The sequence below is a fragment of the Gastrolobium bilobum genome, unplaced genomic scaffold, assembly GCF_033153095.1.
Source record: "Gastrolobium bilobum isolate Gb01-03AN ecotype WA unplaced genomic scaffold, APGP_CSIRO_Gbil_v1 utg15370, whole genome shotgun sequence".
Classification (NCBI taxonomy): Eukaryota; Viridiplantae; Streptophyta; class Magnoliopsida; order Fabales; family Fabaceae; genus Gastrolobium; species Gastrolobium bilobum.
This window is the reverse complement of record NW_026895504.1, coordinates 39,845-111,933: the sequence shown is the minus strand read 5'-3', so window position 1 is coordinate 111,933 and position 72,089 is coordinate 39,845. Positions and strand designations below refer to the sequence as shown.

The following is a 72,089-nucleotide window of genomic DNA, read 5'->3' as shown; positions in this document are numbered from 1 at the left end:
GATGGCTGAGTTTAGAGGATGAGGTAAACGCTATATATGAGCTAATCTTGCATCCCCAAGAAAACAAATACACTTATTCTCAAGCCATGCTTAGGACCCATCCAATAGGAGTGTTAGATATATAATATAAAATCATTGATAGATCTTCACTTAATAACGTGATATTTTGGGATCAAATAGTTGTTTATCATGGTATTAGAGCCAGCCTCCGTAACCGCATGATAATGAGTTCGATCCTTATCGCCCCCACTTTTTAGCAGAATTAAATTAGCATAAGTATGAGCTTGATGCATGGTCGATGTTTCACACAAAGAGCTCGTGTGAAGAATTGTATTAGAGAGATATAATTAATATATATAAAAAATCATTTATGAGCCTTAACTTAATTGCTTGAATTTTTAGGTGAAATGGTTGTACATCAAGGAGAGAGCCTTTTCCCTTATGTGGCATATATTAACTGTTTGTGTCATTCAAGTAACTCTTTGGCACGTGAACTAACCTTGTCAATTTCTACTCTGGAACTTTTGTCTTGACTTGGAAGAGCGACTATTTTTAAAGTTGCAAGTTGAGGGAGTTCTATTTTTTGAATAAAAGGAAGCGTGTCTCTCCCTTTTCATAGGGTATCGAATCTGTTGACTCTTCCAAAACAACAATGGAGAATCAGCCTTCAAATGGAAGAAAGGAAATGGAACAAGAGCTACTCAGAGGGCATGACATAGCAAACCAGTTACTTGAAGTACTTGTTCATAAATCGAATGCTCACCATGGAGATGTAAGAGGGTCAATGTTACCATTTGCTGAAGATCTTGTGCGCAAGGTACTGAGATCATTCACAAACACACTTTTCATCTTGAACACCAATAATGATGTCTCCAATGAGGTGGTTGTTCCTCTCACTGTCAGAGATTTCTCTTCTTCCGCTAATTTCCAAAAGCCTGAGGATACAGATGAGACTCGCGAGAGTTTCTTCAACCCTAAAAGTAGAAGAGGGTGCTACAAGAGAAAGTAAGAATTATAAAGTCATATATACCTTGCTAGCAAATTACTTGTTATGATTAGTGTTGATTATCATATTTGGGTCATCCCGCTCTCCTTAAGAAATTGATAGTATCATGTTATGTTATGATAGACAAAGATGCAAAAGTAAATATATTTTGTGTTAATCTCTTATGACATTACATTATATACAATATTCTTTAAGAAAAATGAGAGATCAAAATCCATTGTCTCCCGTTCTTTAGGATCTCAATAGTTCTTGTAGGTCTGAACTAATATTCAGATTTAATTTTATATAACTTTCTAAGTAGTTTAACTTTTAGGTTAAATTAGATTTCATCTCTTTATTTTTGGGTTTAACTTTATATCTGGGTTCAAGTTTTTTTTTTTTTTGAATTTTGAATTTTTTTTTGGAAATCATCTGGGTTCAAGTTTGCAATTAATCTCAAAGCTTTTACTTTCAAAGATTACATATTATGCTGAAAATATTCCCTTGATATTTTTGGCATAGCCGATTTCGCTCCGTCTATTGAACCGAACCGAGTACCTTATAGTCCAATAATTTCATTGCAGTTTCAAATAGCATCTTAACTTGGTCAACAAGATTGAATGGCCATGATTACACAATCATTGGATTAACTGTGATATAAATGTTTATTTCACAAATATTTAGTTAGTAGATTACTGGATTAGCTGTGCAAACAATGAATTAAATAATAATTTTATAATTGGAATGTTTGTCTTCATAAGGTCAACTGCAACAACTTGGGAGAAGGACAGCGCAAATCTGATTGACGATGGCTGTGCATGGAGAAAGTATGGACAAAAAATGACAATGAATGCCAAATACGTTAGGTATTCTTCTACTTCAAATTATAACCTACCAAAAACCCACTTTATCTCTATAGGGGTCTCTCTTCTTAATGATGTATCCAATATGATCAAAATACTTTGATGTTGTGTGTAGGAGCTACTTCAGATGCACTCACAAGAATGATCAAGGTTGTCCCGCAATCAAACAAGTGCAGAGAATTCAAGAGCACCCTCCATTATATAGGACAACATATTATGGGCATCACAAATGCAAAAGCTCTATAAATTCAGAGATAATTTTGGAACCTAATTCTTCTTCTGGCTCTTCTACATTCCTTAGCTTCAATAACAGCCTTCCAAGCAGAGAAGAACACCCTTTTTCATCATCACTTTTTGCATCCACGAAACATGAGCCTATGGAAGTGATTCCCAATGACCATATTGCTCACAACCAATTGTCTTCGTCAGATTACCTCATGTCATGTGACTATGAACATGATTTGAGTTATTCGAGTCATGTTACTATGCTACCATATACCGAATTTGTTCAATTTGAAAACGTTTATGGGTGCAGCTTGGATTTTGATGTCTAGGCATGTTTCAGTCTATACAAGATCTATTTATTTCAAAGAGGGCAAGACATTGGTGATTTCCTCATGGAACAGGACTTAATTCTATGGATGTTAGTTACCTTACTTAGGAAAGTCTTTGCCAGTGATTGAGGGAGCTATTAATTCTCGAAAATTTTTATTTATTTATACAAGTTAATTGGCATGTTTTACAAACATAAGGATTAATTCATTCACATAAATAAATTAAGGAGCAAAGCTGTGTCTGTGGAAAATAATTACTAAAAGTAAGTTGATGTTGAAATGTCTCTTTGTGTTGTTTTCTTGTGTGTGTGTTAGAAAGTTGAAAAGTTGTATATATTTAATAATGGTGTTATTAGTAATGAAATTGGTATTTATGGATGTTTATTGGTGATTTAATCGAACTGTTATTAGTGGTGTAACGAGAATCTTTATTAATAGTATAATTCCGTTTAAATATTTAGAGCTTTGTATGTGTTTTAACTTTAGAGCTTTGTCTTCTCAACAAAAAATATTTAACTTTACACAATAGGTGTTATTCAGTTGGCAAGTGAAGTAGATGTTCAGAGAACTTGAGTTCGATTCTCACCATATACACTTTTGGAGAGGAGTTATTAAAAAATTTAACTGTTACTAAGCTCTGAGTCGAGATTAGTCTCATAGCCGGCTCAAAGAATTAAAATTTGTGGAGATATCAGTGGGGTTGACTCTCCTCAAAGAGGTAATTAGGGTCGGTATAACAAAAAAAAAAATATTTAACTTTTAGGAAAGAAAATATTGCACCTAAATTTGTAAAAAAATACCAAGCACTTGTTGGTTCGAATGGCATAAAATTCTATTGTCCTCAAATGAGATCTATAAAACAAATAGAGTATTAGGATTATTTGTTCCCCTAAGTTATCAACGAAGTTCAACTCCGAATTAGTTGGAGTCCAACGGATTCATACCCAAAATTCTTACAATACTTTGTCATGGCTATGCATCTTTACTTTTAAATGATAGAAATTGAAGTTCGTAAACATATATATGAAGGGGCAGGATCCTTTGACACTGGTGTCAAATTTAAAGTTTGACACCTCGTCTGAGAGCCGTTAGATCAAAAAAGATCAACGATTCTGATTTGTAAGCATGTGACACCATTGATCTTTTTTTATCTAACGGCTCTCAGACGAGGTGTCAAACTTTAAATTTGACACCGGTGTCAAAGGATCCTGCCCCATATATGAATATAAAACACCATAATTATAATAAGATCAAATGTACTAATGTGCGCATCTTATTTGACCATCTTTAAATGAAAATAACATCTCGAGCGCTGACGAGGGCGGGGAGTGATCGCCGGTGCAAAGAGGCACGGACAAGGAGCGACTTCTGACAGGCTTCCAGCGGGAGATTACATGAATGAATCGAATCGACACCCGAAAGAGAGAGATTTCAAAGACTGTACAAGTATGAGACTGCACAGTTTGGGATAGCTTATAAGAATTAATTGGTACTACCTATACTAACAAGATGCATCTTCTTTTCGGTAGCCCGGAACGAAAGAACTCCATAGTTAAGTGTGCTTGACTTGGAGCAATTCTGAGATAGGTGACCTCCAAGAAAGTTTTCCCAAGAAATGTGCGAGTAAGGAAAAAATACACTGAAAAGTCTCGTGTTAGTATGTGGGGATAGTCATTGATTCTTGAAGCGGCCGAGTGTTACAAGTGGTATCAAAGCAGGGCCTCTCACCCAGTACGGTGTGGTTTGAGGACGAACCAGGCGGAAGCTGGTGGGAATGTAACATCCTGAGCGCTGAGGGCAGAGAGTGATCGCCGGTGCAAAGAGGCACGGACAAGGAGCGGCTCCTGACAGGGTTCCAGCGGAGGGTTACATGAATGGATTGAATCGACACCCGAAAGAGAGGGATTCCAAAGACTGTGCAGGTATGAGACTGCACAGTTTGGGATAGCTTGTAAGAATTAATTGGTACTACCTATACTAACAAGATGCATCTTCTTTTCGGTAGCCCAGAACGGAAGAACTCTATAGTTAAGCGTGCTTGACATGGAGCAATTCTGGGATGGGTGATCTCCTGGAAAATTTTCCGACGAGGTGTGCGAGTGAGGAAAAAGCACACAGAAAAGTCTCGTGTTAGTTTGTGGGGATAGTCATTGATTCTTGAAGCGGCCGGGCGTTACAATTGGTATCTGAGCAGGGCGTCTCTCCCAGTACGGTGTGGTTCGAGGTCGAACCAGACAGAAGCTGGTGGGCATTGTAACACCTCGTGTATACCCGGTTTGTTAACATGTCATCGTATTAAGCCACGCTTAATTAAATATGCGAAAAATCTTTTTCTTTTCAATTATGACGTTATTATCATTAACCAAGTTGATTATTAAATTCTATTTCAAAAACATCGCCTGTATATGATTGCAAAAGACAACTAACTGAAATACCTCATGATATAAATAAGAGAGTATCTAAGTCACGGAACTACAATGTAACACCCCGTGTATACCCGGTTTGTTAACATGTCATCGTATTAAGCCACGCTTAATTAAATTGCGAAATATCTTTTTCTTTTCAATTATGACGTCATTATACTTAGCCAAGTTGATTACTTAATCATTTTTGTAAAAACATCACCTGTATGTAAACTGCAAAAGACAACTAACTGAAAAATCTCATAAATAAATAAGTGAGTATGTAAGTCACGGATCTACAACACGTAGTCCGGACATAATCCTGATATAATTATACAACTCGAATCAACTAAGACAAAGTCAAACAATGTGGAATGGACAATCCTCATGCTCACCAAATAAGGCAACAAAGCTCAACATAGTCTCAACAGCAGCAACAATAATCATAACAAGCCAATAACATAAAGCAGCAGGCATAATCCAGCATTCAGACATATCATCATATAAACAACAATATAAGCTAAGCTCCGGCCTCCTGCCGCTAGAGGTCTCAGCCCCTGGGTTACCTGAACCTGAAATAAGCGCCCCAAACGTGGGGTGAGATCTCTAAACAGAAATCTCAGTAAGGCAAGGGGTCCTCAAGTGTAAGAATCTGCACTGTTAATTAAGGAAATTAATCAGTTAATTATGAGTTTAATGAGATAATTCCATAATTGACCCTAATAATTATTATGAGGCTCTAATAATTATAGTAAGTGAGTAATAATGCTGAAAGTCGTTTTTCTGACGAAAAGTACAGATACCGGTTCTGTTAGGCAGTATAAATGCGTACAGAAAAAGTATCCCGGAAAATTATAATAAGTGCATGATAATTACTAGAATAATATGTAGGACTTGTAAAACGAGTTTCAAGTTAAAATAATGAGAACTGGTGCCAGAAACTGGTACTGGCTATGAAAAACGCGTACCAGAAAGGTGCTCTAAAAAATATAAGAAAAATATGATAATTCTTGCAAAATTGAGTAGGTTAAGAATCCTGAGTTTGGGATTAATATGCTAAGTTTAGCAATTAAAGTTAATACTGTGTGTTTAAGTTGTAAACCGCTATAAATACCCTTGTTTGGCTCAAAACCCTAGGAAAATCAGTTTTCCTACGTGACTCCTTGGGTGGCTGAGTGCTTGGCACTGTTTCATTTCCATTCTTCATCATTTTGGGACCAAGCTACCACATTTCTCTTGATTTTCCTTCTCCTTTTCCTTGTAAACATTTGTGTGTAGCATTGGGAGGGTGTTGAGAGGATTGTTTCTGAGTTGTAGATATTGTTGGTGAGGTGTTGAGGGGCTGAGTTGGTGTCCCTTTGGTGAGAGCTCTTGTTCTTGGCTTGTGAAGCTTCAAGAAGCTTCCTTGTGTAGAAAGGTCCAAGCTTGTGTTAGCATTTTCGTTTTGGGACCAAGTCAGAGCCTTTGGAGTCGGTTGTGAGCTCCAAGAGCCTTCCATTTCTGAGTTTGAAGCTTTGGTGAGTTGCTCAACCTTTGTTCTTGAGTTTAATGCTTAAAGATGGAACCTTGACGCATGTAATGGATTAAAGTTGATAACTTAACGTTGGGTATTGTTAAACACACCTTAAATCGCATGTTTAAGCTTCCGGATGCATGAAATTAGCCATCTTTGGGAAGAATATCTCGCGAAATGCAGAACAGCATTCTGTCGCGAAATATCCGGATATGGATATCCGGATATGGGGATCTGAATAACCGGATATGGATATCCGGATATTGGCAGAGTGATATCCGGATATTGATATTCGGATATTCCCCCGACAAATATCCGGATATTCTGGGTTTTCGAGGAATAGTAAGGTACTGTTCATACAGAACTGAGCTATGGGTTTGTGGACCCTATTTTGATGGAGTTGAACTTCTGTAAATACTTAACTAAGTCAGAATCAATGGATTAAAGGCTTATGGCTTGGTGAGAAGCCTTAAGACGTAAAACGTAAGAAAGGCGTTGTCTTTTGATGTATGCTTGTAGTGCATGTTTATTGATTTATTATTGGTCCATATCAGATTGTGATCTGCTGTGTGTTGAACTTGAGCTGTGGACTATTGGCTTTGGATAGTTAGCTTGCGAGGTAAGCTTTCGTGTCCTCGGTTTAGCCATGTTGTGGTTCCATCATGTCCCATGGGGGTATTGTTATATGCATGTTGCGTTACATGCTTTGGATATTTGAAATGCTGTTGAGCTTTATGTGTAATGGCTTTTAATATGCATGTGTTGTTTTATCTTGACGGTAAGCCTGAGTATGTGGCGTCATACAAGACGGTGATTCGGGGTGGATGCAAGTGGCGTCTTGCACTATGTGTGGGTATTTGGCGTATGTAAATCCTGCATTTATCTGGCAAGTAGAATAGTATTGACATATATGACATGATTATCTGCTGCATTGCACTATTTTAGAACTGATGATGATAAACTGCTTTTGAACTTATATTGCACATGTAAGTGAGCTTGGGGTGGAAGATCCTTGAGGACCCCTTGCCTTACTGAGATTTCTTGTTTAGAGATCTCACCACACGTTTGGGGAATGCTTATTTCAGGTTCAGGTAGTATGGGAACTGATGCCTCTGGCGGCAGGAGGCCAGAGCTTAGTTGATGATATTGCTGTTAGTTATGCTGACCTGTATGAATGCTGGATTTGGTTGTTGTTTATGTTTTCTACACTTATATGCTTATGATGCTGTTGTTGAGACTGATGTTGGGCTTTGATGCCTTGTTTGGGTGAGCATGAGGTTTGTCCATGCCACTTTGTTGTTAGTACCTTTAGTTGGAGTTGTATAAACTACTAGTTGGTCCGGTCTACGTGTTGTAGCTCCGTGACTAGAGACATACTTATGTTATTTTAATTAATGAGGTATTTCAGTTAGCTGTTTATTGCAATGTACATATAGGCGATGTTTTGAAAATGGTTAAGTAATCAAGTTGGTAATGATTAATGACATCATAATTGAAAAGAAAAAGATATTCCGCATTTTTAATTAAACGCAGCTTAATACGATGGTGATAACATTATCGGATATATACGGGGTGTTACAATTATGGTATCAGAGCCTGGTTCGAGGGAAAAGCATGTATGTATTGCAATAGCTAGGATGTTTGGCGTCTGTCTTGTGTGTTTACTCCGTCGAATTTTATTATGATAATGCATACGTAATCACATTGCGTGGACCTGATCAACTCATAATGTGTGTAACTTGTGCAGAGTCATGGTAAGGTCCGAGAGAACACGAGAGACTTCTGAGGATCAACCCGATCCTATCCTGACTGCATTGGCTGAGATGCAAGCGGCTAGGTTAGCCGATCAGGAGGCCACTAGATTGGCCAACGCGACAATGATGGACGCTGTTCGCGAGGTGAACCGGATAACCGCAGAAGAGGTTCGTGAAGCGAACTGGAGGACCACTGAGGATGTCCTCGAGGCGAACCGGATGGCGAACATGACGATGATGAGAGTCATGTTAGAGGAGATGAGGGCTGGACTTGCTGTATGTCAGTTTCCACTGCCACCACTGCCACCATCGCCGCCGCCTCTACCTAGTGTTCAGGATGAGAGCCTGAGTCACTTAGGTAGTGCTACTCATGTCGCTGGGATGATGGAGACCTTTGTGGAGCCTGCTGAGGATCGTGACGTGATTGATCACCGGCTGAAGGCTTTTAAGAAGCATAAGCTACCTGTGTTTGATGGGTCTCTGGATCCTATTACTGCAGCGAGATGGCTACAGGCGCTGGACAAGATATTCCGGGTCATGCAGTGTACAGACCCGCAGAAGCTGATGTTCTCGACTTACATGCTGGAGGGCGATGCCCATGAGTGGTGGACGAACACCTCTCGTGCATATTAGATGCAGGGTCATGTCATGACGTGGCCATTCTTCGAGGAATGCTTTTTGGGCAAGTATTTCCCTTACGATGCGCAGGAGAGGAAGCAGGGGGAATTTGATAGATTGGTTCAGGGCTCGATGTCTATTGACGAGTACCTGGCCAAGTTTAATGAGCTTGTGAAGTTTGCGCACTTTCGGATGGTTCATCCTACTCCGATGTTTCTGGCTGCTAAGTTCTGCAGAGGACTTAGTGAGGTTATTGTTGAGCATATTGCGGGAGCTGCTTCGAGGGATTTTGGTACACTGATTCAGCAATCTAAGGACATTGAGGAAGTTTGCATTGCGAGCAAGGCCAAGAGGGCCAAGGTCGACGAGACCAAGGGGACTGTTAGTTCCACTCCTGCTCCTACTTCTTGGAAGCACAGGAAGTTTGCTGGGAAGGGCAAAGGTATACAGTTGGCGACTAGGCAGGCGCCTGGTCAATTCAAGAGGGCTGCTTCACAGCAGGGGAGTTTTTCTAGGCCTCCTTCCACTCCGAGATATGCGGGGTGCGGAAAGGAGCATGCTGGTCGTTGTGCTTCGGGTCAGCTGATCTGCTTTCAGTGTGGCAATGAGGGCCACTTCTCTAGAGACTGTCTGTCATCGACGGCGAGAGCTGCAGCTGTTTAGGCAGTTCCATTGCAGATGGTTCCTTTGGCACCTGCAGTGCCACCTGCTTCTGGGCGTGTCTACACTTTGGATAGGCAGCAGTCGGATTGAGCTCCAAACCTTGTCAGAGGTATTGTGTTCGTTGGTGATTCATCTTTTGGTGTATTGTTTGATTCTGGGGCTACGCATTCGTTTGTTGCAACCCTGATTGCTTTGGGGCTTGAGTTGCCCATGTCTGTGCTTTCTCCATCGTTGCGGGTGACTACCGCCACCGGAGAAAAGTGTGATGCTACCACTGTACATCGAGATGTCGTGTTTCAGTGGGAGGGCCGTGACTTCTCGGTAGATCTGATAGGGTTGCCGATGGCTAATTTGGAAATCATCCTTGGCGTGGATGGATTGTCCAATAGTTGATTGATTGATTGATTGTTATGCCTAGTGAGTGGTGATGTCTCCGTGTGATTCCATAGCCAGTTCCTCGCCTTTTATTGCTACGGGCTAGGAAGGCCTTGAGAGCAGGGGCATTTGGTTATGTCATGTTGGGAGGTTTGGTAAGTGGGACACAGGAGGATATCACTGGCATTCCTGTGGTGGGGGAGTTCCTCGAGGTGTTTCCTGAGGAGATTCCTGAGTTTCCGCCACAGCGGAAGATAGATTTCTCCATTGACTTGTTGCCTGGTGTGTGGGGCCTATTTCATTAGCTCCATATCGGATGTCGCCACCAGAGTTGGCTGAGTTGAAGTACCGTTCTGAGGGTCTTTCGGTGAAAGACTTCTTCCGACCGAGCGTGTCTCCATGGGAAGCACCGGTCATGTTGTTTTGAGGCAAGATGCCTTACGCCATTACTTAAGTGTGATGGTGCTCTGTTGGAGGATGTGAAATTCTCTTCAGGAAACTGAGTGTGTAACACTTGGAATTTGTGGCAAGGCCACGCGCGTTCATGTATATGCGAGGCAGTGCATGTACGATTAGCTTGAGGGTTGAGTGGTCTCCATTACTCTAGGTTCTTATGTTGATTATTGATATGCTTCATAAGTAGTGGGCATGTTAACACCATGGGTAGTGTTAAGCATGAAATGAGTACGATAGATTGTTGTAATGTATCAATGTCATTTCACCTTTCATTGAGTTTCGATTTTGTAGATGCCATGGAGATTGAGGTATATTGTGTTTATAGTATTCGAACTATTATGTTACTAAGATTGAAAATTTTGTAGGTGTACGTGAACTAAGGTACGTTATTATGCGAGTGAATATGCTAAATGACACGTGTTGGTTGAAATGAACATGATTATGATTTCGTACAATGAACATGAATATGAAGTAACTTTGAAAATAATGATTTATCAAATTGTAAGACTAGTCGATGTTAGAGTCATGGAATAGGACCAAACTCACTCGAGTTTTGAGTGGATTTTTGAGCTGTGGGGTTAGGTCACCTCTTTTGAGAAAGTGACTGGTGATCCCAGAGAATTGAATGACGTTTTTGATGTCATTGTGAAACTTCGAGCTTTGTCGGTGACCTCCTTGTTAAGGGTGCACTTCTCGAGATGGAGACTCTGAGAGTCATTAACGAGCTCATGGAGAAGATCCAAGAGGCACGAGTGCAGAGAGAGTGCCTGGACTACGTGAAGAACCAAGACGGTGTGGCTTGGAATGAGGATGGACTTCTGTTATTTCAGAAGCGTGTGGTGATTCCTCGAGGTCCTTTGACCGAAGAGGTTATGGAGGAGGCCCATAAGGGACAGTTGATTGTTCACCCTGGTGCTACAAAGATGTACCAAGGCCTGAAGAGGAATTTCTGGTGGCCGGGAATGAAGAAGGACATAGTTGTGTAGGTGTCCAAGTGTTTGATTTGCCAGAAGGTAAGATAGAACACCAGAAGCCGTCAGGTAAACTTCAACCTCTTGAGATTCCGGAATGGAAATGGGAGAGCATTGCCTAGGAATTCGTTGTGGATTTGCCTAAGACTCAGGCTGGCTGTGACTCTTTTGGGACATCGTGGACGGGCACTTAGAGTGAGGAAACTGAGCCCGCGATTCATTGGGCCATACCAGTTACGTGGTAGAGTAGGACCTGTTGCCTACCGGTTTGCCTTGTCTCTGAACTTGACCAACACCCACGACGTGTTTTACGTGTCTCAACTTCGCAAGTTTGTAGCGGATCCTTCGTGTAAGAACCCGCACCGTTAATTAAGGAATTTAATTGATAAATTATGAGAAAATAGGAAATGATTCCATAATTGACCCTAATAATTATTATGAGGCTTTAATAATATTAGTAAGTGAGTAATAATGCTGAAAGTCGCTTTTCGGAAGAAAAGTGCAGATACCGGTTCTGCTAGTCGGTATAAATGCGTACTGAAAAAGTATCCCAGAAAATTATAATGAGTGCATGATAATTACTAGAATAATATGTAGGACTTGCAAAACGAGTTTTAAGTCCAAATAATGAGAACTGGTGCTAGAAACCGGTACTGGCTTTGAAAAGCGCGTACCGGAAAGGTGCTCAGAAAATTATAAGAAAAATATGTTAATTCTTGAAAAAATGTGTAGTTTCAGATTCCAAAGTTTGGGATTAAAATGCTAAGCGTAGCAATTAAAGTTAATATTGTGTGTTAATTGGTTAAGTGACTATATAAGCCTTAGTTGGCACTCAACCCTAGGTGCCACTCATTTGCTACGTGACTTGGAGGCTGACCAGTTTCTCCTTGGTCTATTCCTTGGCTTCTCCACCATTTTTTGAGCCTTGTGAGTCCTTTTCCTTCCATTTCTCTTCACTAAACACTTGGTGCTTGTGAGTAGGATCCTTGTGAGAGTGGGAGGGGGCTGTGTTCTTGTTGTTCAGCCACTGTTTGGGTTGTTGAAGGGGGGGCTGACTTACTTGGTGGGTTGTGGGAGCCTTGATCTTGGTATTTTGAGGTGCAAGAAGCCTTCTTTGTGAAGAAAGATCCTTACTTGGGTGGTATTTTCGTGTTCAGTGAGAGACATAACCTTGGAGCTATTGTGTGAGCTCCAAGAGCACCCTTTTTCTGAGTTTGAGCTTTGGTAAGCTTCATCACCTTTGATCTTGAGTCTTTGAGCTTAAAAATGGAACCTTGATGCATGTAAAGGTTAAAAGATGATAACTTAATGTTGGGGTTGGTCAAACACACCTAGAAATGCATGTTTAGGTGTTTAAAATCGGTAAAAACCTAACCTTGGAAGGATATCTTCACGAAATGCAGTTTCTGCATTCTGTCGTGAAATATCCGGATATCTGCCCGAGAAATATTCGGATTATGTGATATCCGGATATGGGATTTGGACATCCGGATATGGGAATCAGGATATCCGGATATTGTATATCCGGATATGTACAGTGAAATATCCGGATATAGCATACCCGGATATGGTCCCGAGGAATATCCGGATATTCTGGGATTTCGTAGAACAGTAGCTGTGCTGAGTGTACAGTAGGCTATTGGGGGTTTGTGGACCCTAGATTGATGAAGTTGAACTTCTGTAACTAATGAACTAAGTCAGAATCAAGTGATTAAGGGCTTATGGCTTGGTATGGAGCCTTAAGACGTAAAACGTAAAGGAAAGGCGTTGTCTTTAAGTTATATGCTTGTGGTGCATTATTATTGATATAGTATTGGTCCATAACAAATTATGAATCTGCTGTGTTTGGACTTTGAGCTGTGGACTCTTGGCTTTGGGTGTTAGCTTGCAAGGTAAGCTTTCGTGTCCTCGGTTTAGCCATGTTGTGGTTCCACCATGTCCCATAGGGGTATGGTTATATGCATGTTGTGTTACATGCTTTGGATATTTGAAATTCTGTTGAGCTTTATGTGTAATGGCTTTTAATATGCATGTGTTGTTCCATCTGACGGTAAGCCTGAGTATGTAGCGTCATACAAGACGGTGATCCGGGGTGGATGCAAGTAGCGTCTTGCACTATTTATGGGTATTAGACGTATATAAATCCTGCATTTCTCTGGCCAGTAGAATAGTATTGACACACATGACATGATTATCTACTGCATTACACTGTTTTAGAAATGATATTGATGAACTGCTTTTAAACTTATATTGCACATGTAAGTGAGCTTGGGGTGGATGATCCTTGAGGACCCCTTGCCTTACTGAGATTTCTTGTTTAGAGATCTCACCCCACGTTTGGGGAATGCTTATTTCAGGTTCCGGTAGTTTGGTGATTGATGCCTCTGGCGGCAGGAGGCCAGAGCTTAGTTGATGATATTATGTTGTATTGCTGCCATGACTGGATATAGATATTGTTTGTGTTTTCCGCTATTTATGTTTATGTTGTTGTTGAGACTGATGTTGGGCGTGTTGCCTTATTTGAGTGAGCATGGGGATTGTCCATGACACTTTATGTTAGTACTTTAGATTGGAGTTGTATAAACTGTTAGATGGTCCGGTCTACGTTGTTGTAGTTCCGTGACTAGAGCCACACTTTTATTATCTATGTTATGAGGTATTTCAGTTAGCTGTTTTATTGCAATTACATACAGGCGATGTTTTATTAATTGATTAATAAGCAAGTTGGTAATGATAATGACATCATAATTGAAAAGAAAAAGATATTTCGCATTTTTAATTAAGCGCTGCTTAATACGATGATAGTATGATAACATTACCGGATATATACGGGGTGTTACATTTATGGTATCAGAGCAATGGTTCGAGGGAAAAACCTGTATGTATTGCAATAGCTAGGATGTTTGGTTGTGTCTGTCTTGTGTGTTTACTCCGACGAATTTTATTATGATAATGCATATGTAATCATACTGCGTGGGACTGATCAACTCATAATTTGTGTAACTTGTGCAGAGTCATGGTAAAGTCCGGGAGAACACGAGAGACTTCTGAGGATCAACCCGATCCTATCCTGACTGCATTGACTGAGATGCAAGCAGCTAGGTTAGCCGATCAGGAGGCCACTAGACTGGCCAACGCGGCAAGGATGGATGTTGTTCGCGAGGCGAACAGGATAGCCGCAGAAGAGGTTCGTGAAGCGAACCGGAGGACCCGAACAGGATGGAGAACATGACGATGATGAGAGTCATGTTGGAGGAGATGAGGGTTGGTCCTGCTGTAGGCCAGGCACCACTGCCACCACCGCCGTCGCCGCCGCCGCCGCCTCCACCTAGTGTTCAGGATGAGAGCCTGAGTCACATTGGCAGTGCTGCTCATTGAAAGAAACTGACCTTGAAGGTCGAGGCATGTGAGAGGGAAAAACAAAATTTTTTGAGCGGAATAACACATACCATATCAAGAAACATGCTTTAGGGCATGGACGTTACCTTGTTTGCTTTCCAAAACTGGAGGATGATCAAGATGAGGCTTGAAGATGCAAGCCCTCTAATGTTGATCCACACCACCCTTTGTCAAGATGGAAGAACTCTTCTTCAAGGCCACCAACGAAAACACCAATGGAGGCAAGCTATGCGCCCAATGTGTGAAGGAGGAGGCTAGGTCAAGGTGTTTAGAAGAGTGAATATTCAGCAAGAATAGACACAAAAGTGGCGCATGGTTTTCTTTAAAAAAGGCTAGGTTATTTCGAAACTCTCTTAAGAAAAACCTCAAAAGGAACCCACAAGGAGATGAGAGAATGAGTTAATTAAAAATCTAATTTTCTTCACCAAATAAGGCCCTATATATAGCGCACACTAGGGGGATGAGTGGAGTTGTTGCAAAATTCAAATCTTGTCAACAACCTCCTCTCACATCCTCATGATATCAAGTGAATATCTCAACAAGAATCTGACTCAACAACCATCATATGGCCAGCCATATGGTGCGCCCCACTTGGCCTCATAACAGTCCAGATACATTGAACAGTTGCATTCAAACTTGAACCAACTGTCTCACTTATTCTCTCAACAAACCAAATCTGACTGGAGCTCATTTGGTTGATCCTATGACCATCATCAGATACCTAAATCAGCGCCCCATATCCTCACTAGAAGATTCTCAAAGATCTCCTCTTGATATTTGGGATTTGTTCCAACTTTTCATAGCCAATTCAAATTCGAATTCAAACATTTGAATTCAAACGTTCAAATATTCAAATTCCAAATTCAAATTCAAATTTCAAATTCAAAATTCAAATTCAAAATTCAAAATTCAAAATTCAAAATTTCAAATTTCAAATTCAAATTTCAAATTTCAAATTTCAAATTCAAAATTCAAAATTCGAATTTCAAAATTCAAATTCAAATTTCAAAATTCAAACATTTGATAATTAATTTAACTAATTAAATTAATTAGTAATGTCTTGGACCATCCAAGCCCATTAACTAACCAAGCGCCCTTTTTCCTTTTGGTGGGCTTCCAAACTTCTTCTTGGGCTAACAACCATTATTAGGCCCAATACCTTTAATGCTATATTGTCATGACAATAAGGTGTTAGTGTGTGACCCATTAGGCCCAACATAGCCACTGACATAAATGGGCTTGGGCCCAATAAGCCCACAACCCATCTAATGACAACACAGAGCACTAGCAATGCTTTGTTGCCCCAGAGCTAGTTAGGTTAATGACATAATCATCCTATTACACATATTTGGTTGCCGTATGTATTTCCTTTCGTCTCGGTTACCTTCCCATAAAACCTAGGGTAAGGAAACGTATCAACCCTTGCGGTTTAGGGTAAGCTTTATTCGAAATAGGGAATCTTCAATTTACTGACTCTAAAGGCAGATCATCTCATGATCTCTTTTACTATGCATAGATTCTCGAGTCCCTGTAAATGTCATCCCGATTTCTCCAGTTTACAGATAACCTAATCTCTCACAGAGATCTGACGAATTCCTTCAGCTTATCACCCTAGCCCTGTGCTCTTTCAGGACAAGCCCAACAGTATACCTATGAGTCTCCATGTTTCAGGCAGACGAGGTATACAGTCAAAGCATGCCTTCTAGAACACAGTCTAGGTAATGACTTCTAGTCTAAGGAAAGACATACCCAAATATAAAGAGACTACTCTAATGATACTCTCTGTGAGATTTCCTCATAGAGTCTCTTTTGTGGGTCTGTTCAGTGCGGCTATACTGTTATAGATCCACCCACGACTTTAGCTAAGATATCTCCATATCTGTAGCTCATGAGGTCTTTACCTTGCATCCGAATACAAGTAGATAAGTCGTGCTAGTCTTACCCGAGATCACTGATCCCCATTCTCAGTGTCTCTAGACTAGGAACATAAAATTAGGAATAAACATCAAATATCCTTGAATCCTCATGATCGTGATCTCATCACAGATACTCAAGAGATACCTATTTTATTCCAAGGGGTTTATCCAGTTAACAGTAATATCGAGACAAAATATGAAACAGGATAAAGAATGCTTTTATTTATTTGCGACAATACAAAGGTCTACATCTATGTCCTTATTTAATCATAAGATTGTCTCTAGGACACCCAAATACTAACACTCATGTCGCTGAGACGAGGGAGACTCTGGTAGAGCCTGTTGAGGATCGTGATGTGATAGAGCGCCAGCGGAATGCTTTCAGGAAGCATAAGCCACCTGTGTTTGAGGGGTCTTTGGATCCTATTGCTGCTGCGAGATGGCTGGAGTCGCTGGACAAGATATTTCGGGTCATGCAGTGTACAGATCCGCAGAAGCTGATGTTCTCGACTTACATGCTGGAGGGTGATGCCCATGAGTGGTGGACGAACACCTCCCGTGCTTATGAGATGCAGGGTCATGTTTTGACATGGCCATTCTTCGAGGAGTGTTTCTTGGGCAGATACTTTCCCTATGATGCGCAGGAGTGGAAATAGAGGGAGTTTGATAGATTGGTTCAGGGCTCGATGTCTGTTGACGAGTACTTGGCCAAGTTTAATGAGCTGGTGAAGTTTGCACACTTCAGGATGGTTCTTCCTACTCCGATGTTTCTGGCTGCTAAGTTCCGTAGAGGACTTAGTGAGGTGATTGCTGAGCATTTAGCTGGAGCTGCTTCGAGAGACTTTGGTACACTAGTTCAGCAGTGTAAGGACATTGAGGATGTCTGCATAACGAGTAAGGCCAATAGGGCCAAGGTCGACGAGACCAAGGGGACTGTTGGTTCCACTCCTGTTTCTACGTCCTGGAAGGACAAGAGGTTTGCTGGGAAGGGCAAGGGTAAACAGTTGGCGACTAGGCAGGCGCCTGGTCAGTTCAAGAGGACTGCTTCACAGCAGGGGAGTTTTGCTAGGCCTCCTTCCACTCCGAGATGTGAGGGGTGCGGAAAGGAGCATGTGGGACGTTGTGCTTCGGGGAAGTTGGTTTGTTTCCAGTGTGGCAAGAAGGGTCACTTCTCTAGAGACCGTCCGTCGTCGACGGAGAGAGCTGCAGCTGTTCAAGCAGTTCCTTTGCAGATGGTTCCTATGGCTTCTACTTCGGCACCTACAGTGCCACCTTCTGTTGGGCGTGTGTACACCTTGGATAGGCAGCAGTCGGACCGCACTCTGAACCTTGTTAGAGGTACTGTGCCTATTGGTTGTGTTGTTGTTAATGCATTGTTTGACTCCGGGGCTACGCATTCGTTTGTTGCTACCCCGATTGATTTGGGGCTTGAGTTTCCCATGTCTGTGCTTTCTCCACCGTTGCGGGTGACTACCGCCACCGGAGAAGTTTGTGACTCTACCACTGTACATCGCGATGTAGCGTTTCAGTGGGATGGCCGTGAGTTCTCGGTAGATCTGATAGGATTGCCGATGGCCAACCTTGAGATTATTCTGGGATGGATTGGTTGTCTAGAAACTGTGCACTGATTGATTGCTGTGCAAAGCGCGTGGTGATGTCTCCGTGTGATTCCACAACTAGTTCCTCGCCATATATTTCATTACTGCAGGCTAGGAAGGCCTTGAGAGCAGGGGCATTTGGTTATGTCATATTGGGAGGTTTGGTGAGTGGGACACAGAAGGATATCACTGGCATTCCTGTGATGGGGGAGTTCCTCGAGGTGTTTCCTGAGGAGATTCCTGAGTTTCCGCCACAGCGGGAGATAGAGTTCTCAATTGACTTGTTGCCTGGTGTGGGGCCGATTTCTTTAGCTCCATATCGGATGTCGCCACCGGAGTTGGCTGAGCTTAAGAAGCATATTGAGGATCTTTCGGCGAAAGATTTCATCCGGCCGAGTGTGTCTCCTTGGGGAGCACCAGTCATCTTTGTGAAGAAGAAGGACAGGACAATGCGATTGTGCACCGACTACAGGCAGTTGAACAAGGTGACAATCAAGAACAAGTATCCCCTTCCTCGGATTGATGATCTATTGGATCAGCTCACGGGTGCTTGTGTGTATTCCAAGATTGATCTCCGGTTCGGATACCATCAGATTCGGGTGAAGCCGGAGGATGTCCCTAAGATCGCGTTTCGTTCGAGATACGGTCACTTTGAGTATTTGGTGATCCCGTTCGGACTCACCAATGCGCCGGCAGTGTTCATGGATTACATGAACAGGATTTTCCAGCCGTATCTGGATCAGTTTGTGATCGTCTTCATTGATGACATTCTGATTTACTCCAAGACTGAGGAGGAGCATGCGGAGCATCTGAGGATTGTTCTGCAAGTGCTGAAGGAGAAAAAGCTTTATGCTAAGCCTTCTAAGTGTGAGTTTTGGCTCAAATCAGTCAAGTTTCTGAGGCATGTGATTTCAGCAGATGGAGTTGCAGTGGATCCCAACAAGATTGAGGCCGTACTGGATTGGGAGAGGCCCAAGACAGTCACAGAGGTGAGGAGCTTCTTAGGTTTGGCAGGTTACTACCGGAGGTTCATCAAGGGTTTCTCCACGATGGTTCTCCTTTTGACTCGCCTTACCCGAAAGGAGACTCCATTTGTGTGGACTCACGAGTGTGAGGCGTGCTTTCAGGAGTTGAAGGAGAGATTGACTTCTTCACCTGTGTTGATCCTTCCTAATCCTGAGGAGCAGTTTGAGCTTTACTGTGATGCTTCGGGAAAGGGGCTGGGTTGTGTGCTGATGCAGTCCGGTAGAGCTGTTGCTTTCGCTTCGAGGCAGTTGAAGCCTCATGAGGAGAGCTACCCGACTCATGATTTGGAGTTGGCTGCGATTGTGTTTGCTTTCAAGATTTGGAGGCATTACCTGTTTGGCATGCAGTTTGCGGTGTTCAGTGATCACAAGAGCTTGAAGTATCTGTTTGATCAGAAGGAGCTGAACATGAGGCAGAGGAGATGGATGGAGTTCCTGAAGGACTACGACTTTGAGTTGAAGTACCATCCTGGCAAGGCCAATGTGGTAGCTGATGCTTTGAGTCGGAAATCCATGAGTCTATCCAGTTTGACGATGGGTGACTTCGACCTCATAGAGAAGTTTCAAGATCTGAAGGTGACCACCTTGTTTGGGGGTTCACTTCTCGAGATGGAGACTGTGAGAGTCAGGAATGAGCTTATGGAGAAGATCCAATAGGCGCAAGTGCAGAGAGAGTGTCTCGACTACGTGAAGAACCAAGACGGTGTGTCTTGGAATGATGATGGACTTCTGTTGTTTCTGAAGCGTGTTGTGATTCCTCGAGGTCCCTTGACCGAAGAGGTTATGGCGGAGGCCCATAAGGGGCAGTTTACTGTTCATCCTGGTGCTACTAAGATGTACCAAGACCTGAAGAGAAATTTCTGGTGGCCAAGAATGAAGAAGGACATAGCTGTGTATGTGTCTAAGTGTTTGATCTGCCAGAAGGTGAAGATTGAACACCAGAAGCCGTCTGGTAAGCTTCAACCTCTTGAGATTCCAGAGTGGAAATGGGAGAGCATTTCCATGGACTTCGTTGTGGGTTTGCCGAAGACTCAGGTTGGCTGTGACTCGATATGGGTCATTGTGGTCAGATTGACAAAGTCTGCCCATTTTCTTCCAGTGAAGGAGAGCTTCACTACAGAGCAGTTGGCCAAACTGTTTGTTCGGGAGATCGTGAGGCTTCACGGGGTGCACGAGAGTATCATTAGTGATAGGGACCCGAAGTTCACATCTCGGTTCTGGAAGGCGCTGCAGGGAGCTTTTGGTACGCAGTTGAGACTGAGTACAACTTATCACCCTCATACTGATGGACAGACTGAGCGGACTATCCAGACCTTGGAGGACATGTTGCGGGCTTGCACGTTGGAGCAGAGCTCGGCATGGGATAGGTACCTTCCATTGGTGGAGTTTTCGTATAACAACAGTTTTCATGCTAGCCTAGGCATGGCACCCTACGAGGCGCTCTACGGTAGGAGGTGTCGTACACCTACCTGCTGGTCTGAGGTTGGGGATCGTGAGCTGTTTGGCTTGGACTTTGTCCAAGATACCACCCTGCAGATCCAGATGATCAGGGAAAAGCTGAAGCAGGCGCAGAATCGTCAGAAGAGCTACTACGATGTCAGGCATCGTCCACTGTTGAAGGGGGGCTGACTTACTTGGTGGGTTGTGGGAGCCTTGGTCTTGGTATTTTGAGGTGCAAGAAGCCTTCTTTGTGAAGAAAGATCCTTCCTTGGGTGGTATTTTCGTGTTCAGTGAGAGACAGAACCTTGGAGCTGTTGTGTGAGCTCCAAGAGCACACTTTTTCTGAGTTTGAGCTTTGGTAAGCTTCATCACCTTTGATCTTGAGTCTTTGAGCTTAAAAATGGAACCTTGATGCATGTAAAGGTTAAAAGATGATAACTTAATGTTGGGGTTGGTCAAACACACCTAGAAATGCATGTTTAGGTGTTTAAAATCGGTAAAAACCCAACCTTGGAAGGATATCTTCACGAAATGCTGTTTCTGCATTCTGTTGTGAAATATCTGGATATCTACCCGAGAAATATCCGGATATGTGATATCCGGATAAGGGATTTGGACATTCGGATATTAGATATCCGGATATGGGAATCTGGATATCCGGATATTGTATATCCGGATATGTACAGTGAAATATCCGGATATAGCATATCCGGATATAGCATATCCGGATATTCTGAGATTTCGTAGAACAGTAGCTGTGCTGAGTGTACAGTAGGCTATTGGGGGTTTGTGGACCCTAGATTGATGAAGTTGAACTTCTGTAACTAATGAACTAAGTCAGAATCAAGTGATTAAGGGCTTATGGCTTGGTATGGAGCCTTAAGACGTAAAACGTAAAGGAAAGGCGTTGTCTTTAAGTTATATGCTTGTGGTGCATTATTATTGATATAGTATTGGTCCATAACAGATTGCGAATCTGTTGTGTTTGGACTTTGGGCTGTGGACTCTTGGCTTTGGGTGTTAGCTTGCAAGGTAAGCTTTCGTGTCCTCGGTTTAGCCATGTTGTGATTCCACCATGTCCCATGGGGGTATGGTTATATGCATGCTGTGTTACATGCTTTGGATATTTGAAATGCTGTTGAGCTTTATGTGTAATGGCTTTTAATATGCATGTGTTGTTCCATCTGACGGTAAGCCTGAGTATGTAGCGTCATACAAGACGGTGATTCGGGGTGGATGCAAGTAGCGTCTTGCACTATTTGTGGGTATTAGACGTATATAAATCCTGCATTTCTCTGGCCAGTAGAATAGTATTGACACACATGACATGATTATCTACTGCATTACATTGTTTTAGAAATGATATTGATGAACTGCTTTTAAACTTATATTGCACATGTAAGTGAGCTTGGGGTGAATGATCCTTGAGGACCCCTTGCCTTACTGAGATTTCTTGTTTAGAGATCTCACCCCACGTTTGGGGAATGCTTATTTCAGGTTCCGGTAGTTTGGTGACTGATGCCTCTGGCGGCAGGAGGCCAGAGCTTAGTTGATGATATTATGCTGTATTGCTGCTATGACTGGATATAGATACTGTTTATGTTTTCCGCTATTTATGTTTATGTTGTTTTTGAGACTGATGTTGGGCGTGTTGCCTTATTTGAGTGAGCATGGGGATTGTCCATGACACTTTATGTTAGTACTTTAGATTAGAGTTGTATAAACTGTTAGATGGTCCGGTCTACGTTGTTGTAGTTCCGTGACTAGAGCCACACTTTTATTATCTATGTTATGAGGTATTTCAGTTAGCTGTTTTATTGCAATTACATACAGGCGATGTTTTATTAATTGATTAATAAGCAAGTTGGTAATGATAATGACATCATAATTGAAAAGAAAAAGATATTCCGCATTTTTAATTAAGTGCTGCTTAATACGATAGTATGATAACATTACAGGATAAATACGGGGTGTTACACTTCTCACGTGGTGCAACCGGATGTTGTGGAGGTTCGGGAGGACTTGAAAACTTCCGTCGGACCACTCAAGATTTCTCGATCGTGGCGAGAAGCAGCTGAGGAGCAAGATCATTTCGATGGTTGGAGTACGTTGAACGGGAAGAATTCCTGAAGGGTAATTCTGGAAGCGAGAGGACGAGCTTCTCCGGCAGTACCCAGCGCTTCGAGGCAGGTATGTTTCTGATTTTGAAGGCAAAATCCTAAAAGGTGGGGTGAATGTAAGAACCCGCACCGTTAATTAAAGAAATTAATCAGTTAATTATGAGTTTAATGAGATAATTTCATAATTAACCCTAATAATTATTATGAGGCTCTAATAATTATAGTAAGTGAGTAATAATGCTGAAAGTCGCTTTTCTGACGAAAAGTGCAGATACCGGTTCTGCTAGTCGGTATAAATGCGTATCGAAAAAGTATCTCGGAAAATTATAATAAGTGCATGATAATTACTAGAATAATATGTAGACTTGTAAAATGAGTTTCAAGTTAAAATAATGAGAACTGGTGCCAGAAACTGGTATTGGCTATGAAAAACGCGTATCGGAAATGTGCTCCGAAAAATATAAGAAAAATATGATAATTCTTGTAAAATTGAGTAGGTTAAGAATCCTGAGTTTGGGATTAAAATGCTAAGCATAGCAATTAAAGTTAATACTGTGTGTTTAAGTTGTAAATCGCTATAAATACCCTTGCTTGGCCCAAAACCCTAGGCAAATCAGTTTTCCTACGAGACTCCTTGGGTGGCTGAGTGCTTGGCACTGTTTCATTGCCATTCTTCATCATTTTGGGACCAAGCTACCACCTTTCTCTTGATTTTCCTTCTCCTTTTCCTTGTAAACACTTGTGTGTAGCATTATGAGGGTGTTGAGAGGATTGTTTCTGAGTTGTAGATATTGTTGGTGAGGTGTTGAGGGGCAGAGTTGGTGTCCCTTTGGTGAGAGTTCTTGTTCTTGGCTTATGAAGCTTCAAAAAGTTTCCTTGTGTAGAAAGGTCCAAGCTTGTGTTAGCATTTTCGTTTTGGGACCAAGTCAGAACCTTTGGAGTTGGTTGTGAGCTTCAAGAGCCTTCCATTTCTGATTTTGAAGCTTTGGTGAGTTGCTCAACCTTTGTTCTTGAGTTTAATGCTTAAAGATGGAACCTTGATGCACGTAATGGATTAAAGTTGATAACTTAACGTTGGGTATCGTTAAACACACCTTAAATCGCATGTTTAAGCTTCTGGATGCATGAAATGAGCCATCTTTGGGAAGAAAATCTCGCGAAATGCAGAACTGCATTCTGTCGCGAAATAACCGGATATGCATATCTGGATATCGATATTCGGATATGATATTCGGATATGGATATCCGGATATAGGGATCTGAATATCTGGATATGGATATCCGGATATTGGCAGAGTGATATCTGGATATTGATATCCGGATATTCCCCCGACAAATATCTGGATATTCTGGGTTTTCGAGGAACAGTAAGGTACTGTTCATACAGAACTGAGCTATGGGTTTGTGGATCCTATTTTGATGGAGTTGAACTTCTGTAAATACTTAACTAAGTCAGAATCAATGGATTAAGGGCTTATGGCTTGGTGAGAAGCCTTAAGACGTAAAACGTAAGAAATGTGTTGTCTTTTGATGTATGCTTGTAGTGCATGTTTATTGATTTATTATTGGTCCATATCAGATTGTGACTCTGGTGGCCTTGAGTTTAGAAGTAAGCAAGGGTCACTTGATATTGTCAAGGGATCACAAGTCCTCATGAGAGGAGAACTTGTGAATGACCTCTATATATTAGAAGGCCAAGCTGTCACACAAGAAGCTTGTGTGGCAGCTGCTAAAGCTGATGAATCCACTCTCTGGCATAGGAGAATTGGACACATCAGCAATCAGGGGCTGTTTGAGCTGTACAAGCAAGGTATTATTAGCTCAAAAGGGGCAACTTGTGTGGAATTTTGTGAAAACTGCATTTTGGGAAAAACCCACAAGCTCCCATTTTCTTCTGCTAACAATACCTCTAAGGCAGTGTTGGAATATGTCCATTCAGACCTGTGGGGGTCTCCAAATATCCCCAGTTCTTTATCTGGATGTCACTATTTTATTTTAATAGTTGACACATATTCCAGAAGGGTCTGGACTTACTTTCTAAAACATAAGGATCAAGCCTTTGTCAGTTTTAAGGATTGGAAAATCCTGGTTGAAAATAAAACTGGAAAAAGGGTTAAAGTCCTTAGAACTGACAATGGCTTAGAGTTTTGTAACAATCAGTTTGCTGATTTTTGCAAGGAGCATGGGATCCAAAGACATAGGACCTGTGCTGAAACACCCCAACAAAATGGGGTGGCTGAGAGGATGAATAAGACAATTTTAAATAAAGTGAGGTGCATGCTTGCTGAATCTGGTCTTGGCAAAGTATTTTCGGCAGAGGCTGTTGCTACAGCCACCTATGTTATAAATAGGTGTCCTTCCTCTACCATAGACTTTAAGACCCCAATGGAACTTAGGTCAAATAAGCCACCCGATTTAAGTCACCTAAAACCTTTTGGGTGTCTTGCCTATATGCATATTAGGCAAGATAAATTGAGTCCTAGAGCCTTAAAGTCTGTCTTTATAGGTTATCCCCTTGGTGTAAAAGGCTACAAGCTCTGGCTTATAGCTGAAAGGAAGTGTGTGGTCAGTAGGGATGTCATTTTCAAAGAAAATATTTTCTACAAGGACATTATGAGTGATCCCAGTTCTTCCCAACCACCTGGAACTCTTCAGTTTGAGGTGGAGCAATCTGCCATACCTGGGCAACATGCTGATGATGAAGAATTGAGGGAACAACCAGCTGTTCCTGGTCAACCAGAGCTTGAAATTGGTCCCCTTGATGAAGGAGGACAGGTTGAAGAGGGAAATGGTGGTCTTGATGACTACTTGTTGTCACGAGACAGAGTTAGGAGGAATATTAGACCTCCAAGTAGGTTTGCACATGCTGATGTGGTTGCATATGCCTTACAAGTTGGGGATGTGCTTGAATTAGATGAACCTGCTACTTTTAAAGAGGCTATGGGGCTAGAATCCAAGATTAGTTGGGTAAAAGCCATGGATGAGGAAATGGACTCTTTAAAGAGAAATAATACCTGGGTTTTGGTGGAGAGACCAAAGAAAAAGAGACTAATTGGCTGTAAATGGATTTTTAAAAGAAAACCAGAGATACCAGGAGTGGAACCAGCAAGGTTCAAGGCTCGGGTAGTGGCCAAAGGGTACTCCCAGGTTGAAGGAATTGACTACAATAAGATTTTCTCACCTGTGGTCAAACATGTATCAATAAGGTTGATGCTGTCTGCAAGAACCCGCACCGTTAATTAAGGAATTTTAATTAATTAATATTGCAAAATTAGGAAATGATTCCATAATTGACCCTAATAATTATTAAGAGGCTTTAATAATTATGGTAAGTGATTAAGAATGCTAAAAGTCGCTTTTCGGAAGAAAAGTGCAGATACCGGTTCTGCTAGTCGGTATAAATGCGTACCAAAAAAGTATCCCGGAAAATTAAAGTAAGTGCATGATAATTACTATAATAATATGTAGGACTTGTAAAACGAGTTTCAAGTCCAAATAATGAGAACTGGTGCTAGAAATCGGTACTGGCTTTGAAAAGCGCGTACCGGAAAGGTGCTCAGAAAATTATAAGAAAAATATGATAATTCTTGTAAAATTTAGTAAGTTAAGAATCCAAAGTTTGGGATTAAAATGCTAAGCGTAGCAATTAAAGCTAATACTGTGTGTTTATTGAGTAAGTGGCTATATATACTATCTTTAAGGGCACAATGCCCTAGAAAACAGAACTCCTACGTGGTTGCTAAGGGGCTAGTCAGCTGATACTCTGTTCTTGGAGGTTCTCTTCTCCTTGTGAGGCCAAGTTCCTACATTTTCTTTGATTTCTTCACACTTTCTCTTGGGGAAACACTTGGTGAGGGTGAGGGTTGGCCTTGGGACTGCATTGTTGGGTTTTTTCTGAGTTAGAGAACCTGTGTGAGGGAGTTTGAACCGCTGAGTTTTGTGTTTGAAGGGTGGGAGTCTCATTCTTGGCATTTTGATCTTCAAAGTGTCACCTTTGTGAAGAAAAACCTATTCTTGATGGTGTCATTTTCGTGCATCATGTTGAGTTAGCTTTGAGTGGCTGTGTTGAGCTCCAAGAGCATCTCCATCCTCTGTTTTTGAGTTGTGGTATGATCACCAACCTTTAACTTGAGTTCTAATGCTTAAAAATGGAAGCTTGATGCATGTTAAGGCTATAAGATGATAACTTGTTGTTGGGTAATGCTTAACACACCTAGAAATGCATGTTTAAGTGTTTAAAATCGGTAAAAACCCAACCTTTGAAGGATATCTTCACGAAATGCAGTTGCTGCATTCTGTCGTGAAATATCTGGATATCTTCCCGTGGAATATCCAGATATTGGATATCCGGATATGTGATATCCGGATATGGGGTTTTGGGATATCTGGATATTGGATATCCGGATATGGGAATCTGTTTATTCGGATATTACATATCCAGATATGGACAGTGAGATATCCGGATATTGCATATCTGGATATGTTCCCGTGGAATATCCGGATATTCTGGGATTTCGCAGAACAGTAGCTGTGTTGTGTGTACAGTAGGCTATTGGGGGTTTGTGGACCCTAGATTGATGAAGTTGAACTTCTGTAATTAATGGACTAAGTCAGAATCATGTGATTAAGGGCTTGTGGCTTTGTTGGAAGCCTTAAGACGTAAATCGTTAAAGGAGAACATAGTCTTTATGTTAATGCTTTTAAGTTATGTATGTTGATACAATTGCTGGTCCTAAATCAGATTGTGATTTGCTGTGTGTTGGACTTGAGCTGTGAGGACTCTTGGCATTGGATAGTGAGCTTGCAAGGTAAGCTTTCGAGTCCTCGGTTTAGCCATGTTGTGGTTCCACCATGTCCCGTGGGGGTATGGTATATGCATGCTGTGTTACATGCTTTTGATGTTTTGGAAATGTTGTTGAGCTATTGTATGTTAGAGCTTTGTTGATATGCATGGAGGTATTCCACCTATACGGTAAACCTGAGTATGTAGAACATACAATAGGGTGAGGCTGTGGGTGAGGTGCAAGCGGGGTTCCTTGTACTACATGTAGGAGATAGACGTATTCCTACATTTCTCTGGCCAGTAGATAGTGATAGACACACATGCCATAGATATCTGTTGCACTACATAATTTTGGAACTAATAATGATATAAATGCTTTTAGAACTTATATTGCACATGTAAGTGAGCATGGGGTGGAAGATCCTTGAGGACCCCTTGTCTTACTGAGATTTCTTGTTTAGAGATCTCACCCCACGTTTGGGGAATGCTTATTTCAGTTTCAGGTAATGTTGAGACCTCAGGCGGCAGGAGGCCGGAGCTGAGTTAGATTTGTTGTTATATTATGCTGACATGTTGGATGCTGGATATGCATGCTGCTTTATGTTTTTAGTTCGTGTTATGATTATGATTATCTTGTTGAGACGCTGTTTTTTTGGTGAGCATGGGGATTGTCCATGACACATAGTATTGTTTCGTTTTGAGTATTTTGGGAGTTGTATTAATGTATCAGGATATTGTCCGGATTACGAGATGTAATGCCGTGATTTAGATACACACTTTATTTATATATTGAGGTATTTCAGTAGATGTCTTATTGCAATTTACATACAAGCGATATTTTATGAAATTGATTAAGTAATCAAGAAGGTAATTGATAATGATGTCATAATTGAAAAGAAAAAGAATATTCTGCATTTTTAATTAAGCACCGCTTAATACGATGTAATGATAACACTACCGGATATATACGGGGTGTTACACTGTCTGCTGTTGCAATCTATGATTTAGAGCTGGAGCAGCTTGATGTCAAGATTGCCTTCTTGCATAGTAATATTGATGAGCAAATCTATATGGAACAGCCTGAAGGCTTTGTAAAGAGGGGGACAGAAAACATGGTGTGTCTGCTGAAGAGATCATTATATGGTCTCAAACAGGCCCCCAGACAATGGTATAAACATTTTGATGATTTTGTTTTATCAAAAGGTTTTGTTATAAGTAATTTTGATCATTGTGTTTATTTTAAAAATTTGCATAATGACTGTTACATTTATCTGTTGATATATGTGGATGACATGTTGATTGCATCTAAGAATTTAAGTGAAATAAATTCTGTTAAGAATATGCTGAAAAAGGAATTTGAAATGAAATTTCTTGGACCAGCCAAGAAGATTCTTGGCATGGAAATTACAAGGACAAGGGAAGATAAACATCTATCTCTATCCCAGTCTGAGTATGTGAAAAAGGTTCTAAGAATCTTTGAGATGCATCAGTCCAAGTCTGTTAGCACTCCATTAGGTGCTTATTTTAGGCTGAAAGCTGTCTCTGGAGAATTATCTCCTGAAGAGACACAGTATATGTCATATGTTCCCTATTCTAATGCTGTTGGCTATCTAATGTATCCTATGATTGGCACAAGGCCAGACATAGCATATGGAGTTAGCATGATAAGCAGGTTTATGAGTAAACCTTGCAAAGAGCACTGGAGTGTAGTTAAATGGTTACTTAGATACTTAAATGGATCTATTAATTGCTATTTAAATTTTTCTGCATTTGATTCTAATGATTTTAATATTATTGGATATTGTGACTCTGATTATGCTGCTGATCTTGATAAGCGTAGATCACTAACTGGTTTTGTGTTTACTGTGGGAGGTAATGTGGTGAGCTGGAAATGCAATCTCCAGCACATAGTAGCATTATCAACAACAGAAGCTGAATATGTGGCATTGACTGAAGTTGTCAAGGAAGCCATAAGGCTAAAAGGTATAGTAGGTGAGTTGGGTTTAGGTAAGAACCCACCAAAGGTAAATTGTGACTCACAAAGTGCTATACATCTTACAAAAAATTCTGCATTTCATGAAATAACAAAACATATAGATGTTAGGCTCCATTTTATTAGGGAGATAATAGCTAGTGAACAAGTAATTGTTGAAAAAAATTTCTGGCATTATTAACCCTGCTGATATTTTTACAAAAACTGTACCTGTTGACAAATTTAGAGATGCTCTAGGTTTGCTAAAAATTGAAACACCATGATCATGCATTGCATATGGGCCTATGGGTTAAATGCCTACACCAAATCTGGACTGCTCTTATTCGTTTGTATGTTTAAAAATTGGTGGAGTTTTGTTATACGTATTTCATAAACATAGATGTTAATCTCTTTATTTTTGCTATTGGGCTCTTTCAATTTTGTTGCTTTATGTTACTGGCCCAATTGAAAGGCTGAGGCCCATTTTGCAACACAAGTAAAACGCTGTCGTTTTACTTTGTGAAGGCAAAATGACGCACTTAACCTCAGTTGAGCACACAGTGGTCATAATATGATTTTTCCTGGTAGCTACCATCCAAAAGAACTCTCTCGAAAAAGCTGTTCGTTAGGGTTTGTGAGTGAATATCATTCTGAGAATAGCGAGTGATACACTGAGTTTTGATCTATGGAGATTTGGAGAAACTTTTTCATCTCGACAAGACGGTTCTATTGACCGGTGCACTTTTCCGATTGGTGGTCAACGAGTGGAGGCTCAATCTTGTGAGGAAGATTCGTGAAGCTGATGTTGATCAGCTTATAGATCGTGTGAAAGGAACTACGCTTCCTTGCTGGCTCAAATATTGGGAAGTTCTCTTTACCTTTATGATTCTGGTTTATTGATCTTGATGAGTTGTATCAAGATTATATTTCTTGCTGTTTTGTTTCATGTTAAAGTTTCTTCACATGCTTGTTTTGTATACCTGTAATTGTATACTGTAAACTCTGATTCTGAACTTGATTTGAATATAGAGTAATCTCAGAGGGCGTTTAACCCTCTTTAGGCCCCAGGACGTAGGAAACTCACTAACCCTGAGTTTCTGAACCTGTAAAATATTGGTGTCATCTTCTTTATGCTTTCTTTAATACTCCTTGTTATGGTCAGCTTGTTATTGTTTGCGAAAAGTGTTCCTAAATTTACAACAGACTCTAATTATTTTTTTGAGGTGAGTCAGTTCCCCAGATATACCCACAAGCTTTAACTCTTTGAGTCGATTATGAGACTAATACCGAGGCTAAAACATATATTTTATCTCCATCTACTCAGCTTGTATTGCCAACTGAGCTGTATTTATTGGGTAATCAATTTTTTTTATTACTGGATGAGTTTAGTGTTGATCAAAATAACTTAATTTCATTCTTCTTCTTTTTTTGGTATCCTTTCATTCTTGATTATTGGACGAGTTTCATTTGAGTCTTATAAATAACATCATCTGATTTTTTATTATATTATCAATTATCGGATGATTGTGTATTTAAAAAGGAAATGGATCATCTCATGTGTAATTTAACATGACCACGTCATGTAAGAGGATCTTAACCATTAATAATTAAATCAACGGTGATGATTGTGTAACTTCCTATCCTTATATTTTCTCTCTCTCCTCCTTTATCACCACTAACTCACTCATGTATGGTTATGATTGTCCCACATGACATGGACATGGTCATGTTAATTAGCACATGAGAGGATCCACTCTCATTTAAAAAGAGTGTATAAAAATGTGTTGTTTTAATTTTTCATCAAGTAATTTTTCTAGTGGAGCTCGTGATGCAAGTGGAATTCAGTCTTCGTGGGTTTGAAGGTGGAATTTAGTTAATGTAGAATGGTTAAACGTAAAACAGTGGAGTTCAACATTGGGAATTATGACATGAATGAGAGAAGCATTCATCTTGAGCTTCTAATTATGGACTTTACTAATAACTAATAACTAATAAATGTAAGAAAAAAATGTGTGTCATTTTAAAGATGTAAAGTTGTATCATTTTAAGTAAGAGAAAGAGATATATCATAGGAAAGAGAGTCGACAAAAAAAATAAAAATATAAAAATGTGGGTCTCATCTCTTTGTGAGAATGAAATGACACAAATTATATCATTTAAAAGAACAAACATTTTTACTAATCGAGTTCAACGTTAGGAATTGTGACATGTATAATAACTATTTAAATGTAAATTTCATTCGAGGTTAGGTTTTATTGTGACCTTACTGAAAGCATCTTATGCCTTCTTGCGATCCGAAAGGCTGACTCACAAACCCAAGTTATGAGGCCATAATCTGCAATTAGAAAAATAATTAAATTCAACTTTTAATTAGGAATCTATGACAAATTCGACAACTGCAAGTGCTAAAACTAGCTTTTCCACGTTCCAACACAACGTGCGCCGAATCGCCACTAATAAATATCTCCAGAGTGACTGAGTGAGGTCATGAGGCTTACGTAAGGGCCTCAAGCTCTGACGAGAGAGCCACCCTAAAGGATAATTAATGAATTAATTACTCAATTATTATATGTATTGTATTGTTAACGAGACAACTTCTCAAATTCCAAGAACAATTAGTTACTCAATTAAGCATATTATTTGTCAATGAGAAATGGTAATATATATATATATATATATATATATATATATATATATATATATATATATATATATATATATCTTCTTTAAATATATTTTTGTATTATTGAGTGAAATTCTGCTAAAGTTAAATATAAATTTTTCTTTGGATATTATGACTATTTTTTTAGGGCTTTCAGTTTCTCCTTAGAATGCACCGACACGCGATTTCAAAAAAATTTACGTGTCGGACATCGACACATTCCGACATGCAATCAATATTTGGGATACGCGGTCAACGCTTCGACACGCGGTCAATTTTTTTTGACATGTGATCAACGCTCCGATACGTATCCGACACATTTTTTTAAGGTCTAAATTTTCTTTATTAATTAAAAATAAACAATTAATTTATATGTCAACTTTTTTCTATTATGAAATTTGACATAAAAAATTAACAAGGTATGAAAAATTACTTTTGTTTTATATTTATGTTATAGAATTTGAATATTTGATTGGTTATGTGACTTATTATGGACTGTTTTATGTATTAAATATAAATTATATTATATATATAAAAATACTATTTAATATCAAAACGTGTCCTAACGTGTCAGAATATGACATTTTTTAAAATTTACGTGTAGACGTATCGTGTCTTGTATCCTGTGTTAGTGTCGGTGTCGGTGCATCATAAATTTCTCCTTTTGCACAGAGAAACAAGTGTGGGGTCCATTGCTTTAAAAAAAAAATCATGGCACATTTTTTGGTGAGTCAACAATAAGAGAAGTGATTTTAGCATTTTTTTTAATGCCTAATCTACTTATTAATCACAAACATACTTGAATCAAAATATGAAGAGGAGAGAGAAATAATAAAAATTAATGAGGTAGGATCATTTGACACCGGTGTCAAATTTGAAGTTTGACATCTTATCTGAGAGCCGTTTGATCAAAAAAGATCAACGACTCTGATTTGTACGCATGTGACACCATTGATCATTTTTGATCTAACGACTCTCAGATGAGGTGTCAAATTTCAAATTTGACACCGGTGACAAATGATCCTACCTCAAAATTAATTGTAATCTAATTTAATGGTGTTAAAAATAAATAGATAATATAAACATAAAAAAAGAAAAGAAAATATCCTATCTCTATAAAAAATGACGAAGGTATAAATATTTTGAGATAAGTTATTCTATTTATTTATTTATTTTGCATACCTTTACTTATTACTCTTTCTAAGACTATTAGATTTAGAAATGGATATTCTCATGTGCCCAAAAAATATGATATGGTCATGTGAGAAGATCACAACTATACAAAGATGAATCAATGGTTATGATTTTGTAACTACTGATTTTAACATTTTTCTCTCTCCTCTTTTTTTATTATTGATTCATCTTTTATATGTGGTTATGATTCTTCACATGACATGATTATGTGAATTTTCACGCGAGAGGATCCAGATCGGTTAGATTTAGATGATGATAACAAAAAATGGGCATAAAAAAAATAAGTAGAATAAGTTATCCAAATTTTTTTTTTTTGGGTTTAGGGTTTGGCAAATGGAGACAACGCAGAGGGATCTAGAAGCCAGAGGTCCGACATATTCTCGGCACGGTGGGGACGAAGATGGTGTCAACGACAGTACAATTAAGGTGAGGGACGTTGTTTGTGTGTGAGTTGCATTATTCGGTGTGGTACTGGAGAATTCTTGAGATGTGTGTATTAGTTCCACTTAGGGATTTAAGGAGGCTGAGCTTTGTTTTCTGATTTTGTGATGGTTGGGAGAATGGTGGTGAGTGATTAGGGTGCATAATACACAAACAACTCAAGCAAAAACACTTCAAAAACTTTTACTAACAATATATTGACAACAAAATACAAAGGTGGAAAATTGGGGAGGGGTGATAATACTTAGTACTTACTGTTGGATAGCATGCTCCACCGATTTTTCCTTCTTCTCTCTAATTTCTTGCTAAAAATTTCATACAATGGTTTCTGTCTATCTGAGTCCTCCCCTCCCTATTTTCATAGGAATTTAGGCAAATATACAACCAAAATCAACCCTTGCATCCCCTCTGTTCACATTTCCTCTTCTACTGCATTTCCTCTATGCAGGTAACGTCTTTTCAAAAAAAAAAAAAGTAACTATTTATTTGGGGCTGAATTAAGACAGAAAAATTATTTGAATTAGGGTAAAGTTAGTGATGGACGTAATAATGGGCCAAGAAAATGGGTTTTCTTTTTTATTTTATTTGTTTACATGATATATAACAAGACACACAAAAAAGTTTTGGCATTTACAGTGGCAATATGATTTTTTTGTGGTTTACGAAGGCTTATCTGATGAGGAAATTAGTTAGCAAGAACTAAACTAAACTTAATATGAATCTCCAATTTTCAATCTTTTTTCTCTGAGCTTTCATTTTGATTTCTATAACTCTATTCAGAATATATAAAAGTTTAAATTCTTGCTAAGAGTTGTATGCAGCAACAAAGCTAAAAGTATTTGAATGTTCTTTGAGCTTAGTCTATTTGTCAAAGTATTTGGCTTTTGTCAATGTAATTTTAGATGTAATAGGTTAGGAATATACTTTGTGAATTTAATGTTAAGGCATTGGAATGATTATCCCTTGACCATCTTTTTCCTATTTTTTTAACCTTAATTTTTTGTGGTTGCATATTTGTGTAAAATTTATCTTGCAGATCATCCATCCTTTTTCATGTTTAATTTTCTGAAGTTGTGCATGAGATTAATTCTTACCATTGATAAATCTTGGATTGCTAAGCCACCGAATACAATTGCATAGTCAACTGGTTTATGGAATTTCTTAGATTTTGCATTTGACAATGGGCGGGATACAATACGATGTCTGTGTCCAAAGTGTGGGTTTGTGAAATAGGAGACAAGAGATATATAGTTATGGATCACTTGCTTTGGGAACTATTTCCCAAAAATCATGTTATATGAATCTTCATGGAGAGAAACCAAAGTCTTATAGTAACGAAATATTGTACAAGAGACATTGCACTCTGAAAATCCAAGTAAACAATGATCAGTGGTGCATTTGGGCACTATAGGCAATAAAGCACTAATGTAGGGGTGTCACAACCGTTAGGTGCAGATGAATATTAAATGAGGGGTCTAGGGAAGGTCATAGCGACTTTTGTGAGTTTCTCAAGTAAGGAAATAAGACATTGTATGATAGAAGCAAGTACACTAAGCTAGAATTTGCAACAAAGTTGTATCATATTGTTCAGAGGGAACACCAACTATTGTATATGGATTATAGGTTAAGTGTTTGGGGTATGCCAACAATGGCTAAGGTCTGGTGTAAGAGATAGACATGGTAAGCTAAGTAGGTATGCTCTATATGAATGGATGAGTGAGATGAATCGATCTGAAGTGTCCCTTTTGATATTATTAGTAAGCTTATATAGCCTTCAGATGTGGCAGTTACAACGGAAGTGATATCATCAAACAGTTATAGGGATCGTAGCCAGGTCATTATAGTGATCGCGGTTACGAGCAAGCGGGAAAGGATTATGGGTTTAAACCCACGATTTGGGCTCTTGGTCTATGGTCCCACGATCCGGGCTCGTGCCTATGGCTCTAGTTGGAAGTGCTGATTCGGGTAAGAAAGTCTTAGGCCTCTAAAGGGGTTGAGCTCTTGGGCTTATGCTCAGTGGACCTAATCGGGGGGATAAGCCTGGAACACATATAAAGATTTTGTGTGGATTAAGTGATAAGGTAATGACTATGATACTAGATTTTGTTGAGAGATGCATTTGAAGAAGCAAAGCTGCCCATGAGGCCGAGAAAATCATTAACAAAACTTGGTCTTAACTGCACCAAGATAGATATCTAAATGTCCAAATGACTGTTATATATATTTGGGAGATGTCGATAAAAACTTAATAACATACAAGCATTTTGGTACATCAGGATGGAACCTAAGAGAAAAAAGAGCAAGGCACAAAAGGTTTTGTGCTACGTTCCATTAAAATCAAAGTTGCAAATATTGTTCATATGTTGTAAGATTGTTCAGCATATGAGATGACATGTTTTGGAGTGTAATAAATATAGGTTGATAAGGATCTAAAGGATAGCGAGGCTTGGAAGACATTTGATATGAGACACCTTGAATTTGGTTTAGAATTTGAAATATTTGCTTAGGCCTTACTTGTTGGAAAGGATAGATCTTATTTCTCAAAATATTGCAGAAAGCATAATTTTAGGTATGATGACCTGAATGAGGGGAAGATTATGTTAGGCATTTATTAACATTTGTTTAGATTAATATCAATTAACCTGAGCATTTATTAGCATTTGTGGTAAAAGCTTCAATCTTTTATAGCTTGATTCATTTTTCATAGTTTCGATTCATTTAATTATCCATCTAATAGAGGAAGTAAAGTTTGAAGGTCCAGTGCATCATCGGTATATATGTCCTATTAGTGAAGAGGTAAACAATCAACCCCCAAGGGTAGCTCAGTTGGCAACTGAGCTCCCAAGGGTTTGCTTGGGTTAAGAGTTCAAACCCTGCCGCAAGCAAATTCTTGGAAAATCTTTGGGAGCCAGAAGACGTGTCTGTCTCCTCGAATAGGGGATTAGTCTCATCCTTCCTCCGGTAGCGAAGCTCAAGGACGTGTCTGTCTCCTCGAATGGGGGATTAGTCTCATTCTTCCTCCGATAGCGAAGCTCAATGCACCCGTTGTTCCAATGAGAGGGTAGCCTTCGTGCTGTACTCCGATGACAAGGTGACTGGAGGAGGTTGATAGGGATACCTCCAGATTATATCAAAAAAGAAAAAGAAAAAAAGAGAGGTAAACAATCACTACTTTAAGGTATCCTGTTATATATATACTAGTTGTTTACACCAATTATCCATCAATTTTATAGGGAATTATCATTAATTGGCCTTCACCTAAAAACTTAAATTTTTGGGTTGAAATAGTTTTTTACATGGGAATAGAGCCTCCCTAACCGAGTGGTTATGAGTTCAAATGAATATAATGTGGCTTTTGTATTGTCCACCCTTAAGGAGTGTTAAAGAGATATAATATAATGTGGCATTCACCTAACAACTTATACTTTTGGGTTGATCATTGGCTCTTTTCATGATATTAGAGCATTTGTGATTTCCACCATTAATGTAGTCTCATCTAATAGCTTAAACTTTTGGGTTTAAATGGTTCTTTATTGTTGGGCAGCCAGGGGGATTACAAATTAGAGGAGATTATCATCCACACGTCAAATGGGTCGAAGTAACAAACCCACAACAATAGGATCAGACACCACATCTCAACCTAAAATCTTAAAACATTGGGTTTATGGGTCCTTCCACTTATATATATCATGCTTAACCGATTACTTCCTTTTTTATCACACACTTGAATTCTGAACAATCTCCCTCTTCAAGTGTGAGTCTTACAACTATTACTCGGTACACATGCCAATCAACCTGACTTTGATACCACTGTTTGATAGCAGTCAGGAGGAGTCCATATTAGGGAAGACTATGAACCACGCATCAAATGAGCCTAAGTAACAAACCCATATATCGAGGGGGTCCAATACTATATCTCAACCCTAAACCTTAAGGTATTGGGTTTATAAGTCTTTTCACTTATATGTGCCACATCATAACAGCTTGATGAGAGGCATGGCCTAAATGTTGGTGTTATGTTGTTCCACAAGAGCATACACTCCGTCACGCATCCAGCAAAAAGCAAGCTTTATTAGTGAAAGTCACATTGTTATTTGTGGAGGTCACAAGTTGGGTAACTGATATTAAATTGCATGTTAAGTTAGGAACATAAAACACATGATCCAATTTCAAATGTGTGATTAAATAAGAATATCATTAGCAGGAATTTCATGACAAACAAACTTCTCCAAATTAGTCAAGAACAGCATTTGAAAGCTTATAAAGTATACAACAACAAGAACAAATGGGTTTTGTTGAAAAAAAAAAAAAAAAAATTAAAGTGATTGTTGGAAAACAAATAGAATATTAGGAGTTGGTAAAAGGTGAAATAAAGCCCCCAACTTTAGGAACTCTACAAAACAAAAAAGTAACGAAAAGGTCATGGAGTATAAAACCACTGCGATACCATATTGTAGAGTCTCTTTGCATAGGTAAGTGAGTACGTGCATTATCTACCTTTAGAGCCCAACAGGATTTCGTGTGAGAGGACGTGTTAGAAAAATATATAAAATTATTAATTAACTTTCATCTAGAAGTTTAAGCTTTTAAGTTGAAATGATTATTTAAAAAAAAAAATTTATAAGAAATAAGGCACAACCAGAAGGTTCCATAGCTGAAGAGTTCTTCTACTTCTTGAATTGTGAAATAGTCATTATACTGTTTGAAATATACCAGCAATGTTCATTGATTGCAATGTAATTATTTCATGCTGTGATTACAGACATATTTCAGCTCTGTCCCAAGAAAATGAAGCCAACCCACCATTACCTTGCATTAAAGAAAAATTGTATACCGAAATCAAAACATACCTAGCAGCCATTAAACATTGTGAAATTCAACAGAACCGGTGGATGATATCATTGTGACATACCTCGTATAATTGAAATCAAGTTCATAGTCACATAACAGGTGAATGTAATCTGGTGAGGACAATTGGTTGTGATCAATTTGGTCATCTGCAATCACTTCCGTAGACTTCTGTTTTGTTGATGAAAAAACTGATGATGAAACCGGTTGTTCTTCTTTGCTTTTTGTTAGGGTACTATTGAAGCATAGAAATCCAGAAGAGGCAGAAGATGAAGCAGATTCCAATATTATCTCATGGTTAAGAGAGCTTTCACAAGTGTGATGACCATAATATGTTGTCCGGTACAATGGAGGGTCCTCTTGAATTCTTTGCACTTGTTTGATTGCTTGGCAATTCTGTTCATTCTTGTAAGTGCACCTGTAGTAGCTCCTGTTCACATATTTCAATAATATTATTGGATTCATTTAGGAGAGAGGGATTCTAGCTGGTTGGTTATGCAAATATACAAGAAGCTGAGTATTTTGAAGCGGAAGCTATGTGAGAATACCTGAGGTATTTGGCATTCATTGTCATTTTTTGTCCATACTTTCTCCATACATAGCCATCTTCAATCAGAATTGAGCTCTCCTTCTCCCAAGTTGGTGCAACTGATCTTCTGCTGACAATAAATTCCAATTACAGAATTGTGTAATTATTTTGTGAAATTATTTTGACAAAGAGAAATTAACAGTGTCACAATCAATCCTATGTGCAATATGGCCATTCAGGCATTCAGCTGTGGTCTACCTAATCAAGATGAAGTCCAAAACTGCAATGGATTTAATTGGTAATCCAATAATTGTGAAATATCGTGATTCTTTTGACTTTTTGAAAAGCATCAGGGAACCTTTTTTTTATTTTATCAATATACACTATTTAGTTTTAACTAAAAAATGTTTGAAAGTGAAAGCATGGTATTCAATTGCAGCAGTAAACAATATTAAATTGAACCCACCAACGAAATTGGAGACAAAATTAGAATAATTGTAAGATTGAGACAGAAAAACATTTTTATTAAAATTGAAGGGACAAAATTTAATATAATCTAAAAATTGAATTACATAATTAGAAGGAAGGACAGAAGAGAGTAGTGTTGTAAAAACACAAATTGGCTTCGCTGTTTGAACTGTATTTTGGATTATACAGTTTTCAGTCAATCTAATTTGTCTCTCTCTTTTTTTTCTTCTCAAATATTATTTTATGTTGGTACATTTTTTGACTACAATGATGAACTGGTGGTAGAATAGGTAACCAACTATCACAATTTTACATCTATAAATCAGACGTAGTGCAGGTATGAAATTACATATCAAAGTATTATATTCAGATCTTAAAGAGAAGTTAGATAACGATGATAATCACATATAATGATATAGCAAAGGCATGTATATATATGATTCTTACTTTCTTTTGTAGCACCATCTTCGATTTTTTGTGATGAAACTCTTGCTAGTTTCATTCAGATCCTCTGGCTTTGTGCCGTTTGCGGAGGAACAGATATCTCTGATAGGAATAGGCACCACCACCTCATCGGAGTGATCATTATTGGTGTTCAAGAGCAAAAGGGTATTTGTGAATGATCTCAGTACATTGAGAACAAGATCTTCAGCAATTGGTAACACTGACTTTGACCCTTCCTCGTTTGCAAGTACTTCAAGTAACTCGTTTGCCATGTCACGCCCTCTTATTAGCTCTTCTTCCATTGCTATTCTGCCATTTGAAGATTGATTCTCCATTCCTGGTAAAGAGTTTGGAGATACCCTAGAGTGAAACAAAGATAAATATTGCCTTATATTCAATATATGGTACTCCACCCAACTTGCAAATTTAAAAATAATTGTTGTTCAGAGTTTGGATAAAAAATTGGTCAGCAGAAGTTGACAGTTCACGAGCGAAAGAGTTTATAGAAGAATATAACCAATTAAGATATATCACGTCAGGTAGAGAGGTTTTTAACAGTGGTGGAAAGGATGTGCTTTGTATATATATGTGTGTAAATGAAATATTTATACAAGTATTCATCAATTCATAATTTTAATTTAAATTATCTTATATATCTGTAACTATTTTTTATTAAGTGAATAACTATGTAAATGATAAAAATAAGAATTCAAACGGTCTTAGATTAAGTAACCTTGTTGAATGAAATGGTGCTCCCAGCAATAGATTTTTGGTGTAATTGGAGTAGGTACTCCCTTATCAAAAATAGAAAATAAGAGATATGAAAAAAATAATCAAAAAAGTAAAGGTAGTGTAAATGTTTTATTTTTTCCACATTTAATGAACGAGCAGTCGATATATTCGTAGTACTGAAAGTATTTTTCAGAAACAGCTCAATGGCTTACTTCATTGCAGTGAACTAAGTTATCTCAAAGTACCATCTTGTGTTTTAAAACTCGGACCATTCATCGATTCAATCGAGGTATTGGGTCATTAGTTCAACCGGATTTACAGTTCACGTATTAAAAAAATATAAACATATTACTTATATTAAAAATTCACATAAGAAAATTATCAATATGCTTGAAAAAATAAATTGATTCTTAATGATAGCAAATATTATATATTTCTAGGCTTCTAGCTCTAGATCATATCCTAACATTGGATTAAAATTGCAATGTAAGATAAATGTACCTTTTGTGCCTTGACATAACACAGATAAATTAAATTATGATAACAAATAGTAGGCATGAAATATACACTAAGGAGAAAGTGTCCATCGTTGAGATGAGACCATAAGTGTTTATTCTCACTTAACTTCATGAGATCATTATAAGATGCAATTAAATTACATAAATGAACTGCACTAATCCAAAATATCTTATTATTTTCACCTTATTTTTAATCATATTTATCGCAAAATATGAGCATAATTTAATTCAAGAGTTCTCATCAACCAAAAAATAAAGTTTTAACAAAAAGGAAGAAGAGGGTCAATTGGTCTAACCCGGGTCAACCGAGTCTCAGTTGGGTCAACCGAGTCTCAGTTGGGTCAACCGGTCTAAACCGAGTTGACTGAAGAATCGACAAATGATCACTCGGAGAGGGGAGCCTACCGAGTCACCAAGACCCTGGTCAATCCGGTCGATCCGAGCTGGTTTTTAAAACACTGATTCTACATGTTCAGTCAAATGAGGGAAATTAGGACACTATGCGCTTATGGATAATTAGTTTAGAGTAGGATGTTTCTACTTTGCTGATTGGACGTGAAATTTGCTGATGACCAAAAATGGTATTTACTCATTAAAAAAAGACTAAAAGAAAAAATAGAAAAAAATGTGTCTAAATAAAAAATAGAATAAAGACAAAAAAAATAGAAGAAAAAATATCCAAAAGAAAAAAAAATACTGAAGACGAAAAATAGAAGAAAAAACTAAGATAAAAAATAAAATAAAAAGAAATGAAACAAAAAAAATCACAATTATGAGTTTTCAATATATTTGGTTTTGTTTTTATTTTATTTTATTTTTGTATTTTGTCCTTGATCTATTTTTTTATCTAGATATGTTTGGTCTTTTTTCTATTTTTATTTTTTCACTTTTGCTTCGTTTTATTCTTATTTTCTTCTTCTTCTTTTTAGCCTTGTGCCACTTCATCTACTAAATATTTTTTAAAAAATAAATAAAAAAAGAGAGGGAATAAAATAGAGATATAAAAAAGACCAAATATATCTAAATAAAAAGAATAAATTAGATCAAGGATAAGAACTATAAAAATATAAAAATATAAAAATATAAAACCAAATATATTGAAAATTCATAACTATGAATTCGTTTTTATCTTAATTTTTCTTCTAATTTTTTTATTCAATATATATTTTTATTTATACTATTTTTTTTAAAATTTTAGTATTATCAGTCACCGTTGTGATTTTTAATATATTTGGTCTTACAGAATAATATTTCTACAGTTACGGCAGATAAGTTATCTGTATTTACTTTCAAAACGACGTCGATTTGGGATTGAAAAATTAAATAATTATAATTATAAAGACTATAATAATCTTGAAATAAATTAAAATTATAAAAAAACCATGATTTCTGTCCCAAAACAACATCGTATTAGTTATCTGCAGTAACTGCAGAAAAAGCGAACCCTTGGTCTTATTTCCTCTTCTATTTTTTTTATTTATTTTTTTTTATTTGGACATATTTGATCTTCTTTTTTTTAGTCTTTTATTAAGCATTCTATGTTTTCATAATATTTGGTCTTATTATTTTTTTATCACACTTTATTTTCTTTTTCTAAGACGGGTAAAGTAGGTATCTTTAGTCAAGTTTCTAACAATATTAAGGGAGGGGGTGGATTGAAAAAATCACGGGATTAAGTGATTAAAAAAAGCATAGGAATGTAAGTAATTCAAAATAATAGCACATGATAGATTTTTGAACTTTTCCCAATCAATTAAAAGCATAAAATTAAAATTCCCAAGACCCTACAAAGTTTGAGTTACTACAACTCTACAAGTCATTAGAATTGGTCTAACTAGTGACGAGAAATTTAGGTAGTTTGAATAAGATATAAGTTCAAACCTCGTACCACCATTTGTATAAAATAAATAAATTCGGGTTACGGCCTGGTTGTGCTAATTGCATTTAGTACCATTATTAATTAGTTATTGGGTTTTATTAATCTTCTTCCACATAAGATAACTGGTAGAGAGAAAATAGGTGGGTCCCATCATTACAAGAAAAAAGAAAAAGAAGAAAAAAGTGGGGTACAAAAATCGAAGTGAGAGAAAATGAGATAAGTTACCTGAGAGTAATATTTCCCTTAGTTATTACCATAATGACAAGGCAATCATTAATATTTTGCAAATGAAAGGTATAGCAGGGCATGTCAAGTCCTGTAAGGTCCATTTCCAGATAGTGGTTATTCACTACCATCTATTAATATATTGCGGAATCAAATTGAATGAGATACCGATGATATATATATATATATATATATATATATATATATATATATATATATATATAAACTAGGATTAGATCTTATTTCCTTTATCAGAAATCTGTATAAATACTTTTGCAATATCATACAAACATTCCAGCAGTACTTTGTACCTTTGTAGTTTGTATGTATGTTGCTTTGGGTTTAGGTGTATAAAATAAGGGAAATAGTTGTATTATGTAACATAAGATAATTGTCTTATGATGCACACTCATAGAATCTTGTGCACATATTTTCTTTCTTTTTTTTATTTTTTTAAAAATTTTGAGCTCCACAACTTTGTTTCACTCACATAAGATACCTATCTTATATGACATAAGATTAATAACTCTCATAAAATAAAGGGTAATAGTTTTCTCACGCAGTAAGAGATAATACTTGTCTCCTACAGACTCATTTTTTGTGCTGGTGGAATTCACTTTTAAGGAAAAAGAGAAAAAAAAGTAAAGTGAGACCTATTTTGAATTTATGTGTGTAGGAAATAGATTCTATCTTATTATCTTATGTAACATAAGAATACTAAATTCCTAAAATAAAATTAAATAAATGTGTTGGAAAACAATAAAGCTACTTTAAAAGCATATAAGACAGCTAGACATTGATGGAATCTCTCTCCATAGCTAAATAGGTAAAACTCAGAATGGTCGAATATAATTAACTAATGAAGACACGTGCCTGACACATGGTTATTCCATTTGAAACAAGTCAAACAAGTAAGGGTAGCCCAGGTTGTTTTTTGGTTTGACTGGAGTAGTTTTCGAGATGAATTGTTGAAAGAAGTGGATAATGACGGTCATGAAGCACGTGATAAATGGCTTGAGATAATGCTACTTATAACCTTATCTAGTTGCTAGAAAACATTCCATAGATAATAAAAACATGAGCAGAGAGCAAAAAATTAGAAGACAACATTACAGCAACAATCTCCATTAACTAAATCGAACTATTTGCATATATCCATCCAAGCATTTTAATTTAAGTTCGTTATGGTGTTGGGACGGTCCCTTCAAATTAATAGCGCGGAAGAGAGTTCAGATTGTTAAGCGGAGTTATGCAGCTCGGCATTTAGAGGATGGCTTATAGTCAATAGGTCGACCGAATCGCAGAGAAACATAAAATGCAAAAATGGATATGAGAGAAAAACATAAATTTTAATGTGAAAAACTTCTCCTAATGCAGAGTAAAAACCTTAAAATCTAGTCCTCCTGAAACTCTTCCACTATAGCATCAAATTTCACCAACAAAAATGGTTACTTCACACTCAAACTTCTTTTTAGATAATTCTCACACACAAAGTCTCTTGCAAGTTCTAAGTTAACACATTCAAAAAATTTTAATCTCTTTATATAAGTGAGGTGAAACCTTTCACCTCTTTTCTAGAATCTTTAATAATGAGATAGGTAACTTTCACCTCAAATATTGAGTTAAGTACAAATAAATATAATACATCAAGTCACCAAGTATTAATGGAGGAACACACCACAATGAATCTCCCCCTAAATCAACATTCATAAAGCCTTCCAACTCAGCTTTACCATCCCCAAATCGGAGGCATAGATTCGATGTTCCTCTAAGGTCTTGAAGATCCATTTGACAACTTTCCAATGCTCCATGCTGAGATTCGACATATACCGGCTTGTCATTCCAACAACATATGTCAGGTCGAGTCTTGTACCCACCATTGTGTACATCAAGCTTCTGACGGCGGACTGGTATATAGGAGATCTTCAGTATCTCATCATTTTCTTCATCATACCTCAGACATTACCTTTAGCTTAATTTTATGTGTCCGGCTAAGGGAATATTTACTGTTTGACTTGATCCATGCTAAATCTCTTTAAAGTTTTCTCAATATACTTTTCAAGGGAAAACCACAGTAATTTTTGTTGATGGTCTGTGATGATCTTGATATCCAATATTTGTTTTGCATGACTGAGATCCTTCGTTGCGTAGGATGTGCCCAACGCCTTTTTCAAGATGGTTATCTTCATTTTATCTTGCCTTACAATAAGCATATCGTCATCATATAAAAGTAGGATAAAAAACTCAGGCCTCATACCTCTTTACGAAATACACAATGGTCAACCTTCATCTTCATGAACTTGTGTTGAGTCATAAAGAATTCAAAATTTTTGTACCACTGTCGAGGTGTTTGTTTCAAGCTGTAGGGGCTCTTGTTCAAACGGCACACCAAGTCTTCTTTTCCTGGGGCTCGGAACCTTTTCTTCCAGGTCACCATGAAGGGATGCGATCTTCAAGTTCATTTGTTTTAGTTTTACGTCCATTGAGGCTGTCATGGCTAATATAGTTCGGACCGATGTCATTTACACAATAGCACAAAAGATTTCCACAAAATCCACTCATTTCTTCCAATTATAGCCTTTGACAACTATTCTTTCTTTATATACCGGCCTTTGGTCATTCTCCTCCCACTTAATTTTATAGACCTATTCATTTTTCAGAGCTCTTATTCCCTTGGGCAGTTCAGTCAGTTCATATGTTTGATTTTCATGCAAGGACTTCATCTTGTCTTGCATGGCCTTTTCCTATTCTTTCTTCTTAGAGCTTGTCATAGCTTATTTAGCTTTGTGGTTCACTATCTTTGACAACAAATGTGTATTCATCTAGTAGGTATCATGTAGAAGGTCATCTCATGCTAGTGTCTAGTTTGATTTTCTAGTTGAAAGTCTAGCTCATCATTCTCAACACAGACCTTTCGATGACTTGCATCAACTTGTCTTTCTTTATCACCTTCAACAGGTGGATTTTCTTCATGGTCATTCTCTTCAACATTTTCTTGATTTATTTCTCCCTCTACTTCAGCTCGAGCATGAAGGATAAGTTCTTCTTTGCGAATAGCAACCCAAACTTTGGGTCTCAAGATGTGTTTTATACTTTCATCTTAGAGGAAGGCTACATTCTAGCCTCTCATAATTTTCTTATTCACAGGATCCCAAAGTATATATCCAAATTCACATCTCAACGAATCGCGGTATATACACCCCTTTGTTTTAGCATCAAACTTTTCCTTCTCATCTTTGAGAATGCTTACAAAAGCTAGGCATCTAAAGACTTTCAGATAATCGTAACACTTTTCATGTTGACAATATTTCTTTTGTAATTTCTCTTTCAAGTGGTCTTGATGATGATAAATTAATTAGAACAATAGCGATTCAAATTGTCTTTCCCCATATGACTTGGGCAGCCCGACATAGGACAATATACTCCGGACTCTCTTCAATGGCACTATTCATCCTATCAACACTGCCATTCAATTGAGGTATCTTTAAGGTCGTATTCTCAAGTCTTATTCCAGCCACTCTGCAATAGACCTTGAAGGGGCTGCAGTATTCTCCCCTGTTATCAGATTTGACCACTTTAAGTTTCTTATCAGTCTCTATTTCTACCATAACATGAAATTTGTTGAAGGCTTGGAGTATCTAGTCTTTGGAACACAACAAATATACCCAAACTTTGCGGGAATGGTCATCAATAAAAGAAACAAAATATTGAGCTCCACTTAGTGAAATTGAGTAGACATCTATCTGGACGAGGTCTACAATATACCTACGTCATCTGGGCTGATATGGTCTAACAAAAGAAACAAAGTACTATTTTCTACCAAGGTAATGTGTGCAGCTCTCCAGCAACTACCCCTTCAACCCGGTCAGGAGTCCCTTCTTATTCAAAATTTAGAGCCTCTTTTCTCTTATATGGTTCAGTTGCTTATGCCACAGCTCCATGGTATGTCCATCCTGGATAGCTTCGACTTTTTTGCCATTTATTTTCCCTTGCATCACGTACAAGGTGTGGAACCAATGCACTCTATGAAAAGAACATAAAGGTTCAACGATTTTGATGATAACAAACAAGCATGGAAACAAAGCTTCAAGGTGCAACCATAAAAAGAAGTCTAAACAAGATCAAGAATCAAGCTTCAAGAGAAGTCTCTAAGTCCAAACTCAAAATAATATATAGAACTTAGGATTATTTGTAAATTGACTCCTTACATGAACGAAGCTCAAAGTACTTTTTGAAATACATGCATTAAATCATTGTTTGACACTCAAATACATTCATAGCATGAAAACATAGTTTTCAATGTTCATAAAATGTTTAAACAATATTTGAAACTGATGTGAATCAAGAGAAAACCATTTTAGGGCGAAATCCAACCTTTCAACAGGTTGGTAATCAATTACCCAACAATGGTAATCGATTACCCACTCAATGGTAATCGATTACCTACTGTACAAAATACAAAAATAACGGCTATAAAACGGCTAGTTTGCGAAAATGAGTAGGAAAAAGGTCATGGAGGCCCTCTATAAATAGAGACTACTGTTCCCATTGATGGGACACACTTCTTGATCATTATTACTCATAAATTCTCATCCTATTTGCATTATTCTTGTCTTCTTGATCATAAATTCTCTTTGAGCTTTATTCTAGTAAGAGTGTCAACAACTATTGTTCTTCAACTTGTGTTATTTGTACTTTGAGAGTACTTTAGCCATTATTAAACACATTCCTTTGATTTATTGAGTAGTTAGGGGAGTGAACCTTATACACTTGAAAGGTCACCAAATTCCTAAGAAAATTTGGAGTGAAAAATTGTAAGGCATCAAGAGCCCGACGTCTTGAAAGGTTGTAGTGGTTTGTCAAGCACCCTCAAGCTTGATAGTTAGTGAAAAGAATTGATCGAGCGGCTTCAGTCTAGACGTAGGTCACGGTGGTGGTGACCGAACCAAGATACATCTAGTTTGCAATTTCTCTAACCTTAATCTCTTATTTAAGTATTAAAATTGCATTTTAGATTGTCTTTATATATTCGCTTGCTTACTTTGTTGATCACTACACTTGCCCTTACACTTAGATTTTTCCTTATTAAATCACTTTATTGAAGAAATAGTCTTTAAAATATCAAATGAGGTACTTTGCGAAAAGATTTTGTAAAACTCAATTCACCTCCCTCTTGAGTATTGAAGCCACTTGTCCAACAAGTGGTATCAGAGCTTAAACTCTTGTGTAAAGAGCTTAACCGCTTCAAGAGAAGGGATGGCTTCTTTGAACCATGATATGCCCCTTGAGGGATCGTCTAGTACTAAACCTCCATTTTTCAATGGCGTCGATTATTCTTATTGGAAGAGTCGGATGAAAATATTTTTCAATCTAATGATTTAAGAGTTTGGAATGTAGTTGAAAAAGGGTACACACCACCTACTATAAAAAATGCAAAATATGAAGATATTCCTAAAGATATAGATAATTGCACTGAAGATGAAATTAAGAAAGGAAATTGGAATGCTAGAGCTCAAAACTTGATCACAAATGCCTTAGGTCGTGATGAATACTTTCATGTTTCAAATTGTAAGAATGCTAAGGAAATGTGGGATATTCTTCAAATAACCCATGAAGGAACTAGTGATATTAAATTTACAAAATTAAATGCACACACTAGTGTGCAAGAGAGTTAAATTCTCACAATTTTTGAGAAATTCCTAGTGAGGGGGTGTTGTTGTTTGGAAGTCTATGTATACCATCTTTACTGATCTGTTGAAAAGCCGCATATGATGTTGGGCAAGTCATAAGAAATAAGAGATTGCATGGTTGTAAGTTGTATCAATGTGATCTTTTGTTAATTAAAGTCCATCCTCATGAGTTTCATTTGTAAAGAATCTTGAATCTTTCTCTGTTGTAAGATCATTACTGAGGACAGCAATTTCCAAACCTGGGAATTGTGATAAACCCCTAGTTCATCAGGTTTTTCAGCATGAATTAGTATCAATTTGTGCGATTAATTGAATGAAAGAGAGGTTAATATCCTGGAAATCCCTCAAGTACAAGTTCTAAAAGCCTTGTTGAAAAATTTACACTGTCTTGTAGGGAAATGAAGCTCAAGAAGCAGCAGTGAGAAGGAAGAAGATTCTGAAGAAAGGGAGAGTGCCCAAGTGTTGAGCGCTAAAACATTCTCACAGAACGTTTTAGCGCGCTGCTACAATCTGAGGACAAAAGTTGCTGTTCTTGGGCGCTAAAACGTCCAACATTAACGTTTTAGCGCGCTGCTGCAATCTGAGGACAAAAGTTGCTGGTCTTGGGCGCTAAAATGTCCAACATTAACGTTTTAGCGCTCTGCTGTTAGAAAAAGTCTCTGGTCTCGAACACTAAAACGCCTAAGTTAAATGGTTTAGCGTTGGAATCACTTAAAAGCAGTTGGGCATCCGTCAAACATGGACGCTAAAACGCCCATTAATGAACGTTTTAGTGCCCATGTTAGTTTTCAGTTGTAATTTGTAACACTATAAAAGGCAAGGGCCTTCACATTTTGACATATCATCCATCCTATCTATCTCTCCTCTCTCAGATCCTCTGATCTGATTTCTCTCTCTGACTTTCCAAATTCTTAGGAGTAGTTTTGTAATAGTTAGTACATCTTATGTAATTTTACTTGAAGATTGAAGACTCAACCATCATGACAATGGAGTTTGATCTTTCTTCTTCTCTTGTTTGTATTTCAATTATGTCTGAGTAGAGTCCTTTGTAGTCTGATTCAATGGAACTCAAGTGTGAATTTATGAATGGTTAATTAGATATTTTGTTTATCTCTTATGTGATTGTATGAAGTTGTCTTGATTAATTCTTCATGTTAAAGGAATAGTGTAGAACATACATGTTTACATTATTTCTATTTTTGACAACTTCATCATCAGTGTTATAGTAGTCAAGACATTGATGCTAGGATTCTGATGTGATCTTAAGATCTTAGTAATTAATGCATGTATTAAGAAGAGAATCACCATGACATTGGGGTTTCTTATTAATGTATCAATCAGGGTAGTAAGACATTACATCTTGATGATAAGAAAAAGGTTGATCAACATCACATAGTAGGAAATTCATTATGGAAATTGGTTCATCCATAAATTCATGCTTGAGGGAAATTGACATCTGAGTACTTGTTTAAATTATAATCACATTCTATTTGTTTATCCAGTTTTTATGCAATTCAAATTAAATTTATGGTGACAAGAAATCAATGCAATTAATAAACTTTTGGTTGATTCAACTTAAGTACATATGGTTAATCAGTGCTTGACACAAATCCTCGTGGGAACGATCTTTACTCATCATTTTATTACTTGTTTGACTAGTACACTTGTTAAATCTACAACAACATCACGGTTACGTAGCATTGTTTCATGTGTCCTGAGAGATACTTCTTTAGTAGCAAACCTATTGGTCCAATGCATCCATTCTCTGGTTCGCCATTCTAGTGACCATATAACAATTCCTCTCCTTCTTTACTTCTCAACACTCTCAACGAAAGCACCAATTGATAGGTATAACTTTCTATCCAGAGTCTGTAGGGAGAATTTTATTAATAAATAATAGAGAAATTACAGAAATATACGAGCAAATGCTCTATGCAAGAAATAGATCCCCAGTCTCAGCCGAACTAATACAAAAAATAATCCCCTCCCAAATTATGTCATAAACTATTCTTAAAGGGGAAGGTTATATTTACAAATTATTTTGTTTACAAACTCTTAGAAACTACACTAAGTATGACCGGTCATACTTCAATCAAGAGTGTATGACTGGTTATACTTAGTGTAATTTGTAAAAAAAATTGTAAACAAATCCTTCCCCATTCTTAAATACAGAAAACAAATTGCAGTTCTATCCTAATGACAGTTATTAGCAGTTACTAGATTTACAAACCACACCCATGTATAAAGAATAACTGCTGAAATAACTGAACACTAAGTTGATTTTATTCTAAATAGACCACACCCATAAATAAATAATAACTAATAAAATAACTGCAAACTAATTTGATTTAAGAGTAAATACCCTTTTCAGTTCCTAACAAAAAACACGGTGTCCACTTTAGTCCCTTACAAAAATAAATTAGTCAGTTAGTCCCTAACAAATTCAAAGTGGACCCATTTAGTTGAAGTCGTGGTCCCTCACAAATTCAAAAAAGACCCATATTAGTCCCTCAAAAGGACTAAAATGGGTCCACTTTGAATTTGTTAGGGATTAACTGACTAATTTATTTTTGTAAGGGACTAAAGTGGGGACCGTGTTTTTTGTTAGGGACCCAAAAGGGTATTTACTCTTGATTTAATTCTAGGTCTACGAAAATCGGTTTAGCTATTTTGATTTCTTCGTTAGATTCTTCATGCTGAGGTGCATTCCTATCAGAAGCTTTCATCTACAAAAATAACAGAAAATAATGAGGAAAGTTATTCTTATACTCTTTTTTCACTTACAACCTCTTACAATCTATTATTCATTGTTGATTTTCGTCAATCCAACGGTTATGATTTATTGAGTTACATTTATTAATTAATTATTAATTTCTAATATATTATAACAATTGGATTGACGGAAATTAATAGTGAAAAAATAAGTTATAAAAGGTTGTAAGAATAAGACTCCTCGAAAATAATAGTTACAGAAAACATAGATATGACAAAATAATAGATCGAGAGCGTCATCTATTACGTAAGATAAGTTTTATACACTATCATCTATAATATAAAATAAATTTAGTAGTTTTTATTTTGATCACTAGACAATATGAATAAAGCAGAGAAATTTCTGCAAAATGATGGTATGTTTAGGGATCAAAAAATTGAGTTAATTTCTAAAATAGCGAATGAACATAGAAACACATCAGTTCGACGGTAAAATAGCGCTCACAAACCATTGCGTCTGGTTGATTTGAAAACATCAAAAAACCACGTTTGGAAAGGACGAACCAATGCAATGGTTGAGGGATAACCATTGGGAACATTTTAAGAATCTTTTCCTCTGTGTGTGGTGGTGAAACACACCTCATCTAAGCCCCCCCCTTTAAAAATGCGGGATGAGAGGCTAGACCTTATAAAACCTTCTCCCTCTCCCTCTCCCTCTCCCATTTATGTGGGACTCCTTAAAACCCACTCTATTCATCCCTTTTTTCCTCTACTTTCAACTTCTTATTTATCATCATGAAGACATGTATGGATTCTCGAATGCACCAACAATAAATATGTTATGACTTGAAGAAGAATGTATTTTGTCTCCTCTAAAATAAATCCGAAATTTTCCTCTACTTGCAAAATCATTAGTATATGACCCATCATTAGGGACTAACAAAAGGCACCACAATAAAGAATCACCCCCTCTCAAAAGAACAATAAATACACAAAATATGCCATTAAGAGAAGAAAATTTGAACTAACAAGGTCTTATAATCATATTCTAATAAATTAGAGAATTTATTGAAAAAACAAAAAAGAAAAGAAATGTTAGGCTACCACCAGAAAAGGAGGATAACTTCCCATGCGTGTTCACTCTTACAGAAGGAAACTCAGAACTATATAAAAAAAAAAAAGAGAAACCGTACACTTAAAAAAGGGAGATGATTTTCTCCTATTATTGGAGAAAAACCATCTCTTGTTGTCTCACAATGGTTTTTTTTCTTTAAGTTTTTTTTTTAAGAAAATATTCAGCTCCACCATAAGAATGTTTCTATGACATAAGAGGAAAAATTGCCTGCAATGTAAGAAAAAGTTTTCGCCTTTAAAAAATGGGATCTATTTATCTCATGTTATATGAGATAATTATCTCATGCAACAGAGATAGTGGGGTCCACTATTTTAAAAAAAAGAAAAAAATAATGGAGCCCACTACTTTATCCTTGTTGCATGAGATAATTATCTCATTCAACATGAGATAATTATTTCTCTTAAAAAATATGTCTTGTTTGTAGAAAAAGGAAAACATTTCCTTTTTTCATTTAAATATGACTTTAGCTAGGGTTTATACTTATTAATTTTATTCATTCTTTTATATGTTTTTAAATATCATTCAGGCCAGAATGTTGGGCTCAAGGCAGGAAGGCCTACATATCTTCTTGATTATTAAGTGGGCTGGAAGGAGGCCCATTAATCGGTACCACGTTTTCCTTTCTGCAAGCATATTACTATTTTAATTTTGGTTAATCCCATTTGCATTTTATTCCTTGTAACAGTGCATGAATATGACTTAGAGATAACTATCCAACTTCCCACTCTTATTTCCTCCCTCACCTTTTCTCTCTCTTTTTTTTTTTTTTTTGAAAGATACTGACCTTTTCTCTGTATCTCTCTCTTCACTCAGATCAATATTTAATTAATGAAGGCTTGATGGATCAATAATTAAATTTTTTAAAATAATAATAATTCAACTAACAACATTTATTCTCTACCCTCGTTAATAAATAATATCATTTGTATATCACTTTTTTTTAACTTTAAGTCGTATGAGCCAATATTTGAGCTAAGAAATAAATAATTATCACAACTCGAATTTATAACATTTACTCAACGTATGCTATACGTGATACATCTCGACAATTAATCGAGTAAATTCTTAACCTATTACACTTGAATACATGTGTTATATATAACGAGACAAGAGCTTAGGAAACTTTTTCAAGCCCTAAAACTTGAGTGATTAACAAGATAATATATTTAATTGAGTAATTAATTGTTCTTGGAGTTCGCTGACGGTGGTCCTACGCAATAATCGTGACGTCACTCTACATATTTAATTCGTCTGCGTATACGCTGTAGCTCTTCATTGGTTATGTTGGTGCACGCGACGTGTTGGAGCGTGGAAAAGATGTTTTTAGCACTGGCACTTGGCGAACTTGTCTCGAGATTCCTAATTAAAAGAATAAAATAAGGGGAATGTTACTCTTATTCTATACGAGAGTAATTCTCTTTATGTTTCAGAGAGAAGTCAGGTGAAATTCACTATTAAAAGATAAAAAAAAAATGAGTGAAATTTTTGAGATAAGATAACATGATATAATTATCTCGTCTAAAACGAAAGTATTATTTCCCAAAAAATAAAAGATGAACTTCTAATTAATTATTTGCTAATTACATGTGGACTGGTGGATTGCACCTCATTAAAAACCCTGAATTCAGAAATTGGTCGGCTCTATTGTGGAGAATAAGCATTTAGATGGCATAAATTAAGGCAACAGAAGCATTTACCAGAATACTGAGTTTCCGAACAAGTGGGAGATGAAGAAGGTACTGCCATTTTGTGAAGATCTATGTGGTTCAAGAATACTAAGCTCAGGAAAGGTTAGGGCTCTGCTTTGAATGTGACTGATTCCTTATGGAGAAACTACGAAAATTTGGAACGAAGATGCAAGTGCTCCATCATTCAAGAAATGCAGGTAATTCATGATATTAGTTTTTGTTAGTGGCTTTCAATTATGATAACCCCAATAGTATTATTACTATTAAGTCTTCGGAGAGTCCTTCTTTTATTTATAGAATAATAATGCGATATGGTTTGAAATTACATATCTATACACGAATGATTTGAGAAGTCACTTGTATTGGTTTTAAGGAAAAAAGCATGCCAATCTGTGTTGGCCATATATAATCACAATATTATTGTATAATAAAGATAATATTCATACACTTGGGAAGGAGAAATGATCTAATGGGCTTATCATAATGTTTCCCCCCCTAGAAAGCCTTTATTCTACCAAAACTCAAGCTAATCATAAGAGATCTTTCATTTCAGCCATCACCCAAGATTAAATACTTTCAATCTTTAAGGGAATGGGTATTGGTAGAAGTTTTCGGTGCTTGTTCTTCTACTTTTTAATTCACCAAGAGAAACTGCATCAATGTCTTTTGACTCTTCAGTTGAGTCGAGAACATAATTAAATTTCGGCATTAAGGAGTGTAATATCTTCTCCACAATGATGATATTGCACATCTTCTCACCACGGAATCATGTCGTGTTGCTAATCTCTAGTGTTTTGGCACATTAACTTGGTAAGAGATTCCCCCTCCTTCATCGTAAGCAAATGAAAATCATTTCTCAAGAATTGAAATTGTGCACACTCAACTCTATATAGAGTCATGATATTTCTTTTTTGGTAAAGTCCCAAAAATTCTTGGAAATTTCTTTTGTAAAGAGTAATTTTCAAGTTAGAAAGATCAAGAGCTAGAAAGGGAATAATTTTTTGCCTTCAATTCCTTGAACTTTCTTACTTATGTGTGGCCATTAGAGATATTGTTATCTTCTTACTAGCCAATGCACTCTTCTTTCACGGGTTCATATTTTAAATTGCTCTGATATTACTATTGAAATAATAAAATCCATGAATATAAAAAAAGGAAATGCTTCATTCACTTCACTAGCTAAAAAATTGAAATATACCCGAGAGTTGTTGGTCTAATAACGATCCAGCTATACTTTGAAATTTGACATATCGAAAGGGTAGTGAGTTCAATTCCTGAGAGTCGCAACTCCTAGGAAGGCTGGAGAGACTCAAATCTATACCGAATTAGGCGGGCCCATTAGGATTTCAGACACCAGTTGGTATTTGTCCCAAAAAAAACTAAAATATAACACTAAGGTAGTGTTTGGTTGAGGGATTCTCAAAATTTCCCCATCTAAGTGCATGTGGCAATCCTTGTTCTCCTTGTTTGGTTGAAAGATTTTATAACTTTTATCCATCAAACACATTTGTCTATCTAAGTAGAAATGTGTGTTAAGAAGGTAAAAAACACTGTTGACGAATGCTGTTTGAGACATGGTATTCTTGTCAAAAACCGGAGAAATGAAAAAGTGGGTGAATACAATGACATTAATACCCCTCTTCTTATACGTTGCAATGGTACAAAATTTTATAAAAAGGTTGTTTTCGTAAATTCTATCTATTTTCCCATCAAATTTTTATTTTCAACCAAACACACATTCAGGAATTTCACTCAATTTTCCTGGTAAAATTTTGCCCAACCAAACAACTTTTTTAAAATTTTCCTATCTAACTCAATTTCCCTGCAGATCCCTAGTATTTACATTTCCCTAGTATTACAAAATTTCTCCTCAACCAAACACTACCTAAAGAAACCCACTAAATTATCGCTTACTGCAACCAGATGCTAACACTACCTAAAGAGTAGACAACTACGCTACTACATAAATCTAGGCAATTTAACATGAAAAAATAGATAAAAACAAACAAATTTTTTTCAACAATATGTTTATTAATTTACCTTATATTTTTTTTCTCTCTTTTATTTTACCTTGGTATTTATCTTATATTATAGATGACAGTTTGTTAATTTTTCTTTTTATCATAGATGATAGCATGTTTGTTTTATTTTAGATATAGGTGAAAGTTTATAAGTTTCACCTTACGTCGCTGATGATTTTTGTTTTCTTATACTGTATATGATAGTTTATCATTTTGTCTTGTCTATATTTTTTTCTTTTAATTTAGAAGGTCTAAAATATCGTAGCAGAAAGAATAGATTAAGGAATTCACAATCTATGATCATCCCATTTGTTTAAGTCATTTTAGTGCTTTCGCTAATTCATGAATATAATCCAATCACAAGGGTGTAATTTCTTGTATGTTTAGGCATAAATTAAGGAATAGTAATTTGTTTCCATGACTCTTTGTTTTGGTCAAAGAAAGTTAAGGTCATTGGGAGGAAAAGTTTATCAAGACATCATATTACTTACAAATAATCATAAAAAAAGTTAGCATCAGTGAGTATTGAATCCAAGACCTTTCTGTTAACCTTTTTGATCCCAATGGCTAGATTTTCATGACTAGCTATGTTTAGGCTTGTAAATTTGATTCAAACAACCATTGCTTCTTCTTGCTACAGGGCTTAGCTCTGTACAAGGGAAAAAATTACTCCTCTAAATGTGATACAAGTCAGAAGTGTAATAGGAGAATAAAGAAGCCAACGTGGATGAGAGATTATGAAGCTTGGGGTAGTTACATAGGCTGAATCTAATCTAATAGAAAGAGTAAATACTATTTTGGGTCCTTGTCAAAAAATACTGTCCCTATTTTAGTTCCTTACAAAAAAAAGTACTCTCGAGGTCCCTAAGAAATTCAAAGTGGACCGATTTAGTTGAAATCGTGGTCCCTTACAAATTCAAAAAAAAAACCTACGTTAGTCCCTCAAAAGGACTAAAATGGGTCCATTTTGAATTTCTTAGGGACCTCGAGACTATTTATTTTGTAAAGGACTAAAGTGGGACCATGTTTTTTGTCAGGAATCCAAAAGGGTAATTACTCTAATAGAAATAAAGGTAATTGGTGAAAGTTACTTGGAGAGAGAAACTGATTTGGCTGTAGTATATAAAGCAATGGCAATAGTCTGTACGTAAGGCATGCAATAACAGAATTTAGTTTCTTCGTTTTCCTTTCAATACAAGTTGTTAACTTGTATCATCTAGTGCTTTCATCATCTTGAGCTCAAGCAACCATTCGAGTTCAAGATTTGGCAGCAGAGTTCGCATCTCATAGGGTGGAGATTCATCAACGTTTGGATCAAATCATTGATTCAATTGATGCATGATTCACAGCAATTAATGCTAGGACAAGAAATCTCATGTCTCGAGGGTCTTCATCTCGGTCGACTGAAACTCCGATTCATCATCATGTGTAGTTTGATTTGCAAGATCAGTGTGCTGCATTGAAGACTATGAAGTTGGAGATTCCCACTTTTCAAGGTCATGATCCAAATAATTGGATCTTTTGTACGGAATCATATTTCACAATTCTTCAAGTTTCAGAAAGTCTCAAGGTGCAGTAATTAGAAGGGTTGAGAATGGAATTGGCAACTACTCCATGGTTTAAATGGATTTTCAGCAGTGGAACAATACAGTGGTGGGAAGAATTTGTGCGAGTTGTGCGAGAACATTTTGGAGATCCAGATCAGAAAGATTCAAGAGGGGTTCTTTCTAAACTAACTCAATCAGGATCCTTGCAAGATTATATGCGAGATTTTAAAAGGTTAATGGATCAAGTCATTGGTATAAGTGATGATCTCTTGATGATATTCTTTGTATAAGGTTTACAATATGAATTAAGAGGAGCTATTCAGCTTCATTAGCTAACAACTATGCATCAAGCGATGAGGTTAGCTATAGCATACAGTGCCCATCATGCAGAGTTACGTTCGTCATTCCATCCCAACAAAAAGAAGTCATTTTTTTTTATGCACCCGAGTTGACTGACTTGAATTAGGTTTTCCATAGTTAAGAGCTTTTCAATAATTGTTAGTTATTTACCTTTTGTTGTTTGGGATTTTTTTATAGTTTAGGGCTTTTCAATAATTGTTAGTTATTTACCCTTTTGTTATTATGTTTTGTTTATTTAATTTTTAGAAAACCATATTGTTATTAGGTTGATTTTGGTTAATAAAATTAAGAAAAGAGAAATAGTGTTTCCTTGCACTTCTTGTGTTTGTTCTTATTTCTATTCAGCCAATTGGTTACTGCTTTCACATTATTTGATAAATAGATCTTTGGTTATCATATAAATGGCTGACCAGAACAATATCGGTCGAGGTCGTGGATGATAGAACAAGATAGAAAAAACCACACATCTACATGCAAGATGCCATAATTGTAGCTGTAATGGCAGAACAAGACAGAAAAATTCAAGAGCTCGAACAACTGCTTGGCCGAACACAATTGGATGAGTCAGAAGAAAGAAGAGAGTCTGAAAGATCATCTCATGTAGAGGAAAGGGGCGAAAACCCATTATGGAACCAGAAGCGACAAGGACGAAGTTAACTTGGCGATAAATCCTTTTATGCTAATATTAGGGTGAAGATTGAGATCCCGAAATTCGAGAGCACCATTCATCCAGATGAGTTTATCGACTGGTTACACATTGTCAAAATTGTCTTTGACATCAGAGACTTGATAGAAGACCGGAAGGTCCTTGTCTATTATAAATCCAAAGAAGAGAAAAATAATAAGTATTCATTCTATGATGAGGTCCTTATCTATGATGAATCCAATGAAGAGAAAGATGATGAGAATCTCATTATAAATGCTCCAGTTTATGACAAGTTCTTTATCTATGATAAGTATGATTAGGAGCAAGACGATGAGAATCCAAAGGCAGAAGAAATCCCTTATAGTGAATTCAGTGGAAAGTCAATTACTGGAAATTCTAATATCTCTGACAAAGCGAAAGTTCTACCCAAAGATGTCATGCAGAATGATCCTTCATTCAAGAAGTCTTTAGTTTGCAAGCAATAGTATGACATTTGGCACAACAGACATAACAACCTCATGTTTCATGGAGATAAAGATTTAGCTTTCGGGAATAGTTTAATTGGTGATTGTCAGGGGCAATAGGACTTGATGTTACATCAGGAAGAGTTTTCCTATGACGGATCACAGATGCGATCATTGAACCAAACTGCAGGCAATAGTCTTTTTGGGAGAGTCTATGGGTTTGTCCACTTACTCCCTTAGAACTCGCATTAATTCTAGTCTTCAAGCAGTTTAGTTCGAATGCAGATGAAAGCATAACAAAAAATTGCATTCATAAGTCTTAACCTTAATTAGGGAATTTGGTGATATTGTACCAGAAGAGTTGCCACCTGGGTTACCACATGAAGAAGTTGATATCAATGAAGACAAAGCAAATTTGAGGGCAGATCTTTTTCGAGCGGGGGAGGATGATGCACCCTACCTAATTGAGTTGGATTGAGCTTTTCCATAGTTTAGGCCTTTTCAATAATTGTTAGTTATTTACCTTTTGTTATTTGTGATTTTTTTATAGTTTAGGGTTTTTCAATAATTGTTAGTTATTTACCCTTTTGTTATTCTGTTTTGTCTATTTAAGGTTTAGAGAACCCTATTGTTATTAGGTTGATTTTGGTTAATAAAATTAAGAAAAGAGAAATAGTGTTTTCTTGCACTTCTTGTGTTTGTTCTTCTTTCTATTCAGCCAATTGGTTACTGCTTTGACATTATGTTTGTTCTAATCCTCAAGCAAATTACACTATCACTTAACCATATGAAATGTCGGTAACTTCCAATGGACCAACCACTTTTTCCTTACCTGGAACTAACCTGATTTCAGCTTTACCCTCAACCGAAACCTCATTTACACATTTACCAGTTAAACATTTGTCAGCAGAAGAGCTTCGACAAAAGAGAGAATTGGGCCTTTGCTATAGCTATGATAAGAGATGGTCAACTATGCATAAGTGCCAAGCCAAAATGCTATTGATTGTTGGTGAACTGAAGATCTTCAGATGGAGCAGGAGCAGGAGATAGATTGGGGTTTTGAGTAGAAGAATGAGCCACGAGTTGATGTTGTCAAGTGCAAGCAATCCTCGTTCACTTCAGCTACTAGCTCGATTAAAATATAAAGAGGTTGAGGTGTTAGTAGACTTAGGGATCTCACATAATTTTTTTATGTGCAAATTCATTATTTGCAGCTTCCTATAATTCGAACGAGTAAAATGAGGGTATTCATGGGTAATGGTGATTTCTTATACTTTGTGATGCTAAGCGTCCAAATGTTGAGCTTAGTATTCAAGGTCATGAATTCATGGGGCACCTTTGGGTTATGGATTTAAACTTCCTAAGTGTCCTTTTGGGCATGCAATAGCTTAGCCAAATGGACTGTGTGATCCATGATTACACGAAAATGTCTATGGAATTTGATCGTAATGGGAGTTCGATTAAACTGGTGGGCCTACAGCAACATGAAGTTTTAGTTGAGAGCATACAAAACAAGGCTTCTTGTTGTCTTTTGTCCCAATAACTAATAGAAGAAGATTCGAATCAGGTACCTTCTGAATTGCACAAACTAAGGGATGTTATATCTCCTTTATTATGGCCTATGTGGTTGAAATGTAAGCTTGTATTTGAAATTTCTTCTTCACTGCCTCTTCTCCGAGACAGATCATGTTATTCATCTGTTGGAAGGGTCCAAACCGGTTAATGTTAAACCGTTCCCATACCATCAAAAAAAGGAGATTGAAAAGAAGTATCCACTCTCTTGGCAGTAGGTCACATTCAACATAATAGAAGCTCATTCTCTTCACCAATTCTACCAGCGAAGAAACAAAATGCAACATGGAAAATGTGTTGACCAAGGGCCCTTAATGCTACAATTAATGATAGATTCTTAATTCCCATAATAGATAAGCTCTTTGATGAATTGTTGGAAGCCACCATTTTCAGCAAACTCGATTTGCATAATGGCTATCATCAGAACCGTATAGGACCCGAAGATGTTTACAAAATGAAATTTAGGACACATGTGTCAGGCAGGTCCAAGGGAAGCCCGTGGCGGGAGACCACCACCAATGGGCTAAGGCTACACCAACTGTAGCAAGTGGATCTGACACCATGTCTCAACCCAAAACCTTAAGGCATTGGGTTCATAGGTCCCTTCCACTTATATACTCTTCACTTAGCCCATTACCAACCAATGTGGGACTCATCACACTTGAATATCCCAACAATCTCCCCCTCAAGTGTGAAACCCATCATAGATTTGCTCCCCCTCAACTGAGTACTCCTGGCTCAAGTACTCAACCTGCCTCCTAGCCAATCATCAGGCTAGCTCGAGCACAACCCGACTCTGATACCAATGTCAGGCGGGTCCAGGGGAAGCCCGTGGCGGGGGACCACCACCAATGAACTAAGGCTACACCAACTGTAGCAAGTGGATCTGACACCATGTCTCAACCCAAAACCTTAAGACATTGGGTTCATGGGTCCCTTCCACTTATATACTCTTCACTTAGCCCATTAACAACCAATGTGGGACTCATCACACTTGAATATCCCAACAATCTCCCCCTCAAGTGTGAAACCCACCATTAGTATGCTCCCCCTCAACCGAGTACGGGGTCCAAGTACTCAACCCGCCTCCTAGCCAATCACCAGGCTAGCTCGAGCACAACTCGGCTCTGATACTAGTGTCAGGCGGGTCTAGAGGGAAGCCCGTGGCGGGAGACCACCACCAATGAGCTAAGGCTATACCAACCGTAGCAAGTGGATCCGACACCATGTCTCAACCCAAAACCTTAAGGTATTGGGTTCATGGATCCTTCCACTTATATACTCTTCTCTTAGCCCATTACCAACAAATGTGGGACCCATCACACTTGAATATCCCAATAAAGATCTAGGCGCTGCAAATGTGATCTTGGGTATGCAGATTAAGAGGGAGCGTGACAAAGGAAGATTATGGTTAAGTCAGCGGAAGTATATAAGTGGAAGGGACCCATGAACCCGATGCCTTAAGGTTTTGGTTTGAGACATGGTGTCGAATCCACTTGCTACGGTTGGTGTAGCCTTAGCTCATTGGTGGTGGTCCCCCGCCACGGGCTTCCCCTGGACCCGCCTGACATTGGTATCAGAGCCAGGTTGTGCTCGAGCTAGCCTGATGATTGGCTAGGAGACGGGTTGAGTACTTTGCGCTTGGGGTACTCAGTTGAGGGGGAGCATATCAATGTTGGGTTTCACACTTGAGGGGGAGATTGTTGGGATATTCAAGTGTGATGAGTCCCACATTGGTTGGTAATGGGCTAAGTGAGAGTATATAAGTGGAAGGACCCATGAACCCAATGCCTTAAGGTTTTGGGTTGAGACATGGTGTCGGATCCACTTGCTACGGTTGGTGTAGCCTTAGCTCATTGGTGGTGGTCCCCCGCCACGGGCTTCCCTCTGGACCCGCCTGACAACATGAAGGCCATTATGAGTTTTGTGTAATGTCGTTTTTCCTCACAAACGCTCCTGCCATGTTTCAAGCAGCAATGAACAAGATATTTCGTCCATTTCTGAGAAAGTTTGTTGTGGTGTTTTTCGATGATGTGTTGATATATAGTGCAATGATGGAAGATCATGTACAATACTTGCAGATGACTTTCTTATGTTTATAGGAAAATTATTTCTTTGTAAAGTTGAGTAAACGCGAGTTTGGTGTTAATGAGATATCATATTGAGAGCATTCTTAGGCTTAAATGGAAACTATCGGGTTTGTGCATCAGTATGCCACTTTAGCATCTCCATTAACTGATATGTTGAAAGCTGATAAAATTGTTTGGACACCTGGAGCTATTGCTGCTTTTCAAAACTTAAAAGTAGCAATGTGCACCACTCTAATATTGGGTTTGCTTGACTTTAAATCACAATTCATTGTTGAAACAGATGCTTCGAATTCTGGAATAAAGGCTACATTATTACAATCCAGCAAACTATTGCTTATTTCAGTCGAAAGCTAGGACTGAGACTTGCAACAACTTCCATTTATATGAGGGAGCTTTACACGATAACCGAGGCTATGAAAAAGTGACGTCATTACTTGTTGGGGATGCATTTCATCATCAGAACATATCACCAAAGCATCTGTGAGCTTTTCTCCCAGATCATACAAACTTAAGAGCATCATAAGTATGTCTACAAGTTATTGGGATATAGTTTTGCCATTGAATATAAACCTACAACAACAAATGGGATGGCTGACGCGAATTACAAGATTTCGAAGACCTCACTTTAGACTTCTTTATAAGATTTCCATGTTCCAAAGGTTTCTCCACTATTTTGGTGGCGATTGATCGAATTACTAAGTATGCTCGCTTTGGTCCTCTTCCATCAGCTTACACAGCAGCAATGGTGGCCATTCTCTTTTGTGATATGATTATTAAACACCATGGTTATCCTAGATCTTTGGTGTTTGATCGTGATCCAATATTCATGAGTCAATTTTGGCAAAAGTTGTTTCGATTGAGTGGACCAAAGTTGAATCAAGTTCCTCTTATCACCCTCAATCAGATAGGGCAATCTGTGATCTCAAACAATATCTCGAACAATCATACATTTTGTGCTAATCATGTTCACCGTTGGGTCTCTTTTTTGAAATAGGCACAATTTGCACTACAATTCACCAGTTCATTCTTCCATTAATATGATGGGATAAGTTATTATTTCTTCCTTTTTTTTGCTTCCCTTTGTCTACCACTCTCAAACACCGTTAGGTCAGAATCTAAAGAGGAGAGAGAAAGATTAATGTTAATTAAGATTCTGATCTAACGGTCTTTTAGAGTGGTAGACAACGGTAGGCAGAAAAAAAGATAGGTAGAACAACGTATCCCTAATATAATACCATTGCAAGCTCTTTAGGGTAGTTACGTGGGCTGAATGTAAATAACAGAAATAAAGGTAGATGGTAAAATTTAGTTGGAGAGAGAAACTAATTTGGCTGTAGTATAAAACAGTGGCAATAGTTTGTACGTAAGACATGCAATAACAGAATTTAGTTTCTTGTTTTCCTTTCAATACAAGTTGTTAACTTGTATCAAGACGTTTCAATCTAATATAAGTTAGATGTTATCTGGACAAAAATCACCATAAAACAAAGCCGTTGCGTGTTGATATTGTAAAAAATTGTTGGATTTCATTCATTAGTACTGGAGTTTATACAAAATTAACACTGGTAACAGAGATCAGAGAAGGACTTTCACAAGGACATAGAGTACATTAAGACTACAATACAACATGAATAAATGGCATAACCAAGGGAATGAGCATAATCTAACGGAGACAAATTGCTTGCATGCATGCAAATAGTCAAATATGATTATACTTTTGCTCTCGTTTTTTATAAATTCTTATGTACCTAATTACTTCATGCTATAGGTGCTTTCAACCGATTGTCATGCTGTCTTATCATTTCGGTTTTTTTATCTTATCTTAGTTTTGGGTGCTAACACAATGACATACACACACATTATATTAGCATGGAAAGAAGAATCACATATTAGGGGAATTCTTGCTTCTGCATAATGTGCTTGTGGTTCCAAGCTTCAATTCTGTAGCTAAACGACTGAATGTTCGCTCCGGCCTCTACTACTTTTCTGTTCTCATTTATTAATTCTGGTGGAATGTGGTGTTGTATGAAAAAGTATGCAATGCAATCTAATCCAATATATATACTGAAATCGAAGACACTAAGATTATGTTCATATTACTGATATCTATACAGATTTCTATAAAAGCAACAAGATCTAATTAATCCTATTTTTACTATAAAAATATGGGTTTGCTTTTTCTGTAGTTAATACAGATAAGTTATTTGCAGTAAGCTCAATACGACGTCGTTTTGGGGCGAAAATCATGGTGTTTTTGTAATTTTAATTTATTTCAGAGTTATTATAGTCTTTATAATTATAATTTTCTAATCTTTCAATCTCAAAATGACATCATTTTGAAAGTAAATGCAGATAACTTATCTGCATTAACGGCAGAAATATTTTTCTGTAAAAAATATATTATTATCACTTATTGCTAAAAAGTATTAACAGATGACTACAGTCTTTTTTTTTTTATTTTGAATTAGTATCTTTGAATAATTTCCCTGTATGGTCCACCTAAAAGGAAATAACCATACCATTTCTTTTGCAGTCAAAGTATTAATCGGGTGATCAAACTCTCCATTCAAAAGATAACAGCGTTAGTAGCATTCCAGAAGTGCCAACAACCAGCTACGGGTCATAAAATATTTATTGATATTCGGTTTCATACATAAATGTTTCGGAATTAATTAAATATGAACATAAGTTAATAAATGTTTAACAAACTCACACCAAGTACTAGCTGGTAAGTGGTACCATAAAAAGAAGAGTCCAAATTATAATCTTTACCCCAAATTACTCAAACACCAATGTGTAACCTAAAATCTTCTTAACAACACTCGATTTGACCAAACATGGTTTCCTCACATAATCCATCATGAGGTAAACCCTATGAGCTAATCCTGCATCTCCAAGAAAACAAACACGCTTATTCTCAAGCCACGCTCTTGTCCCATCCAATAGGAGAAAACCCTTTTCCCTTACGTGGCAAATCTTAACTGGTTGTGTCATTCAAGTAACCCCTTTGGAACTTTTGTCTTGACTCAGAAGAGCAACTATTTTTAAAGTTGCAAGTTGAGGGAGCTCTATTTTTGAATAAAAGGAAGTATGTCTCTCCCTTTTCATAGGGTCGCAAATCTGTTATTACCTCTTCCAAAACAACAATGGATCAGAATCAGCTTTCAAATGGAAGAAAGGCAATGGAACAGGAGCTACTCAGAGGGCGTGATATAGCAAATCAGTTACTTGAAGTACTTGTTCATAAATCGAATGCTCACCATGGAGATGTAAGAGGGTCAATGTTACCATTTGCTGAAGATCTTGTGCGCAAGGTACTGAGATCATTCACAAACACCCTTTTCATCTTGAAAACCAATAATGATGTCTCCAATGAGGTGGTTGTTCCTATCACTGTCAGGGATTTCTCTTCTTCCGCTAATTGCCAAAAGCCTGAGGATACAGATGAGACTCGCGAGAGTTTCTTCAACCCTAAAAGTAGAAGAGGGTGCTACAAGAGAAAGTAAGAATTATAAAGTCATATATACCTTGCTAGCAAATTACTTGTTATGATTATTGTTGATTATCATATTTGAATCTTCTTGTTTTCCTTAAGAATTTGATAGTATCATGTTATGTTATGAAAGACAAAGACGCTAAAGTAAATATATTTGTGTTAATCTCTCATATCATTACATTACACACAATATTCTTTAACAAAAATGAGAGATCAAAATCCACTGTCACCCGCTCTATAGGATCTAAATTTTCTCAGCAACTAATCTCAGTAGCTATGGTTGGTCTGAACTAATATTTATATTTAATTTTATATACTTTTTTCCTAAGTAATTTAATTTTTTATGTTAAATTAGATTTCTCTCTTTATTTTTCATAAAATTATTTCTGTCTCTAAGCTTTCAATTTCTAAATTCAGCTAAACTTTATATGTTAGTTTTGCAACTAAATTTCAAAGCTTTTCCTTTCAAACAGTACATATTATCCTAAAAATATTCTCTTGATACTTTTGGCTTATCCAAAAGAATCATGCTGCTATTTCGCCCCATCTAATTTCATTACAGTTTTAAACAGCATCTTAACTAGGTCAACTAGATTGAATGACCATGAGTATACAATTATTGGATTAACTTTGATATAGATTTTGATTTCATAAATATTTTAGTTAGTATAATACTGGATTAGTTATGCAAACAATTAATTAAATAAGAATTTTATAATTGGAATATTTGTCTTCATAAGGTCAACTGCACCAACTTGGGAGAGGGACAGCTCAAATCTGATTGAAGATGGCTATGCCTGGAGAAAGTATGGACAAAAAATGACAATGAATGCTAAATATCTTAGGTATTCTTCAATTTCAAATTATAGACTACCAAAAACCCCTTTATCTCTATAGGTCACTCTTCTTAATGATGTATCTAATATGATTAAAATAATTTGAATGTGTGTGTAGGAGCTACTTCAGATGCACTCACAAGAATGATCAAGGCTGTCCAGCAATCAAGCAGGAACAGAGAATTCAAGAGGACCCTCCATTGTATCGGACAACATATTACGGCCATCACATATGCAAAAGCTCTTTAACTTCAGAGATAATTTTGGAACCTAATTCTTCTTCTGGCTCTTCTATATTCCTTAACTTCAATAACAGCCTTCCAAGCAAAGAAGAATACCCTTTTTCATCATCACTTTTTGCATCCACAAAACATGAGCCTATGGAAGTGATTCCCAATGACCATTTTGCTCACAACCAATTGCCCTCATCAGATTACCCCATGTCATGTGACTATGAACTTGATTTGAGTTATTCAAGTCTTGTTACTATGCTACCATATACCGAATCTGTTCAATTTGATCAAAACGCTTATGGGTGTAGTTTGGATTTTGATGGCTAGGCACGTTTCAGTATTTATTTCAAGGAGAGCAAGGCATTGGTGACTTCATCTTGGAACAGGGCTTAATTCTATGGATGATGTTACCATAATTAGGAAAGTGTTTGCTAGTGATTTATGGGTTTCAATTTTCTTATGCTGAATAAAATTTTCCCATACACATCATGTATGGGACCTACATTTATTAAAAAAATAAAAAAAAAGATTACACAAAAATCGAAAGATTACTGATAGAAAAAAATAATTCTCTTACAATATGAGATAATATTTTTCCTTAATTTATTCACAAAAATAAGTTCAAGTGCAAAGGTGGGTGTGTGGAAAATATTTATAAAAATTAAGATACTTATTTATTCTTAAAAACTAACGTTAACATCCAGAGGTGTTGTTTTCTTTCGGCTCTGAATTGTTATGTTGCAGCCTCCGCTATTCTATGATTTTTTTTTTTAAGTAAAAATTCTATGATGATTTTGGACAAATGAACGATGCACCTCGAACTTTTGTCCTCTGAACCAGTGTTTTAAAACCTTGGGTCGACTCAGGTTAATCTGGATCTCCTTTGTATGAAGGTTGGGGTCAGTAGTTAGACCCTCCACGGATGTTGACTCCTCTAACCCCCAAAACTGGTTGGGTCTCGGTGACTTTCGGGTCAAAGGAATCACAGGAGGTCACTGCATTTATTTATTTATTTATTTTAAAAATCACACGAAACGACGTCGTTTTGTGAAAAAAAAATTGCTGCTAAACTAAACCCCAGACATCTTTACCTCGACGGTTCCTCCTCCTCTTCCCCTCTCCTCTGCCGCTCCGCCTCTTCGGTCTTCTTTCTCTGTTTCGCCACCGCCTCTCCTCCGCTGTGGTGGTTCTTCTATTTACTAATGCACTCTTTTTCTTGGTTGGTTTCTCTGCTCTGAGCATGTACGATATTATTTTATTACTGAGCAACAGGGTTTAAAGCTTTCTCTGATCCTGATGTATTTGCTCTCATATCAAGAAGACAGTAGATAAAAAATGATGCAAACTGTAACACCCCGTATATATCCGGTAATGTTATCATATCATCGTATTAAGCTGCGCTTAAATAAAAATGCGGAATATCTTTTTCTTTTCAATTATGATGTCATTATCATTACCAACTTGCTTATTAATCAATTAATAAAACATCACCTGTATGTAAATTGCAAAACACAGCTAACTGAAATACCTCATTACATTAAAAACATAAGTATGTCTCTAGTCACGGAACTACAATACGTAGGCCGGACAACTATCAGATTATACAACTCAACATAACAGTGCTAACAGCCAAGTGGCATGGACAAACCCTGTAACACCCCGTATATATCCGGTAATGTTATCATAATATCGTATTAAGCTGCGCTTAATTAAAAATGCTGAATTACTTTTTCTTTTCAATTATGATGCCATTAACATGACCAACTTAATAATCAATTAATAAAACACCGCCTGTATGTAATTGCAATAAAACAGCTAACTGAAATACCTCATAACATAGATAATATAAGTGTGGCTCTAGTCACGGAACTACAACAATGCAGACCGGACCATCTACCAGTTTATACAACTCCAATCTATAAGGACTAACAGAAAGTGTCATGGACAATCCCCATGCTCACTCAAATAAGGCAACATGCCCAACATCAGTCTCAACAACAACATAACATAAATAGCGGAAAACATAAACAGCAATCCAAATCCAGTCATGCTAACATAAAACAGTAAGACATAATCAGCTAAGCTCCGGCCTCCTGCCGCCTGAGGCATCAGTACCCATACTACCTGATCCTGAAATAAGCATTCCCCAAACGTGGGGTAAGATCTCTAATCTAGAAATCTCAGTAAGTCAGTGAGTCCTCAAGGATCTTCCATCCCAAGCTCACTTACATGTGCAATATAAGTTCAAAAGCAGTTTATCATTTATCATTTCTAAAACAATGCAATGCAGCAGATAATCATGCCATGTGTGTCAATACTAATCTACTGGCCAGAGACAGTGCAGGTATACGTCTATCACCTACACACCGTGCAAGTACCACTTGCATTCACCCCGGTACACCGTCTTGTATGGATCTACATACTCAGGCTTCCCGTCAAGATGAAACAACACATGCATATTAAAAGCCATTACATGTAAAGTTCAATCAACATATCAAATATCCAAAAGCATGTACACAGCATGCATAAACCATACCCCCATGGGACATGGTGGAACCACAACATGGCTAAACCGAGGACGCGAAAGCTTACCTTGCAAGCTAACTCCAAAAGCCAAGAGTCCACAGCTCAAAGTCCAAACACAGCAGATTCGCAATCTGTTATGGACCAACAATACATCAACAACATGCACCGCAAGCATACAATATTAAGACAACGCTTTTTCATTACGTTTTCAAGTCTTAAAGCTTCTAACAAAGCCACAAGCCATTAATCCCATGATTCTTGCTTAATCCATTAAATACAGAAGTTCAACTTCATCAAACTAGGGTCCATAAACCCCCAAAGCCTACTGTACACACAGCACAGCTGCTGTTCTGCGAAATCCCAGAATATCCGGATATCTCGCTGTCCATATCCGGATATGCAATATCCGGAAATACAGATTCACATATCCGGATATCCCAAAACCACGTATCCGGATATCCAATATCCGGATATCAGTTCGACAAATATCCGGATATCTCACGACAGAATGCAGTTTCTGCATTTTCGTGAAGATATCCCAAAAAGGTTCCCTTTTTACCGATTTTAAACACCTAATCATGCATTTCTAGATGTGTTAAGCCTCACCCAACAACAAGTTATCATCTTTTAACCTTAACATGCATCAAGCTTTCATTTTTAAGCCTTAGAACTCAAGTTAAAGGTTGGTACAACATACCAAGGCTCAAAACTCAGAAGTAAAGGCTCTTGGAGCTCCACACTCTGCCTCTCCAAGTCTGACTTGAAGGGTACACGAAAATTCTACCAAAGCTTGGCCCTTTCCACACAAAGGAAGCTCCTTGGAGCTTCACAAGCCAAGAGCAAGACTCTCACCACCTCAACTCAATAGGACAACCCCTCCAACACTCACAAACAGTAACCCCAACACAGAACAGGGTCAACAACACAGCCCCAAAGCTACTCTCACCCCACACCAAGTGTTTAGGAGAAGGATTTGTGAAGGAAGTTGCCTCAAAGCTCAAGAAATGGAAGAGGAACACAATGGAACAGTACTCAGCAGTTGGCCAGCCCCAAGACTCACGTAGAGAATGTGTTATGGCCTAGGGTTTTGTGCTAACAAGCCTATATATAGCCACTTAACATAAAACACACAGTATTAACTTTAATTGCTACGCTTAGCATTTTAATCCCAAACTTTGGATTATGAAACTACATAACTTTCTAAGATTTATCATATTTTTCTAATAATTTTCTGAGCACCATTCCGGTACGCGCTTTTCCAAGCCAGTACCGATTTCCAGCACCAGTTCTCATTATCTGGACTTGAAACTCGTTTTACAAGTCCTACATATTATTCTAGTAATTATCATGCACTTACATTAATTTTCCGGGATACTTTTTTGGCACGCATTTATACCGACTAGCAGAACCGGTATCTGCACATTTCTTCCGAAAAGCGACTTTCAGCATTCTTAATCACTTATTATGATTATTAAGCCTCATAAATAATTATTAGGGTCAATTATGGAATCATTTCCTATTTTCTCGTAATTTATTAATTAAATTCCTTAATTAACGGTGCGGGTTCTTACAAACCCCATGCTCATTCAAAAAGGCAACAAAGCCCAACATCAATCTCAACATCAGCAACATACTAAAAGCAAGCTAAAAACATAAGCATCAGCAGATATATACAGCATCCAACGTATAAGCAAAATAAACAGCAAACTCATCAACTAAGCTTCGG

The 72,089-nt window shown here is 37.4% G+C and overlaps 3 protein-coding genes across 3 annotated transcripts; 2 read left to right on the top strand and 1 right to left on the bottom strand.

The window, feature by feature from the left end:
- The first annotated feature begins 652 nt into the window (after window positions 1-652).
- LOC133314274 (WRKY DNA-binding transcription factor 70-like) lies at window positions 653-2,402 on the top strand. The gene is made up of 3 exons (XM_061515724.1): window positions 653-1,005; window positions 1,747-1,851; window positions 1,964-2,402. Exons 1-3 carry the CDS (start codon window positions 653-655, stop codon window positions 2,400-2,402), a joined length of 897 nt encoding a protein of 298 aa, XP_061371708.1.
- Window positions 2,403-38,470: 36,068 nt separating this feature from the next.
- Window positions 38,471-40,328, bottom strand: LOC133314248 (probable WRKY transcription factor 62). The gene is made up of 3 exons (XM_061515684.1): window positions 39,997-40,328; window positions 39,101-39,205; window positions 38,471-38,982 (listed from the first exon to the last, which is right to left on the bottom strand). Exons 1-3 carry the CDS (start codon window positions 40,326-40,328, stop codon window positions 38,565-38,567), a joined length of 855 nt encoding a protein of 284 aa, XP_061371668.1. The 3' UTR covers window positions 38,471-38,564.
- Window positions 40,329-66,418: 26,090 nt separating this feature from the next.
- LOC133314253 (WRKY DNA-binding transcription factor 70-like) lies at window positions 66,419-68,164 on the top strand. The gene is made up of 3 exons (XM_061515694.1): window positions 66,419-66,774; window positions 67,509-67,613; window positions 67,723-68,164. Exons 1-3 carry the CDS (start codon window positions 66,419-66,421, stop codon window positions 68,162-68,164), a joined length of 903 nt encoding a protein of 300 aa, XP_061371678.1.
- The last annotated feature ends 3,925 nt before the right edge of the window (window positions 68,165-72,089 follow it).

Excerpts from the sequence above, each read along its gene's own strand:
- LOC133314248 (XM_061515684.1), bottom strand. The coding sequence starts at position 40,328 with ATGGAGAATCAATCTTCAAATGGCAGAATAGCAATGGAAGAAGAGCTA. Across the intron at positions 39,206-39,996 it reads AGATGGTGCTACAAAAGAAA|ATCAGTTGCACCAACTTGGG; the intron begins GTAAGAATCATA and ends TGTCAGCAGAAG. Across the intron at positions 38,983-39,100 it reads ATGAATGCCAAATACCTCAG|GAGCTACTACAGGTGCACTT; the intron begins GTATTCTCACAT and ends ATATGTGAACAG.
- LOC133314274 (XM_061515724.1), top strand. The coding sequence starts at position 653 with ATGGAGAATCAGCCTTCAAATGGAAGAAAGGAAATGGAACAAGAGCTA. Across the intron at positions 1,006-1,746 it reads AGAGGGTGCTACAAGAGAAA|GTCAACTGCAACAACTTGGG; the intron begins GTAAGAATTATA and ends TGTCTTCATAAG. Across the intron at positions 1,852-1,963 it reads ATGAATGCCAAATACGTTAG|GAGCTACTTCAGATGCACTC; the intron begins GTATTCTTCTAC and ends TGTTGTGTGTAG.
- LOC133314253 (XM_061515694.1), top strand. The coding sequence starts at position 66,419 with ATGGATCAGAATCAGCTTTCAAATGGAAGAAAGGCAATGGAACAGGAG. Across the intron at positions 66,775-67,508 it reads AGAGGGTGCTACAAGAGAAA|GTCAACTGCACCAACTTGGG; the intron begins GTAAGAATTATA and ends TGTCTTCATAAG. Across the intron at positions 67,614-67,722 it reads ATGAATGCTAAATATCTTAG|GAGCTACTTCAGATGCACTC; the intron begins GTATTCTTCAAT and ends ATGTGTGTGTAG.